The sequence below is a fragment of the Strix aluco genome, chromosome 2 (assembly GCF_031877795.1).
Source record: "Strix aluco isolate bStrAlu1 chromosome 2, bStrAlu1.hap1, whole genome shotgun sequence".
Taxonomy (NCBI): Eukaryota; Metazoa; Chordata; class Aves; order Strigiformes; family Strigidae; genus Strix; species Strix aluco.
The window spans coordinates 33981297-34042604 of record NC_133932.1 but is presented as its reverse complement, the minus strand read 5'-3'; the positions used below and the strand labels follow the sequence as shown (position 1 = coordinate 34042604).

The 61308-nt window shown below is 43.0% G+C and overlaps 2 protein-coding genes across 2 annotated transcripts; one reads left to right on the top strand and one right to left on the bottom strand.

Moving 5' to 3' along the window:
- Positions 1-1539: 1539 nt before the first annotated feature.
- Positions 1540-19216, bottom strand: MRAP (melanocortin 2 receptor accessory protein). The gene is made up of 3 exons (XM_074814218.1): positions 19111-19216; positions 13730-13829; positions 1540-4227 (listed from the first exon to the last, which is right to left on the bottom strand). Exons 1-3 carry the CDS (start codon positions 19214-19216, stop codon positions 4077-4079), a joined length of 357 nt encoding a protein of 118 aa, XP_074670319.1. The 3' UTR covers positions 1540-4076.
- A 1104-nt stretch (positions 19217-20320) lies between these two features.
- On the top strand, positions 20321-29359 carry MIS18A (MIS18 kinetochore protein A). Its single transcript, XM_074814215.1, has 5 exons — positions 20321-20592; positions 20680-20746; positions 21157-21279; positions 22556-22649; positions 23349-29359. The coding sequence occupies exons 1-5, from the start codon at positions 20322-20324 to the stop codon at positions 23427-23429; spliced, it is 636 nt and encodes a 211-aa protein (XP_074670316.1). The 5' UTR covers position 20321; the 3' UTR covers positions 23430-29359.
- Positions 29360-61308: the final 31949 nt, after the last annotated feature.

The following is a 61308-nucleotide window of genomic DNA, read 5'->3' as shown; positions in this document are numbered from 1 at the left end:
TTAAACAGCTATTTGCACACCTTGGTATCTCTCTCTGTGGATGGAGATAGTGATTTCTGAACGCAGTTTTGTCACTGCTAAAATAAGGAAGGTAACTTTCAAGCCTATAGCGAGCTTTAGCTAATGAGATGCACGGTGCTATAGAAGTAGAAAGTAATATCAGGAGACCGTGACTATGACTAGGGCCAGTTGTGCATGTTGGTATGCTTCCTTACAGTAGTGCATCTAGATCCTGACCAATTGCACATGAATCCATCCTAAGGGTTCATACTCAAATGATGATCTTCTGATGGCCTTAAGTATTCAGGAAGGCCCAGCAGTGAGTACTTTCTCCCTAGCTTGTAATGTTTTGTTAGTATCTCCAATACTATTAGCAAAATACTCAGGGTTGGAGGATAGTTCATATGCATTTCTTTTCTTCTTTTTAAATGGTAGTTTTGGAAACAGAAGGTGAATGCAAATGCACGGACAATTTAAAGCTACTAGCTTGTCTTCTAAAAGATACATAGCTTGTATGTGCTTATCAGTAAAGAGAATGTAGCTGTGCATGTGGGAACTTTTAAAAATAAGGCTTAATCTCGCACTGTCTCTGAGCTTCAACATATTCTAGTAATGTGACAAAAGATTATTACGAAATCCTGGAAATAATGGTTAAATATCTTTAAAAGCCATATACATAGTTAGCAGTTGAATGATTTGTGTGTGTGAATTACTGCCAACATATTCAAAATGCATCTTAATAAATTATATAGATGGAGAGTCATTATTTTAAGAAATTAAGCTTGATTAAAATAAATTGTGGAGAGTGTTTGGAAATGGAAAACTTGCTCCATATATGGGTCTACATTTTAAAACAAGGAGTTTCTACAGTTTACACAAGTTACTCACTTTGATGCTGTTGTGATGAGAACCATGTGGATGAAGCTCTAGAGCACTCTGCAGCAGGCCCAGTGGTCTGGGCTGCCCTCACAGAAGTTATTGCCAGGACAGGCCTTTTAAGCCTTTTACTCAAAACTCACAAAAACTCGGTGAACTCAACAGCCTAGAAGAACATAGTGCCTCCTACATATGTAGACCATGTAGAGTCTGAGTTGTGGGTGGGGCTCCTCAGGATTTGAAATGGATCTCAGCGATGGGCTGCTGGTACCAGTGCTCAGACGAGGACACCTTAGCAGGAGAGGACTTCATGTAGCATGAGCAACTGGGCAGAATGTTGTGGCTTTTGTGGGGGTAGTGGTTTAGGGTAACATTTTTATAGAGGTCAACTGTCTTTGAACCAGCAGCATGAGCTGATTTGGGTCACAGTTTGTTGACTGGTGGGTGCAGCATTTCAACCATCATGAATGCTGCAGACCACACAGGGAAGGAAGGCCTCTGTTAATGGAGGACCCTGGGGGAAGGGGAAATAAAGTGCTCACTGTGAAGAGTAAAGCACTGCAAGAGCCTTGAAATGGGAATGTACAGAAATGTCACAGAAGGAAATGCATTTCTCTCTCCCCCCGCTCCCCTCCTCCCAAATTAGGTGCTATAAGGTAGGTCTGCATTTTGCATATTATTTATTACTCTTTATATACTTCATACTATATTATGCCTTCCATTTCCAGGTAATTTGAAAGGAAAGGGAAAAAAAAAGTCTTTTCAGTGGTTATGTACTTTGAGTCATGTTCCAGTGCAACTAATGAAAGAACACCAGTTGTTACGAATGGGAGTATTCAGATCTTTCAGAAATCCCCTTGGAATTCATCTGTAGAGAAGAGGTTCTTGAAAATCAGGGTGATACGAGTCTGTCGTGAGTCAGGGAGGAGGATGCCAGAGCAGACTGCGCCGGCAGGCAGTGCAGAACTTGCAGGAGAGATGTTCTAGCTCAGCGTAGATGGACGTGGCAGGAATGATTGGATTGCAGTTGCTGCATCCTTGGGGAGGGAAATGGGTCTAGATGGCTGGGTTCTCTTCAGATTGTCTTTGATGATACTATGTGATTGCAGTGGGGTTAAGGTAACTGTCCCAGTTTGCAGCGGGAGAGCTGGTGCCAACAAGGGAGTTGATTCATGTCTCCTGTGAGAACTACCTCAGCTCCAGCAAAAGGTAAGGGTATCTGAGGGGAGGGGAAGGCTGCTGTGGCCATCTGAGTTGACCGATGGAAATGTTTGGTTCTCTGATATATCTCTGTCCATGTGGCACCTTCAGTTCCTGCAGCCTTTCCTTGTTTTCTCCATTTGCCCATGACTCAGTCTGACTCAACAGACTTTACGCCTTGACAGGTTTCCAAGCCCAACACCCGTAGTAGTTTGCTCAAAAAGCAAACTGCAGAAGTGTTTATCTCAGAGATTAAAAAATTTGAAGATTAAAAAAAACCCCACAATACAAACATATGTCACCAGGTTTGGTCTGTCTCTTCTGTTTAAGGCTTTTTTAACACAGCCCAGCCCACCCAGTCTCTGGTAACATCATAGCCCACACTCCCTGCACACAGCATAAGGCTGCTCTGGCAGTGCTTCACTGTAGGAGTTTTTGCTGCCTGCTTGGGGAAGTGGCATTCCTAAGCTTCTCAAGCTTCAAATGAATTTTGTGTTTTTCTCAGCCCAGCAACCAGCTATGCAGTCTTAAATTCCATTCCAAACCTTGCTGCCTTCCTCATCCCAACTCTGCAGTCTCAGCTTCATGCTTACTGCAGCTCTAAGCGTACCTCAGCCTCTCATGGACCTTTGCCTTGTCCCGCCTGGGTTTAGTGAAACTCCACATGTAAGGAGAGGTGGAGAGAGCAGAGGCCACTGAAGAGGGAGGGAGTGCGAGTGGCCCTTCCGACTCTGCTCCAGCTGAGCTGAACCCGTCCTCTCCACCTCACCAAAAAGCTGCTGTGGCCCTCATGGAGGGCTGTAGCTTCTGTTAAACTACTTGTCAGTCGAGGCTGAAAGCAGACAACTCGTGCAGAAATTAAATGTTGCTTTTGTGGTTTTGCCAGCATTTCCCTTTGATACCAAATATGGTAAACACACTTCTCTTTTTCTAATGCCTGGGTAACTAACAGATACCATTTCAAGACTGTTTGATATTAACAGTTTCTTTTCCATCTACCATATCAAAATGGAAGCAAAAAGTAATCAGTTATTGGTAGCAAAACGGCATTTACAGGCAGTAGGTAAAGCTAATGACTTTATTCAGTAAGACACTCACTTGAGATAATTAGTGCTGCCATTAGCTTTTTAAAGGCTGTTCTAGGTGAACAGTGTTTTAACAAATTTTAAGTAGCCCAAATATTTTTTGCAATAAAAAAGTAAATAAAAGGCATACTCAATCATTGAGGGAACTGCTGAGCTTTAAGTTAGTGAAGCAAGTTGTAACCCTTCTAAAAGCAAAGTTTTATTGTCAATGTTGCACTTGACATTGTTGCTCATTTTCGGAGGATAGCCAAGTGCAGGTATCATTAAGATGTAACTGATGAGTGTGACCTGAGGACAGAGGCAGAAGTAGATGACTTGTGGCTCTCATGATACATAAACAATGTTGGTTATGCTGCCTGTTCAGTAAGATCAATGGGATGCTTGCTTTCACAGCAAGACAACGCAGTGAAAACCAATGCTGCAGAGACACCCCCGAGGATAACAGGACTCAGCGTGCATTCAGGTGAACTCTTTACAGGATTTGGGGCATAACTGGTATAGACTTCCCGCTGGAGGAGTAAATCTGGTCTCAGCCAAATGGGTCTTAATGAGAACCACTCAATTGGCAGCACACCCTTTGCCCCACTTAACTGGGAGAGGAGTCTGAGTCTGAATCCTTACTTAAGAAAGACAGAGAAATTTTACAGTCATCATCATCACCATCAGGATCTAAAATGTTGATCTAAAATGCTGATCAGGAAACTCCAGCAACATTGCTCAGATATGGCTGTTATGACTTCCTCTTATGTATCCAGGATTTTTCAGGTTTGTCCTTTGTTGAAAGATATTTTTCTTCTCCTGAACTAATTCAGGTTTGTGGTATCAGCGTTTAATAGACAGTCACAGCACTGAACTTTGCAGCCTGGAGAACTGTACTGCCGGTTTTGTTTAACCTGTTCCAGTTTTAACTCTGGCTCAGATCCTTCCATGAATGCCAGTTTCATCTGAAAGGGAGGTAGGTGTTTGAGAAGCAACCACATCTGAGTATGGGCTACTGACATCATCGCAGTGAGGCTGTTCACCATTGGAACTGCTTTCTTCTATCTGGCTCCCTACAATCACGTGTCTGTAATGTGTGGAGATTTAAAAAAACATACAGTTATCAGGGATATCTGTTTGGAAGAGAGATAGCAGCAGTTTCATAAGGCAGTATATTATCAAAGTTTTTAAAAATACAGAAGATGATTCTTCTAACACAAAAGACATTGAATCCAGCATGAGAGATTCTTTTGGACTTCGGCCCTCTTTATTCACCATGAGAATCATGTCCTTACCTGGAAATGGAGTATGGACAACAGTGTCATAGTGTGAGCTGTGGTTGATATGTGGTGACTTTCCCTCTCAAGATGGGACTTTCAGTCCAGCCCTTAAGCTTGGTTCTTTAACTGGATTTTTAAGGAGGAAACTAGAAACTTTGCTATGACTTGCTCTGTACCAAGGGTGAAGGGAACTGTCATGGCTGCTCCTGGGAAAGAGAAGAGGGATGAGCTTCATGTGACTGTGAATGGGTGTCACTGGGAACAAGAACAAGAGAGATGTGTAATACTTGGGTAAGATTCCCTGACACTGGGGTTGGGAAAAGGCAAGGCACAGCCCTAAGGGCTAGTGGGGATCTGAGGAAGAAAATGGGACAGACCTAAAAAGGAGTGGGTAGGACTATGGTAGCAGGAAATTTCCAGTGTACAAATAGTAACAATACAAAGATGTTTGGTTCTGCCAGAAAAACAAGTAAGGGGTGGGGTGGATGGAGCGATGCTATGAGAACAGCAGAGTGCACCCTGCCTCCTCCTCCCTGAGCCTTCTTCCCAGCAGCTTCCCAAACTTCACCCTTAATAAATAGCAGATGAGTCCTGGCCTAGAAGCAGTAAGTTCCATTCAGTATAGCTGAACACAAAATCCCGACTACTACTACATCCTTAGGGCTTCAAAGGTGGGGAGGAACTTTACATTAGGAAGGAAAATGTAACCCAAAAGTGAGAATGAAAATGGAAAACTTCTGAAAAATCTTATTAATGTCCTGGAGCCATGGCTTTAGAGATGAGAAAGAAGACATCTTTGACTAAAAGCCAGTGTTTCAGTGGCCAGACAAACGTAACAACCAAAATCTAAAAAACAAGATAAAGTAAATGGGATGAAAAGGAAAATAATTACTTTTAATACTTTGGAGGAAGGGAAATAAAAACTTTATAGCTTCAAATTTATATTGATTAATTGCTAATGAAACTTTAAAATATTTGTGCCTGGCAAGACTAATACAACAGGGATTTTGCCTAATGGTAATTCCAAAAACCAAAACAAAACCCAAAAGTCTCAGCAACAGGCCCACCACAGGCAGGCAGATTTGAGGTTTTCTTTGCTATGATGCAGGCATATTCAAGACACCTCTCTTCTCTCTGTTTGACAGAAGCAAGACAAAAATACTCTTACCAAAACAGGACGTTTTCTTTCCAGTCCATTAGGTAGCTAAATATCATCAGCTAGCTATCCATATTTTACAATCAGCTGGAGAACTTGCATCCCAGAGACCTGGAGACTGTCTGAGGAGAACTCTGTCCAGCTGTTGTTAATCATTAACCGTCCCTGGAATAGCATGGAAGTTTGAGGAGGCTGGAAGAGCCCCAGTGTCCCAGTACTCAAAGACGGCAAACTGATCAAGCCAGGTCACTGTAAGGCAGGGCAACTGACCTCAGGCCCAGGAAAAATCATGGAATTAAAACTAAGATAAGATACAACTGAAAAAGTATTTCAAAGGACAGAAAAACTAATTCCAGACAGCGTGGTTTATAGAAAGACAGGTATGGTGAAAAATGTCTGATGTCATTTTTTGAGAGGGACACAATTTGAAGAATAAAGGTGGCTGCATATATGTAACTATTTAAGCTGCAGTAAGGCATTTGACTTAGTATTCCATACTGCCTTCTTTAAATAGAACTATACACAAGCCCCATTAAACAGCTATTATGTGAATCAGGCTTCTCAAAGAGTAACTGGAGACTGATCTTTGACTGTGGCTGTTTCTAGCAGGGCTCCATAAGCACCTGATTCTGTTTTGCATTTTCATCAGTGACCTGGAAGTAAATGTAAAGCCACTCTGAATGAAAGATGCAAATAAAGATACAATGGGACAAGGAGGAGCAAGCAGTCATATAGCACAGACTGGACAGCTAGTTAAGATGGACCTATTCAAACAATGTTAATATTAAATTAAAATTAAATTTAAAGCCTCAGCTCTGGCATTAATATTTTTTATTGAGAACTGCAGATTTTTCATAGACTGTTCTCCCTAAAGACAGTGAATTGTGGCACACAAAAAAGCTTGAGATACTCAGAAAGAAAGCAGAGCTAATATTTTGTATTTATGGATTTCTGGGGACAGACATGATCTTTGAAAGCTTGGAGTAGGTGATACTGTGATTCCAAAATTTCATATATTTATCACACTATCTATCCACAGTGATCACCTTTTGACATTCTTCATTAATGAACAACTGTAATTTTTTAAAATGCAAATACTTGTTTAGCCCTAATTTTATTGAAGAAGTTTATCAGTTAAGCCAAGATGCAATGCCAAGGCATTGTGATTTAGCTAGGCAGAGAAATAAGAAATACTGACCAACTTAATAAACACAAGAACTTGTTCTCCTCTTCAGAGACTTTGGGAGCCTGCATCCCTGCCCTCAGTGGGCATCACTCTCAAATCTCTTCCAGTGCACAAGTTGTTTGTGGTTTGGTTTATGTCCCTTGAGAGTGAGCTGACATAATCTCAGGACTGCCTGGACTGGGCATGCTGCACCCTCTGAGGAGATAATGTTGGATTTGATAATACAATTGTTCGTAGGACACTATTTGAATGCATGGCTCAAGTTATTTCACTCTCTTGATTGTCACTTGTAAATGTCTGTCTGGTCACTATTAGATAGAAGCCTTTTTGTGTCATTTAAAACCATTTAACAGTTTGAAAACAAAAAGCCCCATCATTTCAGTTTGTAGGAGAAAGGGCAAAAACAAGAAAGAACTTCAGAAAGCATCAGAGAACACCTTAACACTAACACAGCCTGCTTCCCAGTACCTGAGCAGTGCAGTCCACTGCACAGCCCATCTGGATGGATGTTTGCCTGGTGGAACCAGACTCGGAGACTGTCTGAGCAGCGGCCACACCAGCCTTGTTCTGACCTCACATCCAGCAAGTGGTGTCCTCTCAGCTGCAGAGTCTCAGGGCATGGGATTTCTGGAGCGACATGGGCTACTGGTAAGGATCCTGGCTCTGAGTTCACACATCCATTCACACAGTGGCTGGTGCTAAACCAAACCCCAGCCCGTTAGTTTTCACTTGGAGTTATCAGTTATCTCTGAAGAGCCTCAGCACCACCCTAACACGTGTGATACCAATCCCCGGCCTCTCTCCAGTGTCATGATACCTGCTAAAAGGTATGGAGCATGTTTCTTTAGATGACAGGAGTGAGAACACTTTCCTGTGAAGACACTGTAACTTGAGCTCTGGTGGCTGAAGCCTTATAACAGGCTTTGACAGTTCATAGCTAGCCATTTTTTACAGCCTCTCTCCTGTGGGTCTGACAGCTGCTCACATCGAAGGGAGCTGGTTCTGTCAACGTGAAAAAGTTCTTCTAATGATGGAGGTGTGAAATACCACTTTATCCCTTGAAACCAGAGGCTTGAGAATAGCAAGATTATCTGCTTTTTAGATTAAATCTAAATCCCAGCAGAAGTAGGGAGGTGTACTCTGCACTGGTAAGGCCACACCTTGAGTATTGTGTCCAGTTTTGGGCACCTCAATACAAGAGAGATATCGAGGTGCTGGAGCAAGTGCAGAGGAGAGCAACGAAGCTGGTGAAGAGCCTGGAGAACAGATCCTATGAGGAACGGTTGAAGGAGCTGGGACTGTTCAGTTTGAGGAGGAGAAGGCTGAGGGGAGACCTCATCACTCTCTACAACTACCTGAAAGGACACTGTAGAGAGGTTGGTGCTGGTCTCTTCTCACAGGTAATTAGCGATAGAACAAGAGGGAATGGCTTTAAACTGCAACAGGGGAGGTTTAGACTGGACATTAGGAAAAAATTTTTCACAGCAAGAGTGGTCAGACAGTGGAATAGGCTGCCCAGGGAGGTGGTGGAGTCACCATCCCTGGATGTGTTTAAGGGTCGTTTAGATGAGATGTTGGGGGATATGGTGTAGGGGAGAACTTGTAGAGTAGGGCTGATGGTTGGACTCGATGATCCCAAGGTTCTCTTCCAACCTGAATGATTCTGTGATTCTGATTCTATGAAATTCAGAAACTATTGGGGAGAAATTTGGATAGATCCCCAGGAACACTGTATGTGGGAAGCCAGCTGTAATGACTTAGCTGTCTCAGCTTCTTCTGACACAAGGACAGATGCTGTAATCTATGCAGACAAGTCATGTAGACCTCAAATACTGGTCTTGTGAGGGTCCCGACCATGAGATTTAAGTACCACTGAGAAACCGCATTCTTTCTGAGCTCTTAGCCAATCTTGGCTAGGTATTTCAAGATACCTGGATGTGAGAATATGTGATTACCACTAGTGAGAGACAACAGGTAGAGATCACAGTCGACTATTTCTTAAGTGAGCTTATAGACAGACAAACTGTCTATGAAACTACTGATTCCAGGAAACAGTCTACTGTGATAGGAAAGAGAGGGCTGAAGAAAGTAGAGAACAGGAGCAACTGCCTTAAGAAAGTAGAAAACAGGAGCATGGTCTCCTTAGCCAGAGAAGTACCTCTCATGAGGATCTTGTTATTATAGTATTAAAAAGGACCTCCTCTCCCCAAAGACAAGGTAGCATGCTCAAGTAGAGCTGTGAGATGTCTTACTGTCATCTGAAGGAATATGGTGCTTTGAGTGTCAGATTCACTGCCTTTGTGTACAGAAATAGATACTTTTTTGTTACTGTAATATATGGTGGTTATATTGTTCACTAATGAATATCACAATCTTGAAGATAAGCTAAAAAAAACCCCTCTGAAAACTATCTGCCCTCATGTGAGATCTAGGATATTGCTATAGATTTTTTTTCTGTCCTAGGGACAAAAATCCCTGAGCTGTCAAATATCCAAATTAGTTCTCCAGTTCCAGGAATGAAGCAGCTGTTGCAATTGATCTGGACAGAGCAAAAAATTGAAAGAGCACCTGGACATTGTACAGTCTGGCCACCGAATCAGTGGTTATCTGTCCATGAAGGAAACTCTCACCTGCAAACTGAGAAGAAAGCTGGCTGTAGAACAAGTGTTTTCAATCCAACTCCCACATCTCTGTTTGGCAAGTGGAATCCTCAAACTGTGTTACAATATGCCCCAGAAATGTTGGGTAAAAGTTGGTGGTAGTCAGGGGGAAAATATCTAAACATTGAATTGGGTTTCTTATGCAAGAAATCTGTCTGAAGCCAGCAAGACTCATGCTGCCAAGCAGTTCAGAGTCCCTTGATTGATCCTCTCTGTGGCTACTATGACAGCAAGAAATGTCGACAAACGGTGAGACATACAGATCTTCCAACTCTCTGGGTACCCTTTTTTTTTCCTCCCCTACATTACACTGTCTGCTAGCAAAGTGATAGCCAGTAGATTTTGGATGTCCACAGCAGTCTCAGTCACAGCTGTCAGGACCGCACAGCCTCCAGTGAAATGCATGGGAAACCTGTGTGTCCTCTTAAGAGGTCCAGGAAGGAACTTTCCCTGCTCCACTTCACTGCATGAAGTTCCAGCCTTGGCCAGGAGCTGTGTCCAGCCACTACCCTTATTTTTCTGTATCATCTTGTATGGCAAGAAACATAGTTGAAGCGAATGTTAATAGTGGCTCTTGATTACAGCAGTGTGGTAATCTGCTGCCTTGGCATGCTAATGGCTTTGAATTAATTGGTCCCATGCCCCGAACCTTTTTTCTTTATTTATTTCTGTAGGGATAGTGTAATGGTGACAAAAGGGACTGGGACATGGATTCCTTGCTGCAGCTTTCTTGCAGGCATCAACCCTTCCCCCTCTCCCCAACTCACTCATCTGACTTGGCACCAAATTACTTTGTATTGCAGAGAAGAGTGTGGAGCAATCAGATCATGGACTCAGGTCCAGGACCTCTCAGTGTCTAAGGACTATGCTGTGGCATAAGTAGATCTAGTTGTTGCATATGCCTTTCAGAAGACACTTTTGACACTGACTTCTTTTCTGTGTGGATATGCAGGTAAAAAGCAGACTATACTGTGGTAGATTGCATGCCCTTGCCAAAATAGTAAGACCTTGGCATACACAGTGGTGGAAGAGATATAATCACTGCATATAATATAAGGCCAAAATGTAACCTTCAGGGACCCCCCAGAAATCCAGCTGCCAGTAAAGACAGCTGACATGCAGCGATGGAGGTTTGCTCAACAGTCAGCTGAAGCAAAAAGGTACACTCTTATGAACTGCCAGGCATGAAAGCAGGATTGTTTCACCAGGGGGTTGAGCAAGTTGGAAGAGTACACGCTGCCCTATATCCCCAGGGCTTGACAGAGAGATGGATGAGCACAGAAACAGTGAAGGTAAAAGTTCTCCAGCCTTGACCAGTGACGTGTATGTACGTTCATTGGGTGAATGTATCAGAATTATCACTGGCAAAGAGAAGGCAGATTTCAATATAAAAATCATCATGCCAAGGATAATGGATGGATTGCATAAAAACAAGATGACAGGAGGATGGTGGAAGTTAACAGGAAGAACTTCTTTCAGGCACCTCACGTTTTATTGCTGGAATTGGGAGAAGTGTAATTGGAGTAAGGTTAAAAAACAAATGGAACTCAATCAAAAAGGGCAAGGTGTGTGTGTGTGGGGGTGTGTTGAATAGTCTCTTCAGTCCTAAACTTCTTCTAGTATGTTACAAGCCTAGAAAAATGATAAGACAGGATGATTTCAAAGCCTAAGCAAAGCTCATCCAGTACTGCTTTCCATTAATGATTCCTGGGCTCTCCACAAAACATTCCTAGACTTCCTTTGTTCAAAACAGCTCTTTCGATGGGCAAAATTGAACATATTATGGATAAATATAGATATTTTAAAGCCAAGTATTTCACTCAGTAACATAATGCAAAAGTGAAAATTTTTAAAAATCAATACTTTTGTTTAAGTGTTCCAAACACTCTGAGGCTTTCATGTACAAAGACTTCTCCTGACAGCTTTTTAGGAACAGTAAATTAATGGGAACATACCTCCGTTACCCTGTAATTTTATGTCCATTTCCATGTGTTTCTGATATTGTTAGTTTGCCTCCTGCTTTGTGGTTTATTTTGGCAAGTTGCTTTTTTTATTGTTGTTGTTACCTTTTGTGAGCATGCCAGAGGCCTTATGGTGCCAATAAATTAGAATATTAGTGCTCCTTTTTACTGCCATATTATACTTGTTTCCCTCTGCTTGTTTGTGACCTAATCTTGAACCTCTGCCTAATCTGCTGAGCTGAATTTTCTGCGTCCTGATCAGATTAGGAGGAGCAGTGGGCAAATGCATCCTTGTTTACATAAAACGTGTTTGCCAGAAAAAACTAGCAGCAAACAAAGTAAACCAAATGTAGAAAGCTGCAAACAGAAACCTGTCCTTAGACAAAGTTCAAAATCACAGGCAGCGTTAGAACTACATTCCCATTCAACATGTGGGTGCTGCACATCAGTGGGCGCTGGGTCTCCACCAGGCAAATCCACCGCAGCTGAATTCACAGGACAGGGTCTATAATCTTTTAGGAGGCTGGGGATGTGCCTGTCAACAGCAAGGTGTTTATGCAGCCCCTCTTTTCAGTCATGGAGGTTTCAGGTGCAAACATGCTACTAGAATAGATTAGCTATTCCATCCATCTGCCACTGGAGGATATTTCCCTGTTTCATCAAACCCAGCTATAAAAACAGTCTGGATAACACGAACATGGGGCTCTGGGATCTCTGTCTGTAGAGCTAGATATGCTGCACACACTTAGAGCCTGAAGATGCTATTGTGCTTTACTGGGCTACTCACTAGCTCAGATCCATCTCTGTCTCCCTAATGCTGAATAGTACTCTACTGAAATTTAAATTAAGGTACTCAGGTGAGAGTGACTGAATCACACCTGTAAACTTTAATCACTAATGAAATGGCCTGAGGATAATGCCAGGAGATTTTGTCCCAACAGAAAACCCAGTTTAACCATGTTGTCTCAGCCCTAAACTGACTGGTACTGTGAATGTCCTACATCCATGATTGGCAGGAGTTTCAAGTCATTTCACATCCACACTTCCAACTGGTTAATACTCTCTCTAAGTGTATTTGTAGTTTTACCATGGGCTTACTATGCTGAAAGACAGAAGTTCAGATATGGGCCATCTTTGGGAAGGAAGGTGTTGTCATACTCCTTCCAGGATTTGCAAAACAAACAAACAAACAAAAAGGAAAATTTGCCCAGATCTTCAGCCAATTATAAGTCAGTAATTTCTGTGAGTTAATTTAACCTACAAGAACTTAAAAGTGTTTAGGGACTGAGTCATACACTTATTTTAGGCAAGAAAGAAGCTTGCCTAACCTTTTGCATAACAGGCCAGAGAAAGATGGAGCATAGGCTCCTCACAGTAATTTTTGGATGAATACAAATGCATGTTTTTCAGATGTTCAGTCACCAAGTAAAAAAAAGAATTAATCACAACCCATTTGATATTCTACTCTAAATTGTTCCAGTGAATCATTACCTTCACATAAAATATGTGGTACACCCGAGTTTGTGTAGCATCAGCTTCCAGCCACTGCATTTTAGTAGGGTACTTTACCGTCTGATAGTTATCATGGGGCTCTTGAACTGGACACTAGTGTTCTAAAAGATGCAGACAGTTCACAAGAAGCATCTTTGAGCCACTGCTCCTTGAGAAACTAATTGATTTGGGTTGATTTCTCTCACTGTAAGATATGTTTTTGGAACTCAAATCAGTTTTTTCCCCAATTCCTCCCGATTTCTTTAAAACCCCTTTTAAAGAGTGCATTCTAACATAAGTACAACATTCTTGGGATGATCTAAGCAAGGGCACACATACTGTTATCTTCCTGATCTCACTAATAAATTTTCTCTTAATTTGATCAAGGCTTACAGAATTGCTTTGGGAGCTTGTGTTCACCTGTTTTACCACCATGATTCCTACTTCCTTCTCAGGTGTGGTTTACAAGAGGTACTTTCCCATTCTGTGTGTAGAACAGACACTTACTTCCATAATATGCAACCTGGAGAGCTGGGATATATAAAATGCATATTGTTTGCCAACATACCTAGCAGGCTAGACTGCTCTGCCTAGCCTTGTGGTTTACTGTTCTATCTTTCTGTCACCTGCAAACCTCATCAGTTATGGACTTACTTTTATCCAGGTGATTAATACAAACAGTGAATAGCTGTGGGTTGAGAGACACTCAGATCAAATGATAACATAAAAAGTGTCATCTCTGTGTGCAATTATAAATGTTGTAATTGCTGGATCACTTGAAGCAGTGAATGACTGTTTCATGCAGATTATTTTATCACACTAATCTATACTTACTTTATCTCTGGTTGTACTTACTTTACTGGAGTTGATCCAGAGCGGGACATATACAGTAAAATAAGGAAAAGAAACGTCACAAACGCAGCAAGCCCAACCCAAAAGGCTATGACAATAGAATCTGTGGACACAACACAGTAATTCTGTCAATGGTACCATAGCAAATAGAAAACACAGCAATATAATTTATGATCTCTAAGAAAGGTGTGTCATTTAATTAATTCAATGTAATTAAACCCTTGAGAGAGAGCAATCTGAGTGCCAATTTGTTAAAAGTGTTAAGAGTCTCCTAGCAGTTTATCGTAACAGTGCACAGCCAGGGCTGGGGGAGAGATTGGCAAAAAAAATCTAGTAAGTGTGATGGTGACTAGCACTATAGGTATATTTAGAAAGTAATACTGAGCCCTGATGGGCTTCACAGTTTCAGCTCTTTGCAGGGGATACGGTTTCTTTTACAAAATTACAGTGCGGTAAGCAGTGTGGTACTCAAAACTGAGCCATCACCGCTCGGCCTATAGCCAAATCCTGCTCTTAGGTGAAAAAGTACAACAACCCATGATCTTTAAGATGATACTTTTAGGGAGGGAATTCTAGCCTTGAAGATATTTTCTACCAAGAGAAATATCAAGGAAAGCTTGTTGAAAAGTGCCTGGGACCCTCACAGCACATCAGTCCAGTGGAAGAGAATGTGAACCTTCCCCTGTTCAGCTGCAATACTTCTGTAATCAACATAAAATTGTTCAAAATGCAACCTACTTTATCAGGACTAAGTGGTTTCTTTAAGGAACAACTGGATTCCTAGCACTGATGTATGAGTTCACAATTGGTTTAAACCAGCCTAAAATCCTGCCACTACTGTTATCCCTGACTCAGATGAAAACTTAGAGGTTTTTTAATTAGTAAAAGAAAAAAAGATGAACTGATCCCTGACCTGGGTAACCAGTGCTAATGGGAGTATGAACTGGTTGGAGGAGAAAAGGGAGTTGCTCTTTCATGAATGAAGGCTACGGTGTTGCTGAAATGCCTGCCTCAGTTACGGGCTTGCTGTTAGATGGGATGAATCTGCTCCTGCTCTAGTAGCACATTTGGTCAGTGTTTCAAAAATGCCCCTTCCTGGGATCAGTGTGGTAGTGCTGAACATCCCAGTTAAAGCCTTGAAAAGGTTGGTTGTTCTGCAGGGCACAAGTCAAGAAATGCCCCAAATTCATAACTGGCTACTCACTTAGACTGAGGTGAAAAAGAAGGGTCATTGACCCCAGAGACAAATATTGACCAAGATAAAATAAATCTTCCATCTAAAAGGACAGAAAACATTGTGTTCTTTGAAACAAGTCCAATATGTTTGATTAGGTGTTTCTTTGTGAAAAAGTTCAGGACGTGTTGTCATCAGAGCCACAAAGAGATTAGGGGGGATTATTCCAGCTCCTTTAAAACTAGGGCGGACGCAGCCGGAGTCTTATCAGAAAGCCAAGTTTTGGCTGGGCTACTGAGAAATAAGAATGTGGAGGGTCAGCTTATTTTATTCTTCCTCTGTTAAAAAAAGTTTTACTGAGCTTTAATTCAGAGGATGGTAAATTAGCATGTGAGGGTCAATACTCTGACCTGCTCTTCCCAAATTTATTATGGGAAAAAGCGATAGAGTGCTACTGCCCGCCAACTCCTCAAGGGAGAATCAGGAGACTTTTGTTTAAAAAAAAAAAAAAAAAAAAGTAAGCTCATGGTCCAGGAATATTCTGAAAAGCTCAAAGTTCTGAAGTGTTCAAAGCCATCGGGACAGAAATGAAAAGTTTGGATTTACAGAATTCCGTATCAGAGCTATTGTGTTTTCATCTTTTAAAAGCAGCTTTAATACGATTCATGGAATTCACTGAAGCTAATCAAATTTGCTCCATGTCTCAGGGGGAGTTTGAACTCTTGAGGGATAAACAGAAACTTCCTGGTTTTAGTGCTGCAATTAGGATTTTTTTTAAACTGGGATAATGTATTTTAACAGTATATCAAAAGCTCTTCTATTGCTAAATTTTACAGCCACCTTTTGTGTGTGTGTACATATGTTTTTAAATAGCCTATTAGTTCATGGGCCAATTAAGCTTTTTATTATTTTTGTACAAAATGGAGAGAGCCGTACAACACTATTAATAGAAAGCAAGACCATGACTTTATAGCTGGATTTAGATTCATTTTCATGAGACAAACACAGTCTCACAATGCTTCAGGGACAGGCCACATAACAGAGGAAAGAAAGTACAGAGATTCAGGTCTCTGTTTTACATTAAATAATAAAAAACCCCAAACAAACAAGCAAAACTGAATTAGGGAGCTATAATCCCATCCCAGGTGTTGTAACGACTCTATGATTCATTTGGGTTGATTCAGCAATGCACCTAAACAAACACTCAGGTCCCATTGCAGTCAGTCAGCAGAGGCCCTCTGGAACATCAGTGCAGCAGTTATTGTAATCCCGGAGGTATCCTGCGTTTTGCCGAACTTGGAATGTTTGTGGCTATCTGAGGGGAAATTATTACATTTCATCTCCAGCACAAAGGGCAAGGACTTGCTGAACTTACTTTGGCTACACACTTCCAAGCACGTGAAGACAATAATCCCAACAGTGCCTTCTGAAGGTATAAGAATGTAAATGTTATCCAAAGACAGGAAAACCTACAAAGTATAGTCATTGCTTGACTAGTGCTTTTATTCAAAACAAGGAAAAAAATAACCAACTGTGGAATTATTTTCCTTGGTGTTTTCTTTATAACTTTTAACTCACTGTTCTCCCACTGGTATTTGGAGAAGGAAGAATAAAACTACCAAAATGATGCAGTCTCCATTCCTCCTAGACTGCTGACATGGAAAAATGTCTATTTTTATAGGAAGAAAAAAACCCAAGCAAACAACAAAAAACCCCAACCGAACAGTTTCACTTTCCTGGCTATCAGAAAACCAAGTCCAACACTTTTAGTTTAGAAATTGATACAGCCAATGTGGGCTCTTTAAAAGACACAAATCATGGAGCAGAACTCCATTTTGACAAGCTGCCTAGAAATATCTTACATAAACAGCTGCCCCAGGGAACTGAAATTGCCTTAACATTAACCTGCTGAGGGGAAAAAGAAGTACATCCCAAACCCTACACCTGCATCTTTTTCTTCTTTGCCTGGGAGCTGAGCAGCTAAAATACAGAAGCCTGTTTTCCTACAGATTTGTTTCCCAAAGCTGAGCCCAAAGGTGATTTCCTCTGGTGTCCAACAGGTCATGATCTCACACTGCAGCCTTTTTTGTCAGTAAAGGTCTTTGCACACAATGTTCTTCCTCTATTATCTGGTCACCAGCTGTAGGAACTTACAGATATTTTGTATCCTTGAGGTCTCCACTCCTTTGTAACTAGATCCAGTTGGAGTTACTGCAGGAGCAGAGGAGATGGATAAACACAAAGTATGATTGCATAAATCATCTCCTTAGAATATAAAAAGACCTGAAAGGTGGCAGACTTCTCTACCTCTTTAGGGGGAGAGGACAAAAAAAAAAATAGAGATCAGTTTACTCTGCTTTCTTAATGGAAATAAAGCTTGTGAGATCTCTCATAAGCACTCACACACTTGTGTGTGGTAATTTCCTTCACGAAACTACCAACGCATTTAAATGAAATTAAACAGAGGGTGAGCGTCTTCTCTCAGAAGCCCAATTTCTACAAGTTTCAAGAAAACAGGCAGCTGGGTAAAGAGAAATATCCTATAAATTGCAAGGGAGGGAAATGCTGTAACACAAATCCACCTCTATTACGTATCAGGCAACCCAAATGTTAGGAAGATGTTATTAATGAGAAAAAAGGGGAAAGGTTAGAATCCTGATTTTTGGGGGTTTTTTTGCTGTCAGCCACGTGCTGGGGACCTATAGCTAGCTTAAGTCAGAGGTTTGGGGTTTCCCTGATGGAATTTGGGCGTAATTATCTGCCCTAACTTTAAAATTAAGATAATCAGAGAAGCTCCTTATAACCTGCCTGCTCCCAGTAGCACCAAATGTTGCTCTACAGCATTATGAAGCAAGATTTCATATATGGAAGGATGTAGATATTTACACCACCTTCTTTAAGACATGATGCTCTAAGTTTGCAGGCAATGAACCCTAGGTTCATCAGCGTAGACAAAAAAAGCTTTTCTAGAGGCAGTGCAGAATAAGAGTTTCTTGCTCCCTTTTCTTATTCTTGGTTTCATAACACAAGTGAAGGACATGAAGCTCCTAGCAGTGTCAGTTCAATCTTTACTATTAGAAAGACAGTTTCTTGCACTGTTAATTAGAGACATGAAAATATTTTGAAAGTCTATCACATTTTCCTTACAGAACAGATCACTATAATAACCTTGGGGAAAGCAATTTTAGTCTCTGAAACCATATCTGAACAGTTGTAGTTGTCTTCAGTAAACTAAACAGCAACCAGTAAAGCCCATAGCTTTGTCATTCGAATGAGGATACAACCATAGGTAGATTTTGGCAGAAATCAAGGGAAAATGCTGCCTACAGCATGAGTGACTCAGACATGCCTACCTGCTCTCCCTTGATCTTTGTCAGTCCATCCAACTACACTCAGTTAAATTAATCCCTCATGACATAGCTTGTCATTTTTCAAAACCTAACCCATGCAGTTACATTAGAAAAAAAAAAAATTACTTGCCACTATAAGTAACCATAGAAAGGCATCGCTATCTCATTGTGCAAAACCAAGTGTGAAACGGAATTAACTGTTGCAGGGTGAATGTGGGGAATGCTATTTTTTATTATATACTTTGAAAATAAACTTCTAAACCCAGCAGCATCAGCTTCCATGGTAATAAAGTATTTTGACAATAATGTATATTATTACTTTATCTTACAGTTCAGTAGCACTAAATCAAAGGAGGAAAGGTAATAGAATATGTTTTCAGGTTGTTGTTCCTGGCTAGCGGAAACATACACTCTTCTTTTACTAAGGTTTTGAATGTTTATCAGTTGTAATGTAAACCTTACATCCCAAGATGAAAACACAATAGTGTTACAAAAAGCTCTGCTCATTCAGTCAACTTTTCTGATAGTAGCAGGTAACTCACACCCCAAACTACAGATTTGCAAGTCATTAGGTTTCCGCTTAACAAATGGCTAAAAAAGACTCTGTCCTTCTAAATAAAAGTTAGTATCAGCAGTCTTATAATTTCAAATACCGTAAGATAAAGCAAAGAGTTTCACTATTAGCAATAACTGCTATTAGAGCACAGTCAGTTTGGATGGCAGACACCCATCCCTACAAACCACGCACATATAATCCGGCATGGTCACTATTGCAAGGAAAACAAAAAATAAGTCAGTGAGACAGGCTATGCAACATTTTTCCTGTACTAGATTAGCACCTACTACTCTACAATACTTACATTTATTAACCTTCAACTTGCTTCCATCTACTGGAATTGGATCTATATAATCCCAGTAATATTCATACGACCAAAAATACTCAGAGGAGTTTGTTCTGTTAGCCATTTCAGTGGTGCATTTTAAACCAGCTCAGAACTCCAACCAAATACTTTTTTTCATCGTACTTCAGCGCCCTCAGAAAGTGATTGCGTAACTGATGCCTATGTAAATCACTCTGGGGTCCTGCAGCTCAAGGACTGCCTTGGTACTAAAAAACATCTAGCAGCAATGAATATTAATGTCTGACAGATATGTAACAGCAGCCCTTAAAACGTAATCCTCGCTTCCTGGTGGGTGATTACATTATTCCTCAGCGTTATTTTAAATTGAGATGGATGTCAAGTAACCTAATAATGGGGTGGACAAGTGCCAGCCGGGTCACAAACCCTTCCCTGTCCGGAACTCACAGCAACACAGCGCTCTCTGGAGCTACTGAGGACAGCTGGGCTGAGAGAAATTTCTGAATTTCTCTTGATGTAAAGAAGTAGGCAAGACATGAGAAAATGCCTCATAATTACAGGATGTTACGGGATGACCGCGTATTTTGCTTTGCTACTTCTTCACCCCCTCCGCCCCGAAGGCAGTGACTGGAGAGGCCGCTCCCCAGCCACGGGAGCCAGGCCAGCGGCAGGGCTTTGGCTCCCGGCAGGCCCGCGCCGTGGCAAACACACGCGTACGTGCTCCGCCGGGGTTCAGGGAACGGCTCACGCTAAACCGTGACACCGACCCTCAGCCCGCTTTTGACGGCGCCGCTGAAGCCCCCAGGGTACGCTGCAGCTGCGGAGGCCAGGGCTGCCCGTTCCGTCGTCGGGCCTGGGCACTCGGAGGCACGGCAGGGCCTGCCGGACACCCCAGGGGCCCCTCCAGACCCGGGCGCACGGCTCGCCCGCAGGCAGCCTTCAAAACGCGAAAAAATCCCTTTTTCCCGTGCCCCCCCCAGCACTCGGACTCCCCCAGAGGCGTTTCGGCAGGCGCCGCCGCGGCCCCCAGGGACAGGGCGAGAGAGGGGGCGGCCCTTCACGGCCGGGGGGTGGTGCCGCGGGGTGGGGGCGGGGGACGCACGGCGCGTGGCCACGCCCCCGGCGGGGCGGTCGGTATTTCCCGCCCTGGAGGGCAGGGGGCGGGGCGCGCGCGCGTCGCTGCCGCTTCCGCCGCGGGCCGTTCGAAGGCGATGGCGGGCGCGCGCTACTCACCGCTGGGCGTGGTGGGGGAGCTGGGCTCCCTGGCGCTGCTGGAGCTGGGCGGCGAGCGGGGGCTGCCGGAGCAGCAGCAGCAGCAGGAGCACCAACGCCACTGGCGGCAGCAGCAGGAGCAGCGGGCGGGCGCGGAGGACGCGGACCTGCTGCCCATGGTGTTCCTCTGCGCCGGCTGCAGGCGGCCGGTGGGCGACACGCTGAGCTGGGTGGCCAACGACGAGGAGGCGGGCTGCATCCTGCTGCGCAGTGAGTGCTGCCCCCCGCCCTGCTCCCGCCGCCCTACCGCCGCGGCCGCCGTTAGTCACCCCCCTCCTTTCCCCCCTGTCCGTGCAGGTGCGGCCACCGGCGTCTCGGTGGACGAGGAGCGGAAGCTCTCCAAGCGGCCCGGCGAGTGCGGATGGTGAGGCCCGGAGCCCCGCTGCTGCCCCGGGGGGTCCCCAGCGGTGCCCTTCCCTCCTTCTCCTGAGGGAGCCGGGAGGGCCCCCGGGAGGGCGCTGAGGAGAAGCCCGGTGGGCGGGAGTGCCCGTGTCCCCCTGGGCAGGGCCGGGGGGCCTGCTGGACCTGGGCACTTATTTCGGGTGGTCTGTGCAAGGTGCTGGTGTGTTAGTCTTGCTGAGCTCAGCCGGCCTGAGGAGCCCCTGGGAGCGCTGGCTGAAAGATGAGTGCTCATAGTTGCACTATGCAGAGCAGGAATGGATGCTCTAAAAAAATTGTAATGGATGATTTATTTTTTTTTTTTTTAGAATAGAGATGGGGATGGGTATTTCTTTTTCTTTTCTCCTGAATAAATGTTATGTATCTTACTTACAGCATGATAGAAACATTATTCTGCTCTGGCTGCTCACTGACCCTTGGCAACATCTACAGATGCACACCAAAGCATCTCGACTACAAGAGGGATTTGTTCTGTTTTGATATTGACTCAATTGAAAGGTAAAGGCAGGATTTTTATTGGTAAACCTTGCCCACTAAACCTCACCCACCAGGCATCATACTGAGGGATGTTCCTGTTAATATTTGCAGTGTGTCTAGAGGTAGCAGTTTCTGCTGCTTTGTTCCAGGGTGGTTTTCTATGTTACTGTTAGCATCGTAGGGCTGAAGTGTGAGAAACATCATCTGTGTAATGTTAGACAATTTTAGAAAAAATAAAATACCAGGGCTGCCTTTTATATAAGAAATTGCATACTGCCCAAGAAAGTAACACTTGGTACACAATACAGGAGGGTTTCTTCTCATTTGATCAGAAGAGACTATGTGTGTGCTCTGCTTTAAACCACATAAAATGAGCCTGTAGTCATAGGTAGTACCAAATAGGCCTGGCTGTAAGCTATTAGAGGTAAACATTCTCAGCAGAGAACATGGGCAGAGGGGCTTAAGCAGAACTTAGAGTGAGGTCTGACCTCTGCTAATCAGGTCTGCTTTTTCCTTGATAAGGTAGGCAAAAACAAATCTCAAAACTGAGTATGTACTCGAGGCTCTCACTTAACTGTCTTACAGTCAGAAACTGTCTAGAAAATGAAGGTGTGCTATTGTGTTGGGTTTTAATGGTTTATAGCACTTTAAAATGGTCTTTAAATATTTTTCAATAACTATATCCTGAATTGAGTCTCCATGCCAGAGTGCTTTCATCCAAGCATGACTCTAGTAAACAGTGATAGGTTACCCTTATTTCTGTCTGGGACAGTTTTAATGTTTCTGCTTTTTGTGAAGTTTCACTTTATTCTGCTGTGTCTATGTGGATGTTCACCTTCCTGCCCTGGACAGTTGGTTTTTTTCTCTTTCCACAGCTATGATGCTTTGCTTTTTCCATGGCAGTAAAATTCTCTGGAACACCAGCATGGCCACAAAATGGCATTTTCTTGGGCAGTAATGGTGATGGCCGGTCCTCCCAGCTAGTGCTACGCTATTCTCAATGTCTGCATAATTTTTCACTGTGTACTGTAGCACCAGAATTCATGATTGTCTCTTGGAGTTCTAACTTTCATAAAGTGTCTTGGTAGTTCTGTGCTTAAAACTGTTTTCATTCCACCACACAGTTTGTATACAAATTACCAAATATGCAAGCTTTTTTTGTTGTCTCTGGAATCATGCTTCCACTCTGTTAGTGTATTAATCATAATGTCATAATTATTGAGAACAGTGGATGAGCCCTACAGATGTGTTTTGCCTTTTGAGTGAAAAGTGCATGATTTAAACTGTAGTGTATCAGTTACATTCTAGGATCCTCAGAAAAGCAAGCTCTTACTGATGAGGAACCTTTAACTCTTGAAAGTCGAGCTGTCTTGGAAGAGGTAGTACAAAGGGTAAGTTTTAACCTTATAACTTTTTAAATCACTTCTATGAAATGTTAATATTCTTAAATAGTTTCTACAGAACAGCTTATTTCATCCAGATCAATTCTTTGGGTTTTAATATATGCTGTAATACTTCATGCTATTAATATCTGTGTTATGCAAGATTTTTCTTCAATTTTAATGTTAATTAGCATTTTCTGTTTATCAAGCACAGCATTAGATGCCTCTTTATGTCTGTCAGAAATCATAAATTTAGTTTCTAATTAGTTCTGCTTCACTTCTCTAGATTTGCACTTTTAGTCATGTCTCTTCTGTCTTTCATGTAAACTGACTTAATGCTTTTGCTGTTACTTTATTTATTATATAATATTTCAGTACAAAGTTGACATTTTGCTCTTCTGAAAACTTGTGATTGCAGGTAGGGAGAGTTGAGAGCAAATAACGTAATGAAGTTTGTTCTGAAAGCTGATGATTGTCTAGCAAAAGATGAATGAGCAGATCTGACACCAAGGTTGGAGACAATTACAGATTTGAGAAAGTGTGGAGAGTTAATGTTAGTCGAGTGAACTTTCAAACTATGAAAGTAGCAGGAATAGAATCAAATAGGACTGGTGATGCAAGCTCAAATTTGCACACTTACTGACACCTACACGTGCTCTTTTTATTGTCAAGTTCTGTTTATAACTGAGTATCTTTACCTGTTTACAGGCAGACACTGTATTAAAGGCTCTGGAATCAAGACTGACTGCTGTTGAATCGAGTATGGCATCCCTTCACAACAAAGTCTGAAAGAAATTATGTGCAAGAAGTTTAACTGCAGGAGAACGATGTATGTGGAACTTGTAATCCTCTGGAATCTGTGGGATCGTCGCAAAAGCTGTGCGAAGAACTGGAAGGCATTGGTGGCTCATGCTGCGGTAGAACAATGCTGACTGAGTCTTCACCATAGACGAGAAGTTCCTCTCTTCTGTTAAAAGCATACCCCAGAAAGAAATAGAATTTTTTAATTGAGTTTCTGTAGACGTTTAGATTTAACTATTTATTTTGATTTTTATTTCTGAAAGCAAAACACTTATTTCCTGAGTTCCTTGCTATTCAATATCCACTGAACTGGGTGTGCATCTCCTTCCAAAACCAATTAGAAAATACATCCTTGTGATGTCTGAAGGAGCAACATGTCATTTTTCTTGTCTTCACAGCCTTTGCTTGACCTGTGCCGTTCCTGTCTGAGCACGATAACTGTATGGGTGGTTTTGTTAGTTGTCTTTTTTTGCAAGCTCAAGGCTAAAATGTCATGTAAAAGAAGGCTTTAAAAGCATTAGATAAAATGGCTTTCCACGCAGTATTGAAGGCCGTATGTTTTACAGCTTCAAGGGGAGGAAAACAAACAAAGCTGGTAGTAGCAGCACACTTTTAAGCAAAGCTTGGTGCATATATTTGAGCAATGAATTCAAAATGCTAATTGAGAACACTTGTCAGTATTTTGTTGTTTTAATGCAGATATTTCAGTTATTTGTCTTTGATCTTCTGTGTATTTAACTAATTGTCAGGGTTTCTTATATAGTGTGAGTATTCCAAGTAATTTTCTTCTTAATAAAACAAAAGCAGGCAGTTGTAGTTTTAAAGGAAGAATAATTTTGAGAAGGCTTTTTGCTACCCAACACTACTTAACCTCAATTTGCAGTAGTAAAATTTTCTCCAAAATCCTAGAATGAATTTTCTACTGTTCTCCCCCATTGGTAGGCACTGTTTCTCTTGATGACTTCTCACCCCACCTTTTCTCTTACTGCTTTGTTTTGAAGTAGGAATCAAGTTTAGCATGTAGTGATGGGTCTCGTATTCTTTCATGTTCAGGTAACTAAAACATTTTGTTCCTTGCATACCTGCCAAAGGAACTGTAAGCACTAATCTTTCTAGTCAAATTACCTGGTGTAATTTTTGAGACATTTTCTTCTGTAACAAGTTTTTGAATGCTAGTAAATGGCATAATAGACTTCATCCTGGATGTCTGAAGAGAACCATGAACTCTGCCCTTTAATTGAAGGGTGGGTGATGTTTTTCATTATATACAGAGTATGTTTTTGTTGGGAATGTTAACAGTTGATGGCTTGATAGGCCTACCTTTTCAGACATAATCCTTTTTTCAGATATGTGTGTATTTAACATGTGGATTTCTTTTTCTGCTAAGGACAACTATGGGAGCGGGGACACAAGCCCAGAAGGATCTCTGTAGATTTTTTTTTTTTTTGTAGAGATGAACATGTGTTCAATTTTTTTAACCAAAGATTGAGACAACACAGCATGATCTTTTATATCTGTATTCCAACAAAGCAGCAGCAAAACACAAAGGTGCAAAGATAAACTTGCATGTTTCTCTGATACTTCCATATCCAAATTATTGGCATGTTAGAGGTGGGAGACTGAATAACCTAATATTTGTCAACCTGGAGGTAGCTTCTAGGTGGGTTCTTGTAGTTGTTCAATTATATTATCTAAACTGTTTTAGATCTACCCTTGATAGAAAGAACCAGGTTTGGCTTCAAGCAGCACCTGTAGCTTTAAGCATGTTCCTCCATTAAATGTGGAGGACAGCTAACTGGTTCAGAGTGAGCTCCCTAAATAGATTCACCAGCCGAGTTCCTTCTGAAACTCCTTTAGATAGATTCCTGGCACCTGTCTCCTGCGTCCTGTATATTGCTACTATGTGTAACAAAAGTATATAAAAGTATATGTAAGCAAGTATTCAAAATAAGAAATGGTTGCTTATTTTAAGGTAAGCATGTGAATTCCATAGATATCCCTCTTTTCTAGCTACTTTGGGAAAAATACCTGCTGAAGAAAGAACCCAGAAACCATAATCCCACTAGTATGCCCCTGAATTCACAGGCAGAAACGTCTACAAAGAATCTGGATTAGAGTGTTTTCCTGTGATGGAACATACACAGGTAACATGTTTTAAAAGTGCCTGTTAAGTAACCATTTTTTCTACTTGCTTTAGTGTTATGGTCTTCCATATCTTGTCTTTAGTGAATACCTGCATTTGGCATCAGTGTATATTTAGAACAACGTCTCTTAGCATATTGTAGGTGGGAGCTTGAGTACATTAACACAAGAGTGTCTCTTAAAATAGTGTTTCCACGCTCTTCAAGGGTTGCCAGCTTCTGCTTTGCTAAGGTGTGCAATGAACAGTCTAAATTTAGAATAAATTTCATATGAATGTAGATATTTATATCTGCATGGGGAAATGTGTGTATGTGTATTATTACAAGAAGCTGAAATATTTACTGTGAAGTTCAGTTAGGAGTTAGTATCTTGAGTAGTTAACTGGACTAAAGGTAACAGAGAATTTTTCTGTTTAAATGTATAAATGTGTATTATAGTACACTTGAACAATTTTTAACCGTTAAGGAGAGCTGTAGCTGTTACCTAACCAAATCAGTAGCAAAGTTTGTGTGCCAGCGGGATGTACAGTATGCAGTCACGTAAAGGTTATTGCTCCTTGCTTAATAAGCAGTACCTATTACTGGGTGACAGTTCTTTCTATACCCAATTTCTCAGTTTCTACCCTTGAATGCAGGATAAGTAGCAAGTTTAATTTTTGGGGGGAAGTGGCATGCTCTGTGGTACACTTCCTTATACTTGTCCTAGGCACTTTGTGCATTATGTGCTGGAAGGGAGAAAAGTACCATTTCTTTTAGTGAGTTCTTTAACTTTGTATGCAGCTAAAAATGGCAGAGGTTTAGTTTAAATACAGCAGTACTTTGTAACTCACTCTAATTAGAGAGAAAGTGGTATAACATAGAATACGTGTCTTCAGAGGATTAAAATTGAGGTTTCCGTATCCCCTGATTCAAACTTTAAAACAGTCTTCTGTAACTTGAAAATGACCCCAAAACACTGATAAGAATAACAAGCAAAACTCCCCGTGTAGAGAATCCCCTAGCAGGAAAGGAATGAGGCTGGAGAAGGCAATACGTTCCACACAAAGAATGTATTTAAGGCTGGATAGTGTTGTGCATGTTCTCTGTAGTTTATTAATAAGCACATCATGGAATTGTCAATTGAAGAAAAGTGTCAAACAAAAGCTGTCACAGGTGTGTTAAAAGATCTGTATATGATTAGGAAAGATGAAAACGGAGTTGGTTTAGATGGGATGAGCTCATAAGCTGTTTTTGAAGCAGGGATAGGGAATAAACAGGTGAGCTATATTTTAGTCCTAGCCTTCCTCTTATGACCGTAGAGTACTGTTTGCTAGAGTGTCAATGTGTCTGAAATACTGAAATTCTGTTAACTGTTTAACTTAAACATACCCACCCCCGTTTCCCAGTGTCTTTTGCCCCAGGTAATGCTGACAGGAACCTTCCCACCCAGCGCCTGCTGACATCTTGGCTACTGTTACAGAAAAAAGCAATGATTTGTCTCCTTTCTTACAAATTTTGTCTATACTAGCATATGTGTCTGTACTTGAAAACTGTCCCTAACAGCTTTCTTTCCCAAACTCATCTTTGCCAGAAATGCTTGTATGACTTCAGAGGATATTGGTCAAAGCTTCCATTGGTGGTAACTGTGTTCTCAAAGCTGACATGCTGCTATTTTACAATAGTTCTGTGAATGGCATGAGCTGGGAAGATAAATACATGCTATGCTTTGTGTTCTGTGTGAGCAAAATCTAGCCTACTGTGGTCCTTAATCTTCTCAAGTTGGGGGAAAGCTGCTGCATGACAGTCGTGTTAACCATGTAGAAGTATTGATGAATGGACTGTAAAGCATTTAGCAGCACACATGTACTTGTCTGTAAGGGCCTAGGAAACCTGAGGGAACCAACATGGGGACAATCACTCCTTTCTGCATGAGAGAGTGGAGTGTCCAACAAGGATGGTTAGCAAGATTCGTGCTGAGTTTGGCATCTGGTAACCCTTCCATGTGCCTTTATCTTTGTTACAGATGACACTGATCAAGCTGCTGAGGTTAGGACTTCAAAGTTGCCAAGGTGACAGAGCCACAGATCAGGTGTTTTTTTAATTTTTTGCACCAAAACTTCAGGTTAGGCTAAGATTCATAAGTTAGGTGGAGATTGCTTTTGTTGATTTTCCAAATTTAGTACTGCATCAGAGGCTGGACATACCTTCCTGAAAACATGTCCCAAACAGGCAGTGTTGAGAGTGGTAGCTCCTGGCTAATCCATATTATAATTGTAGCTCTTGATTTCAGGAGAGGTCTAAAAGGTGAGGGTCTCAAAATTCTCCTGGCTGTTGTTCAAGTTTTTCTTCTGGTAATAACAGTAGAAGTAGTAAGTAGGAAAGGAGCAAAAATTAATGTTCTTGTCTGTGATTTCTGCCCTAAAGAAAAGGTTTGGAAAGGGTATAGGGAGCAGTTAAGTGTGCACTACATGGCAAGGCGTGGTAGAGCAAAGGTCCGGCAGGTAAGCAGTGGGCTGAAAATTGTAATTGCTGCTGTTAATCTTAAAGCACCATGGATATAGCTGGGGCTTCCTGGAAGGATACCAAGCAAGCAAGATGGCTGAAAAGACACAAGGAATAGAAAGAAGGGAAAGTGTAAAACAAAACTGCTACTCAAGGTGGGACAGATTTCACTTGGAGGGAGAAGGGAATTGGGGGTGGAGAGGACTGAGATAAAGGTGGAAACACTCTTAGGCTGTACTATGAATGCTTATGAGAAAGGAGAACACCCCTTGACTGAGGTTTCTAGATCAGAAGGTTAGGGTCCATGTGTCCTCTGCAGGCAAGGAAAGGTTTCTTCCCTGACTAAAGGTGGCCTCATCATTTAGAGACGTAAGGTAGATGTGTAAAGTGAAATGAACCATTTGGCAGGAAGCCCTGGTGTCCACTAGTGCCCTGTAGTTTATCCCATTTAGGCCTTGAGAATCCACTAGCTGGAAAACCACCCCCATCAATGCCTCTTTCCCTTCCTTTTCAACTGGCAGGATAGACAAAAGCTGAAGAGGAGCCTGAACTAGAGAAAGTGTGCCAGAGCAGAAGGAACAGAAAGTGAAGAAGAGAAAACTGGCACATAATATCCTGACAGGAAAGCATGATACTGTGGGAGTAAGCATGAAGAAAATAGATGTGTGATTCCTAAAGGAGCAAAGTACCTGAATCTGTTCAGTTCCAGAGAGATCTGAACATCAGATTCCTTTAGGCCTTGTGTATACAAGCAAACTGACTGATAAAGCTACAGGAGAGTAAACTGACACAGCAGATTGTTTCTGGAATAAAATAACTTTCATCCTCAGAAAAATAGATTTATATGGTGGGGAAAAACCAGAGCAGGCATTGTAGTGCAGATGCATGTCAAGTCCTCTATCTGAACAAGGCAACAGATCCTTTGAAAACCCTTCTCACAAGTCTTCAGGGCAGGGAAGGATTGCAGAAAATGTATTCCATAACTGAAAAAAGAAAGTCGATGAAAATTCTCAGTGAAAAAAATAACAGGAAGAAAATAGCAAAAGGAGCTTAAGTACTAGTAGATTTTTTTTTCCTCAATATCTGTATGATCTACAGGAAGTGGTAGCAGGAACTTAGCTCTTCTTATATGGAGCAAAAAATTGCAATGTATTAATTGCTTTAGCTATCTAGTCAAAATAGTAGCAAGCAGCTATTATTAATCTAGTTACAATGATATCAGCACTTACTGTCCAAATTTTCCAATTATTGCTAATTCCCATTAATAATATAATTAAAACTGTTATATAGAATTCTAACCATCTCCCCCTCTTCTCTTTTTTGTGATGTTCGCCTTTGTACCCGTGGTCAGAGCGGAGGGTCTTTTTTTCCTCAGGTGGGATGGTGCAGGTATTTCAGTGCCCAGGTTCTTCACTAGGTGATGTACTGATGTTGGTAGTGAGGGGTTAATTAGGACAGCTTGATGTTATTCATGCACACTTCCAAGCAGCTGGCTGCTAACAACATCTTTCTGATTGGTCTACAAATTCAGTAATATAATGTTAACAGGGTAGCAAAATCCATGAACATATATGGTATAATGCTTTGGTGTAATAATTGGAGTTAAACAAAACTAAAGCTGAAAACAAACATTAAACTGCTAGGCAGCTCTGCCGTTACAGCCAAGACAAATTAGACTGTAGTCAACTGACTATTGGCAATGGGCTGATGCAGCTATGACCAAGCTAAAGAAGTTCAAGACCAGACAAGCCCCAACCATGTTTCTAAAGCCTTTTATTGCCAGGAGAATACAAGGGCTGTGGCCTGCTAATAGCAATGATGACACTGTATTGACTGTGCTATGGGGCTACAATAGAAGTCAGGTCCATTTCTACAATGCCAAGTAGCGTGACGCCATCCCCACAATTCTTTCCCTGTGTCTCCCATGGCTTCCTACCATGGGGCTAGGGAAGTGGAGCATTGTCAGCTTGAAAATGAGCACAGAAACACAATTGTGTTTTCTTTTAAATTAACAAGAACTCCAAGCTCAGCCAAGTCACCCAGGAGACCAAACCTATGTAATTTTATAGTACAAGGCTTTGTGTTTTCTGCTAGGACAAAAGCACTGAGGACATAAATCAGGAAAGATCCTCTTGTTTTCACTCTCTGCTGGTGTGAAAGCTACATTTCCCCCCTAACCCCTGAGGGCTAGTGCTTATACCAAGATGACAGAGAAGATTTGTTCTAAATCTTTTGTAAACAGAGAAAACCCTCCCATGGCAAATAGACATTTCAAATAATAAGGAATTAAAAACCAGGAATGCATTTGACTCTTCTGGCTTCTTTTTAGCTATGCTAGACTACCAAAATTACATTATGTTATATGTTATTGCACAACTTCACATGAATCTACTCCATTAGTAGAGCCACTTCAAACATTTAAAAATTATTTTCCATGCAGTTTTCTTCTCCAATAAGAATTTGCTATGAGAGGATCAGGTATAGATGTGTTTCTTACAGTGTTTCAGATGGAAGAATTAAATAGTGGGCACTACCCCTAGTGGCAGTAGGACAGGGAGGCTGCTCCTGGAAGACCATGTTCCTGCTTGATATCCATGGTTTGAGCAGGGGAGGTGATACTGAAGAGGGCAGCAGAATGTCTTAAGGATAGAAAAAGATGCTTTATTTCACTAACAATTTTAACATTCAAACTGTTTAGCTTATCCAGGGAGTGGAAATTTTAGTGTTGTCTGTCAGTTCATCCCTGAGGAACAGAGATCTGTTAATGCAGGGACCCTCAGTCTAGCAACACAGGAGGGGTCAGTGCTTTGGACTGCAAGCTAGGCTAAAACCATATTGGAAGTGTATGATTTTTAACAGAATCAGTAAGGCAACTCCTATGCACTGATGTGCTCAAATAAAGGATGCTCCATGGCTGGCACTGTTCCCAGCTGGCTGTGGCTTTGGGGGGGGCCCTGGGCCGTAGCTGTGTGGGTGGCATGGTTCAGAGCAGCCCCCGAGAGGTGTGGGGCTTGCAGCCAGGGCTTGCTCCATCTGGCAGGGCTGGTGTATGGGCAGCCTTCCCTGGGCCCCTTCCCAGTAAAGCTTTCCCTCCTGGGCCCCAGTTTAAAACCACAAACAAGAGCAGCAATAACAACAACAACCCCAACCCAACAGGGATGGAAACTGGGTTCAGATACACCTCCTATTTGGATGCTTGAAGGTGGTTGACTTTCAAGCTGCTGGCAACTGTCCAAATGCAACCTCAGGAGCTGAAGCCAGCTTTAGGCTCAGGTGCTCTGGCATTTAACCAGTGCTTAAATGTCCACCTGGGAGCTGAACTTCAGGCAGCCCCTCTACTTATTTAAATCTTGACCCAAACGACTTGCTAATATATAACTGCCAGATTGATACGCATTCTATTTTTTTGCTTGCTAATATTACAGCAGGGTAACAGAGGCTCGCAAACCTGCTCGCAGTGCCTCTGTCCCCGGCACCTGTGGTCCATCCAGGCTTTCCTAGTGAGGCCGGGAGAGGGCACATCTCCATAAGAGATTTCACTGCCGCTTAGCAGTGATAATTAGGATTTTCTTCTCCAGCTCATTTTGCTCACTCAGGACTTTGGTTTTTCACTATGTAATGCTGCGTGTTTTTTGCTTTTCTTCACGTATTTGTTCTTCAAGATGAATTTGCAGCCCAGCTGGAAACTGCCAGCTGCCCTGCTTTGTTACTTGGAGGTAGGAGGTGTGGGTTTGTTGAATAAATACTCTTTAGGCTCAAAACTATTCAGATGGAGCCACAAATGAGTCCGCAGGACTCTCATCTGTTCCTTCCCTGGGGGTTCCTTGGGGATGATGTACCATTATTCCTGTGATGCTTTCTATGAAAAAAACCCTGAACAAGACAGGCTTTTCTGATCTTTAGAGTAGATCGAGGCTCACATCTGTCTTTTGCTTCTGATAGATGTTATAGAAGCAAAAAAATGCAGCAAGCATTCATTTAATCCATGTTAAGGAGCAAATGACCATTATTTGACAGAAACTAAAATAATTAAGCTTATCTTTACAAAGCAAAATAAGATAAGGTTGAAAACATGAAAACTTGCGTATTTAAGGATTTCTAAAGTAGACCATAATCTAGTTTTCAGTGGCACTGTGGTACTCTGGAAAAGAAGACCACAGCCTGAAGTTTGAATGGCAAACTGCACACTGTTCACCATGAGCTAATTAACACTGCTGGCAAAGCCCAAATAGTTCCTAAAAGAAACAAAACATCTACCCACTGAATATGTATTTAAAAATATCCTGGAACAGAGTGACTTCATGCAGCGATTCCTGTGTGAGTAACAATAGGCTCTTCATTGTTCACACTTCAATTTTTTTCTGCATTTTTTTTCCAAATCACCAATTTTTGCATCCTCTTTTGAGCTGTGAGTAGCACGCATCCAGAGAAGAACACTGGATTTAAGGTGAACCCCTGAAAACCTATGGTTCTCTGAAACTACTGCTGTTTTTTAATGGCTGTTCTTTAAGCCTTGCATAAGCAAAGCTCTGCATTATATCAAGCCAGCAGGGCTTTTCTGAAAGCAGCTGATGAAAAAGGAGGGTTAAGCTTACGTTTCATATTTGAGCAGGAATTAACAAGGCTTGGAAGCAGTTTGCAAACACACAAGATCTTCCTGGTTGCTGCTATTGGAAGTCTTTTCTTACAGGATCTCCTCCCCAACCCCAGTACAAAGGGCTGGGTTGGCTTAGCTGTGAAGTCCCCATTCATAAGGCTGCTGTTAAATTTCAGGCTGCTTATTTTATCTAGCCCGGTGTCTTGTTAGCCCCCTTGCTGGAGTACTAACCTAGCCCCTTAGGCACAGTGAAAGCTGGGTAGCAGGAGCCAGGGCTTAGGGACACAACTTGCAAACCACTTCCATATTTGGATGGGTTTTGGACTGCAGTGCTAGCTAGTCCCAAAGGCTTTACTCAGCAGAAATAAGCCATACCGAATAACCCACCAAAAGATGGTGGGACCAGATTCCCTTCAGGGTACTTTTCCTTGGCAAAACATTGGCCAGTGAGGTTTAAACTGCTGATTGTCTTTATTAGCTGTCCTGAGTTAAAAAAAAAAATCTAGGTGGTTATTTGGCAATGGAGAGTCCTCACTAACCACTTTGAAGCTCCTGCATTAACATTAGTGGGTCAGCCAGAAGAAAATCACGTGAATGCATGTGTGGCACGAGACTGCCAGCCCTCGCAGCTGATTCACCTGCTGCCTACGCTCCGCCCGCCTCATGCCCATACCCCACAGACACGGTGCTGCCATGTCTCTCTCGCTGTGAGATCCCATGTGCCAGAGGCTGAGCGGCACCTACTACCACAAGGCAAGCAAGGGAAGAGCCACCTCCTAGGAGTTTCCATCCCTCAGTGGCACATGCTCCTGTCACCACCCTGCACGTGGCCTACAGTACCTGAGCTTTAGCTAGAGGAGCCCTCAACACAGAAGGGCTTGTGTGGTTGCAGAAGTCCCCTGCAGGGGAGTTGCATGCAGGATTGTACCTACAGAAAAGTCCATGGAGGCTCTTCTCTCACTGCAAACCAAACTCCAGCAGTGGTGGTGGTGGTGGTGAGTTCATTTGTTTGGTCCCTGCCCCATCAGGGAGCTGCTGTTGTGTTCTTCCCCAGTCTGACTGCCTTTTCTGTCCACACACTTACTTACGTGTTGCTGCAGAATTCAAAACCAAAGAATAGGCAGTGTCATATAGTTGCAGCCTTGGCTGTGCTGCCTGTCACATCACTCCATGTGGGGACACTCACCAGCCCAAAGTTTGACTCCGAGCCCCAGCCAGAGATTGTAACAAACCGGGGTCTGTCGCACGTAGTGCTGTGGCACTGATGTCTGTGCTGGCACCTCCTCCCTGGGATGTCAGTCCCAGCTGTGAAGGACCAAGACCACCACTCACTTGTTTGAGTGCCTCTGGATGCAGAAGCAGAGTTCCCACCATGCAGCATTGTAGCTCATAGTTCCCCCCTCCGGCCACTCTGTACCCCTCATACTTGTGTCTTGCTCACCAGAGACTTCGCAAAAGCTCTTCTGAGCACGTAGGAGTTGGGAAAAGCCAAGGCAGCAGAGAGTCAAAGTCATGTGCAAAAATAACAGGCACTTGGAGGAGTGAGTGTGCTTCAGATGGTCCACAGTCCTCCCCACCTCACTGAGCCTCCTCTGCTGCCAGCAGGGTCTTTGCTAAATCTATGGTGTCCAGGTGTGAAACTGGATTCAGATCAGACCAGGATTACTGAATTACTGGTGGCACTTACTGACTTAATATTGGGCACAAGCAATCATCTCCCTTAAACCAAGATGGATGTTGCAACCGAATGCAGTAACATGCATGGGAAATCATCACTGAAACTGTAAAATTTGATATGGAATTAATCATTCAGTAGAAACAGATTTTTTCCAAACTATCATTTTTGTTCTCTCCTCTGCCCTGGCTACTGCGGCAGTGGCTGAGGTATAAAAACTTGCACACTCTGTTTGTGTTCCTTTCCAAAAATCTGTCAGATTTTTTCTTGGATAGATTTTTTACCTACTGTTATTAATTTCCACTGAAAACTATGATATTTTACTGCTTCATGTTTACATGGTCAGATCAGTAATGTTCACTGAAATGGTGTTGGGTCAGGTCATGTATGGTCCTTTTGAAATGGTCAAGCTTATCTGATCCTAGGACATGTACAGGAGAAACCATGGGCATGGAACCTCATTGCTGTACACCACATCAACACAGAAGCAGATAATACAGTACAAACATTAATCTGCATAAAAAGTCAGCTTCGAAAAATATTTTAAATATAGTCCAGCTCCTGGCCATGACTCCTTGGCATTTAAGAGATTTTTTTTTTTTAAAAAAGATTAACTTCAGGGGTAAACAATCACAGTCATTGGCCAGTCACAAGCCTGGCCAGGTGTCAAAACATAATCCTGTTGTGTCAGGGTAAAGTCAGGGAGATGTTAGGGATGCACCAGGTCTCCCCTCTGCTGTCCAGGTGTTTTGTGGGCCCTCAGTGACCAGGTGAGCAGAGACATCCTGGCTACCAAGAGCTGTGGCCTCCTCAGGCCTTGTCACTGGCATCATTCCTATCTGGGGACTGCCTCTGTCCCTGGTGTAAGTCCACACTGTGTTTGGGATGCTGGATGTGCTTCAACCTCACGCTGCTTAATGGGGGCCCAACTCTTCACCAGCTTCACCACCATCACAGTAGTCCTTTGCTGCCTTCTATCCAGACGTGGACTATTTGCTTTAGTGGTGCACTACTCCAAACCTCATGCACACCCACTGGGAAACACCTTGGATGTGGCAGTAGAGTTGAGGGTGTTTCCAGTAAGTCTTTCCTCAGTCATGTCTCCGATGCAAAGAAACCCAGTCTCCTGCCAGGACCAGCTGTGGTCATGGTGTCTGCAGGAGCTGCCTTCCTGCAGGATGCAGTCTGCCAAGGTGCCCAGAGCCATCCCGGTGCTTCCCTGGTGGCAAAGGGTAGGCATCTGCTGGAGGTCAGAGGTCTGGCACAGTTGCAGAGTAGCAGCAACGTTTGCAACACTCAACAGTGATGGCCTTTAGATTACTCTGCCCTTGCAAAGAGTTACTGGCCCAGGCTAAAGAAACCCCTTGGCATGTGCTGTTGTCAAATCTGGTGCCTACAGGGGTAAAACACAGCTTCTAACAGAAAGCTACATCAAGCCTTTGAGTCAGAAAGGAATGGGCCCACAGGGCCCCAGATAATTCAAGGCTACGTGAGTCTATCATTCACACAAGGCAGATCCCTTTCCACACTGGCAGGAGGAAATACCATTTAAAAAGTTTATTAAACAACATAGTGTGTGTAAATTTGATCAGGAAACACAGAAAGATAGCACCCCGACAGGACAGAGAGCAGAGTCGTCCAATGCAGCAGAGAGCAGCAGTAACAAGACAGAGATCGGGTTGTTATCTAATCCAGATAGCTCAGAAAAAAAAAAACCAAATAGCTTGAATTCCAGAAAAAACATACTGTTTCCCAGAATTTTTTTTTAGATCTTGGTCATCCAGCTAAGCAAGTAGCTGCCACCACACAGGGCAGAAGATACTGAATCTGCTGGCTCCCATGGGACCAGCACCTCAGCTTCAGCATCTCACTGTGAACTGGTATGGAGCTAGCACTGCCTTGGTTGTTCATAATGCTTTTCCTGCTGGTGAGATTTTATTCACTGCTAATCCAAAAAGCATCACCTAGTTTCTGCTTCCTCCTTTGTTTCTAAAGTATACTTCAGAATATTTGCAGTAGGAGCCCTAGTAACTCTTAAATTGCTGCCTGTTTTACCCTTAAGAGAATTATCTGTCTGCCCTCATGACACATGACACTATTTTTTTGGGAATGATCACATCCTTCTTGAAGATTGTTTTGTTTTGTTTTGTTTTTCTGCTCTGCTTGGAAGAAGTGGATGTTATCTTTGAAAACAGAGACAATACCATGGTAAGCCTGTCAGTAAACGGCTTCACATAGTTTGGGAGCCTGGACCCCACAGCTGGCTGTTGTATCTGGAGGGAGGAGAATTGAAGTTGGTGCAATTTTCTGAGAAGCATCTGATCTCTGGAAACTGATAACAGGCTGCCATGCCCTGTACTGGTTAAGGAGGTCATACCGCAGCTTTGTGTGTGTTTCTTCTCATGCTTCCTTCCTCAAGGGAGTTTGTATGGGAGTTCAGTGTACAAATAACAAAACCCCACTGTGGGGATGGGGTGGCTACTGGGTTTGTGTGTTGGTTTTAAACCACTGTCTTGTTTGGAAAGTCTTTTCACAAAGTTGTGCCTATGCTTTCCTACGCAATCACCCATGCTTCTCACCATCCTTCCTCTCTGTTACCTCCCTTTCATTTGCTACAACTCTCTAGCTGGCTGTCACCAAACTTCAGGAGAATGAAACCTTGAGCCTGTCTGGGACATCTTAAGGCTACCTTACCACAGATGATGACATTGATAGTGATCAAAATGCATGCTTGGATAGAGTTACTGCCTGAAAATAAAGTACTTTCACACAGGAGTCACATAAGTGCTTCAAATCCTACATAGATTCTGGTGAAGTCTGTCATTTTCCTCCTGGATTTCTGTCTTGAAAAAATCATATTCTCTACAGAAAAAAGAAAGAAAACCAACTTAAATTATTATTTAGTAAAGACTTGAGAAATACTCTCCCTTATAGACAGTAGGCTTCCTGCATGTTTAAAGTTATTGAATTGTGACTGAAGGGCAAAATCACTAAAGCATTGAATGGGTCATTAAAACTCACAGGATGTTCAGAAGCTCTTCAGAGGTTGGTGTTCCCTGCAGTGGAGATGCCATCTGCCTTCATTTGCATTAACAATGTGTCCTTTAATAAGTGTGCCTCTTACCTGCTGCCTCTGTAATGCACCCCAGTCCTTGGGAACTGCAGTTTCAGGGGAATCAGTCTGCCCATATAGGAGCTGTGCTGGTTCGCACCAGCTAGCCAAGGGCCTGGCTCCATTAAAGCCAGCAAGAATATTTCTCCATTGTTTTAACCAGAAAATAATTGAGTAAAGTAAGTAAAACCTGTTGTGCTTTCAATCCTCAGGATGCTATATTGGAAAAGTGATTTTCAAAGAGGGCATTTTCCTGTGGGGGTGGAGAAGAGCTTGTCTTTCATTCCCTCATTTCTTCATCCATCTCCTGTTTCTAAATTAACATGTTCCAAGTCATACTTCAGTCACAAAGCACAAGATGGGAGTAGTACCTATCTGGACTCCATTTTCTCTAGAGAAGTCTTCTGGCTGGGTGGAAAGGACACACAGAAGGAACTTAGGGCAGATTGGGTACCACTGCCAGCTCTCTTCCTTCATGACTTCAAAAAAAGGAAAAGGAAAGAAATAAAAGAAGAGCTTTGTGAGGGAGATTTCATCCGAAACCATGCATAGCTTGTGTTAGGGTTCACAGGAGGGTTCAAAAATTATGTGTAAACCTGGTTTCTTCTTGCACTACTGTGCTACTGTTTTGGCTTGTTTCTTTCAAAAGGGCCTGGCAGAGCCTCCGTGTAAAAAGATAAGGGAAAACCCAACCCTGTTCAATTGTCCCCATCACTCACACTCTTTCTTCTGATAAGAGCTGTCTGACAGAGAAAATGGTGATGGGGAAGCACTCCCGGCTGGCATGGCTGAGAGTTGGCTTTTAAGCTGTTCTGTGCCTTTCAAACTGTTATGCTGAGGAAGGGACTTGAAAAAGTTGCAACGTGTGGAAATACTAAATGGAGAGAAATCTTATCTACATTTGTTGGTGTGCTTGGCTGCCTGCGTGTATGCGCCTAGACACGAGCACATTGCAGAAGAAGGGCAATCTGCAAAGTGCCAAAATTTTCAAATATCCTGTGTGAAACTTGAATAAAACTTCTCTGATTTTCGACAGCATTGAATAGTACAGTGCATTAATTTACTTCTCTCTGCTTTACTGTCTTTAGGTTAACCTGTGTCTTTTGCTCACTTTAACCTAGATGGGTAAGTCTTGCTTTCCATGCAGGCTCATTTCTATTTTCTCGTTCTGGTAACTTAGGTCAGTGCTGTTTGAGGTGTCAGCTCTGAAGCTTTCCTCCTGCTTCCCTTGAAACTAGTGGGAATATTGCCAGTGGTGGCAGGGGAAGGAAGATCAAACACTGAGTCTTTTGCTGAAGTGAACTTTGAAAATATTCATTAATTCAATCATTTCATGCGCACTGGTTTCTAGCAGAGCTGTAACTCCCTTCCTTCCTTCCTGGAGAAAAAGAAATGAAGACAATCAGAGTTTCAATTAGATGTATTACAGATCAATTGGCATCTCACAGCAAAATAGTTGTTTGCTGTCTCTGCTTTGTGTGGTAAGAAATCTTGGAGAAGAAATATACTAAAGCTCAGGAGCCTGAGGAAACGTGCCACGCTCACTGCCACGTGTCAGTCAGCAGGGAGATCACTGTGAGCTATCTTTTCTTCTGGGATTTTTTGTATATCACAGCCGTCATGTTTTATCAGGCTGCTGGATTTTCTCCAAGCTGCAGGAAAGATGTCCTCCCTTGGATATTTTCTTAGCAGAAGGGAGCATGTTCAAAACGTATAGCTTTCAGTTGGATGCTCCCTGAGGTTAGCTCCCTATCAGGAGGGAACAAGAAGGCAATTTCCTTCCAGGCTGCTCAACATTTGTCTGCAGTAACCCCAGTGCCTCCCTCTGGAAGTGTAATAAGCAAGGGATGGTTTTCATGGGGAGCTCCCTCACCAAGCATCAGAGTGGTATGCAGGAAAGCCGGTAGCCCTGCCTCGTCACACAGCTTTGAGTCTCCTACAAGCTGGCATGTGAACACATTTCACATGCACCGTGCCAGTCCTCATGTGTGATATTTTATTTTTTTTTTTACTTATGGAGAGGGGCTTGCCTGTCTGCCTGTTGATTTGTCTCTCCCTGCAGTAACTTTTGATGGACATTTCAGCTAAGTTTCAGAAAGGGGTAAGAGTCTCCAAGGTAACTCTGGGCTATAAGCTTTGTGAAATTCAGCAGTGTGGTGAGGAAGCGATATACAGTGTCCTACTGAGGGAAAAGTGGGCAGAATTAAATCATTATACATTCTGGACTCATACAGCCTCAGAGGAACTGCAGCACATGACAGCTCTCATCTGGTATGGGTGTGATGGGGGACACGGAGCAGCTGGAGTTACTGCAGCATCAACAAAGGGAGTGGGGATCAGGGATATCACTCCATAAGGAATCCTGTAGCTTTTATACTGTATGTTTGGGTTTGTGGTGAGTGTTCTAATGTCTAACTGATTACCTTGGCTGGATGTGGTTTCATTATCTTGTGGATGGGGCATAATACGAAACCACATTCTTGGCGGTTTAGATTCTACCCAGCTTCTCCTTTCAGATGCCAGGGCGTGAGGTACTTATACAGCTTTAGGGCTCCAGAGCTGTTATTCAGACACAGCAGACTGATAATAATACTCTTATTTTTGTCCCTTTTTCCTCCAGAGGTTTTCAACTGTGTTGCAAAGGCAGGTGAAAGCATTTGAAGGTTGGGAACCAAAGACCTTGTTTCCACATGTCAGAGGGATGCTATAAGACCAGCATGTCCAAAGCAGAAGGGAACGGCAGACTGAGCAAGCTAAGCCTCTGATTTCTCATTGTAAAATCAAGGAAAACTTTGCAGTTTACTTTGCTGGAGTCACTGCACAATCCTTGACCCACCAACAATGAGATTGTGGTTTGGATGGGTGCAGCTGCAAGGTAGACCAGACCAGGAGGCAGCTGTGCCATGTCCCCCTGAGTGACAGCTAAGACAGAGAGTGGCCTTTGATTTCAGTCAAAACAGGAGCAATGCAGTTTTGCATCAGGCTTGACCGATCCAGGTGCACAGGTGTGTCAACAACTTCCTTAAAGAAAGAAACCATGTCACCTCCCACTGAAAAAAGTGAAGGCCATAGGCATGGCTAGCAGTGGGGCAAACTGGCTTTGTGCCTAGGGCACCACACAACGAGGTGGGCTGAGGCCTAACTCCAGGTGCATTGCTGGGTTGCTGTGTTTCCTTGTCCAAATCACTCTTTGTTCCCCGCTTGGGAAGCAGGGATAGAAGAAGACAACTTTATGCCATGAGGGGACAGGACCTTAGCTCTCGAGTGCTCACCGGGTACTCCAGTGATGAACCTTCTGGGAAGTCAGTCTGCAGGAATCTTCTTATGGTCACCAACAGTGGTATTCCCAATGCAGGCGATGCTGCAATGGCCAAAAAGAAATTCCCCATTCTCCTCCATTCAAACCTGAAGCCTTTTGTCTAGCACATCATGTCACTTACCGGTATGGCAAGGTAGTCTAAAGATTTTTATAAATCAAGCTGATTTAGTGACTGTATTTTCTGATGCCATCTCAGTTTTCATACTAAAGGAAATTAGTAATCTTATGCTAAAAGAAAAAAAGAAACAGACACTCAAGCTCTAGAAATTTCCCTCAAGCAGAACTTGCTTTCATTTCCTCTCCAGACTCGTGGTTCTGTAGCTGCACAGCCATGTGTAATGCAAGCTGGCCCTCTTCACAAAGAGCAGTTATACCCTCTTGAAAGGGGGGCGGAGGGAAATGGTCACCAATTTTAAAGTTTCATATCTGTCTTTCCGGAAAATGTGAGGTTCCTGTTAGCTGCAGCAACTGGTTTAATCAATAAGCTAAATAAACAATATTCATCTGGAAAGAGTTAGCAGCCCCATCAAGCAGAGGCAAGTGAAGAGCAGTACATTTAGTGCTGCTGTGTGAGCTGAAGTGTTCAGCTCAGACTTTGGGAGAACTTCTCTGACCCCATTTGTCTGTCTTGATTGAATAGGAGCTCCTGTTGTTCGTTTGCACTCACGTGGACTCCAGCTGCTTCAAACATACAGTCTGCTTCTCTCACTCTGCATTTTACACATACAAGCCTGTGAACACTTGTGTGCAGACACACTTGCATCACAGCCATGCACGTCCACAAGCATACATACGCTTCCCCATGCACTCACAGGCACATGCAGGCACATTTTCTCTCTTAGTATTAATGTAGATTGTATTCACATATGCTCAGTGATTGCTCTCATCTCATGCTGGAAGCAGTCAGGTTAGCCTCAGCTGGAGACAGCCGTGCTACGGATCGGATGGCTCTATATGTACAGTATCTTCCCTATTAATTGGCAAAAGGAACATCGAATAATGCCTATAAAGAGTGAGGGCCACATCCCCTCATCTGGCATGGAGGTGGCAGGAAGAACCTGTCCCAAAGCTTGCCCAGGCAGAGAAACTTGCTATGAGGTCAGTCAGGTGTTAATAATGCATGGCAATTTTTCTTCTAAAAAGGCATCTAAAAAGATAATGCATGACTGATCATGAATTTCACAGAGCAAATGTCTAATTGTCAGCTTAACCTTTGGTATGCTTGGTTGACCCAACAGGGTCGCTAGCACCATGTGTCATCACCACAAAAACACCTGTCTATCTATTTTACCTGTCCTTGATCTACTTAGCTTTAAATTAGGAGGGGAATACACCTCTAGATATGAAAGTGCCTGGCTCCACATAGTGCTGCAAAAGACATTTGTATCCCACCCCCAACAGAAGGAACAGAGGTAGAGCAGGGGTAGTGAGAAGTGACACAGAGTGGAGGATGGCACATCTAAGAGCCGTGCTGGAATCCACCACTCCTGAGCGTTGCAGGGACTCCAAGCACGAAAGGCTATGGGGTCAGCCTAGCTCAGCCATACAAAGAGTTTCTTTTCCTTGTCTTGGCTTCCTTCTCCATCTGCTCCCCGCCATGCCATCCTTCCTCTCCTTGGCACTCACTCTGGCAGATGAGCGAGTCACTTAACTGGGTCATGAACTTGGGAAAAAAAACTCTTGCTGCTTTGCTGTCTTCTGCTGTACTGGGGAGTTTGAATCTGATGACTGCCTGACCAGCTCAGCTCAGCTGAGTGGCAGGGCTACCTGAAGTGCAGCAACCACAGCAAATGCCTGGGGCAGCGAGGGAGGAGGAAGATGGTAGAGGAGGGCTGGGACCTACTCCCTTAGGCGGAGGGGAACTGCTGAGGTTGCTCACGCCAAGCTGTGAAGCTCTGCTCAGGTATTGCTGTAATGTGCTCCCAGACTGGGATAGTTTCATTACTAAAAAATGGGAAGATACAAAAGGGGAATCTTTTTTGCCAGACAAAGGCTAACAGCCCTGAGAGGTATCAAAGAGGAATCCAATCCTGTTTTACGCTTAAGCAAAACCACTAAAGTTAACCCCAGTGGCAGAAGAATGAGGCTAATCTTGGCAAGACTATCTCAAAGTAAAGCTAATGCACCTCAAATAGCTTTGTTGGGGTTGCGCTTTTGGCTAGCCCATATGGCCTGGTTATACTGAAGTAAACAGCACATCTTTTAGCAATGAAGAAAACATCTTGTTAGCTTCAGCTGCCTCCTTTCTATGTGTCTTGAAAACCATGCTGTTTTGTCCCATGACTGCTACTCCTTGTGACACACACAAGGCTAATATTTTTAGTATAATTTAAACAGAACTTTTTTTTTCATTCAATTAATAAATTAAATCTAGTAAACCCAATTTATGTCCTCCAGGAGAAAACAAACCCCTGTTTATTGTACAAGTATCAGGGCTATTTCCCAAATGTTAAATAAAATCTAAAGGGATTATCATGTAAGCTTTACTGAGGATTGTAGACCCCATATTAACAAAAGGCAAAAATAGCCATCCCAGAGGAGAAAGGAGGAACAAAATGGGAGCAAAAGTCAAATAATTCCATGATTTTGTCACAAGCAAGGTAGTGATCTCAAGTCTGTAGCATTTCCATGTATGAGATGTTCTTGGGAAGTCAGCAAGACTAGTCTTGTAAGTAAAGACTTGCCCATTTGGAGAAAATAACTGGAATAGCAAGTGTCACATTAGGTTTCCCACACAGGCTATCCTGAAATAACTGCTTTGGGTGGGAACTCTTATTGAATAGAAATTATTTTATTCCAGAATAGTGACTTCTCTCTGGAAAAGTGTTAATTCTTTTACAATGATATCTGTTCTGCCATCATCGTTTTTGTTAGTTTCCCCACGCAGCTGGGCCCAGCCTTTGTTGTGTGAACTCTGTGCTAGCTAGGATTGGAGCTGCCATTCTGGGCTCAGGTGGTTTTTTTCACTTGGTGCAAAAGCAAGTTTTCTACCATTATTTTTTGTATTGCTTTTAGAATGATGGAGGTTTTTCTTCATTTTTTTTGTCCATGAATGTTCAGTAGTCCTTCCTGAGCTGGTCTTTTTTTTTTTTTTTTTTCCCTTTTTTCTATTTCCAGACATTGATTGAAGATACTCCTTTCTTTTCATTTTTGCAATTATTACATACGTAAACAGCTTTGACTCCATTTACATTTGATGTCTGCACAGTACCATTTTTGCAGACCTTGAAACAAGAGCCAAGACCCCTCTGTTCCCACAGTGAGCTCCATGAGGTGAGGACCCTGCCCTAGCTCCCCCCCAGAGCCCTGTGGAGTATCTCCAGCTTGGAAAAGTTTCTTGAAGGGAAGACTTGGGCACGTCAGGCTGCCTCTCACCTCTTTGGGGTCCAGCAGATGAGTTATGGGCTTCCTTGTCAGCAGGTTCAGGCCTGGTTTTCAGCACCAGTCAAACGGAGGCTTGAAATGGCGTGTGAACCAAGATCCTCAGCCAACAGCTTTGTTGAAGAATATTCAACAACCAAATACAGCATAATTTCAGTGCCAATGAATGTGCCACATGTGAATGGATGTAAATATGAGTGAGAAAAGCTGTCCAAATAGATGTCATCATTAGCTTCTGCTATCAGTAGAGGGTTCTCTAAGCATTCAGGTATAATGCAAAGTCCTTGGGAAATAATAATTTGAACAAACCAGTAAGTCAACAAAAATCATACTAGATACTTGGATTGCATATCTGGGTATACCTTCATTAACTTTACTACATATTTATACTAGCTGAGATTTTTTTTTATCATGTGAAACAAATTTACAGGAAAATAGTAAGTATTTTGCAGACAAGTTCAACAGAAGGTGATGTGTAAAGACCATTTGCAATCTTAACTAAAAGTGAATCAGAAAAATATTATGGACTGAAGGGTCATTGAAAGTCTGCACATTTGACAAACCTCTCTGCAGAAGGATTTGTTTTGTTCTCAGTTCATGCCCAGGGGCTGAAAATCAAACACAAATGTCAAGGGTTCACCTAGCTCTTCAGTCTGCTTTTTTGTTTTGTTTTGTTTTGTTTTTCAAATGCTAAAAAAAAAACCACAAAAAGAAAGAAGAAATAGTTGTCAGAAAATGCTCTGTGAGCATACACAACCCTTTTCAGTCATATATTTTTCTTTCAGACATCTGAAGCTTTTCTTCCTGGTAGGATGTCATTAGCATATAATTAAGGTGCCAGATCTGTGACATTTTCCTGTATGCTTAATGGGGTGAGTTCCTGAGGTTTCTTGGGAGTTTTTTTTCCCCAGACTGAGGTCAAACAGTTAACTAGTCATTCCTTTCCTCTTTCTATTTATACACCATGCAAGGAGCAGGATGTAGTAACATTCTCTTGTGGTTCACCATAAGGAAAATATTCTATTTCTCTTTGGAGACAATCCTCAACAGGCCCCCACAGCAGTACTTCATTTATGGCTTTCTGAGGGAAACCTCTCTGTGTGTCCTCCATACCAGGCACAGCAGCAGAGGAAACTTCTGTCTGCCGGTAAAAGCTTTCTTCCCCTTCTCTTCTACAGCACACCTCTCCTTCCTGTCACACTATATCATAATTAATTTGAATATTAAAGCTCTTTCTCAGAGAAAATGCTGTACTTTTGCCCAAAGTCCATGACCTGATCCTAAGGACCGCCGTAGTCTGTAAACCCTGTCCAGGAATTTAAGCCAAGAATTTACCCATCTGCAGTTATATCTAAACAGGAATGGCACTGACTTTGCAAGGGCACCTGAAATTTTTCACATGTTTGTGTTAGAGACCTAGCAGGACTGTGTAGATGCTCTGGCCCTTCTCTAAGTGCCTCTGTGCCCAGGGCATGTAAACAAAAGAGCCCTGAAGGCCTCCATAAAGGCTCCTCATTCATAGAGTGCCTGGGGGAGCAGGGGATACTGCCCAGCAATCCATCTGGAAAAGCAATTACAGTTGCCTTCCCCAGTAAAGGAGCTTACAGGCTGATCCCCAGCCCCTCCTCAGCTGCAGACAAAGAGGAGAGAAAAGACACTCTGTGAGTCCCAAATACCTTTTCACGGGTGAGGAGGAAATGTCCCACGGGTTTTGTTTTTCCTTTCAGGCTGTCAGCGTCCTGTCCTTTTGAAATCTTTGTGTTGGGCTGGCTGGTCTCCACCTCCACTCAGCGCTGCACAGGAGGCTTTTCTCTGGGAATAACTGGGGGGAGAAAGAAGCAGAAAACGTCACTTATTTTTAAAGAGAGAAAACTTCCCCTGGGAACAGCTGGGTGCCTTTTGAGATCACAGACTTCAGGCTACCCAGCACTTGGAGCTCTTCTGCTCTTTCCTTTCCAAGATGCTCCTTGAGGTCTGTGTTCATACCTTCCCCTTTATCTAAAGCCCGAGGTGTTGCAAACAAGATCAGCACTGAGAGATAACAGTCCTTCTGGCTGGGAATCTAGGATGGCAGCATGGACACAGGATGGAGCTAGTTGTGTCCAAAGAAAGAGCAATTTGCTCTTGTTGAATTCTAACTGAATTTCTTGTGAGAAAATTTCTTGTGACCCTGTTTTGGGGAAGGCTTTTCTGAGTTGGGGAGGAGGTCTCCATCTTGTTGCTGGGCACTCATCTCTCAGCAGGTCTCCCCACTTTGGTCAGATTCTGCCCTACGTAGCTTAGGAAGTGTCTCTGGCAAACTAGTCTGCTTCAGTCTCTGAAGTCCTTCCCACACAGGCTCTGTCCTTTAGCCTTGATCTTTATGGTGTAAGAGAAACTCTTTTGGATCTGGGGGGGGGGAAACAGGAGGGCAGATGAAAGCTGAAAAGGGTAGATCCCTCTGAAAATCATGCTGTTGCTATTTAGAGGCACAAACACTGGCTTATAAAACTCATGCTGTACACTTAAGTTTCATAATATAACATTGGCTTCTTCATACATAAAACATGCCAAATCCTACATGACATAAGAAGGATTTTCAGTGACAACACAGCTGCTGGGAGAGGCTTAATCATTTCACACAACTTGTTGTGGGTAACCTGATGATCACGTGTCCAGCAGGGGAGGATCTGGCTGTGCATCATCAGTTACCTCCTCTGAAGGAGAACATTTTATGACCAAACACAACATCTGGGGAAGATAAACCAGCATAGCAAGGAGTGTTCATCTGGCATCTGGCAAGTGATATGAGCAGGGCATGACTGTGTTTTGCACTTTTTGAAGAAAATGAGCAAGCAATCCAGGATGTGAAACAAGTCATGGATACATTTTTGCAGATGATCTATTGACTTCCTCATGAATGACGTGGAAATGGATTGTAATTTCCAAGATGAAAAACTATATAAAATATGATCTCCAATGAAATGTCTCTAAAAATAATAACATTTCAATCAAACAATTCCAGGAGGAAACAGTAATGCATTTCTCCTGTGTGCACATAGACAGTGCCAATAATGTCTATATTATTTGTTTTCAGATACAGACTTGTTAGACTGCCATCTTGAACAGGCAAGGAGAAAGCTAATCAAAGCATGGGCTTGAAGACGGAAAAATCTAACAGGCTGCCATTGTTCCTGCAGAACGCATTTCCTCTTTCTACTGGTGCTTCCCAAGAGAGAATGGCAATTTCCCAGCTAAGGGCAACTGTCACCCTTTGTTGGGATACTTGTCAGCATTGGTCCCAAGGTAGATTAGAAGGTATAGCTGTGCTGTGTAGTAACCATACATATAGGCTTCACTTAGATGTCACTTGCATCCTGGAAACAGCCCCTTTTGTCAGCATAGTCCTCGTACCAAAGGCAACTGGCATGACAGCCAGTGCTCCCTCCTAGCTTTGCGCCAGTTGCAAACTCTAGTCTGGCCAGTATCCATGTCTTACTTCAGCATTTTGTTTGGTTGAACTGCTAAGATCTGTCCTAACGCCTCTAGTAGGATCAATGCACCTGGTTTTGGGGGGATGGTATCCTGTCCTGGCACAACAGTGAACACTCTAGCAATATCGCCCCATTGTTACCCAGTATCTGGCTTTTTGACCTTAGTTACATGGTACTGATGCTTAAAGCATCTTGCCATGTTGGAACTTTTTACACTGTGTGATGAGAATAGCAGCTCATGAGCCAGGAGATGGGCTGAAGGAGGGGTAACAGGGAGCCCCTTAAAAAAAAAAAAAATCACAATTACTCTAAAAAGCAGTAAAAAGGAGAGTCTGCAGAGAGAGCAGCAACGGGGAAAGAGTTTTGATTCCTCTCTGAGAGCTAGCACTGGAGTTTAGCATGCTCTGCTCCAGAGTCTGCTTTCCCCAGTCAGAGAGAGGCTGAAGTTCGAAGGCATTTGCTGGAAATGCAGCAGGGTGCTTTGCAGTGTCCCTGCCAGCTGTGTTCCAGCTGCGCCTCCCAGGGGCAAGGGGTGCAGTGACCCACCCAGGACCTGTTCTGGAGCAGGCATAGATGGGCCCACACCTGCACCCCTCTGACTTCACTGCATAGTCACCTTCACAGGTAGCCACCTGCCCAACTTGATATAGTTAACCACAGCCAAAACTCGGGCACCCAAGTCTGTTCCAGAAAATTGGTTTCAGCTTTTCTGTCCTTGTCATTTCGGATGTCCAGCTAATGATCCCTGTGCTGCAGGCACGTTGTCCGTGTGCTTAGCAGCCCTCATTAATTCATAGAAATGGAGTGTGATGCTCATGGTTCAGCATTTTCCTGTGATAGCAGCCCGAAAATTGACATCCAAGTATCAGCCTTGCAACTGGTTAAAGACATTAGAATAGAACTGCCTTTCTGATCCATCCATTTAAAATAATTATCAGTTAATTTAGGAAATCATTCAGTGGAGCACTGTGAATTGACTGGAGCAGTCATACTGGCTTGAACTTGTTGACTCGACCTTTCAGTCAGACAACAAAGAGCTTGTGTTGAAGTAGCTAGTCATTGTGCTCATCAGGAAAAATGATTTCTCCCTTACAAGTGCGTACATATTTTTCTGTGTAGAGCTTGATGGAAGATTTAAAACAACTGCCTACTTGCAAGCTTGATAAGCATATTCATAAGGAAACTGGTGCACTTAAAATACCCAGACTAGACCCAAACAGCTACTGGCTATTCCAGTTGAAATGACTATAGCAACCCTAGCATCACAAATATCCTTCTTGACAAAATTACCTTCTAAGGCTTACAAAACTGAAGGGGAGTAAGAAGATTTAGAGAATTTGCATGTGAATGTGCAAAATGACAGTTTTTAACCAGCTCTAATTTTTAGCTAATACAGTTGTAAAGAAAATCTTGAAATGTGGCTCAAAGAAATCCACTAAAAAAATCTGTCAATGAGGCTTGTCTGAATCTGCAAACAGCCCTATAATAAGCCTGATTCCTGGGCCTAAATCATGCATTTCAATGTATCTGGCAGTTAACTCTGGAACCTAACAATGAAAATGCAAACATTGGCACTTTTCACTATTTACCTGCTTCTCATTTTAGTGGAAACATCCAATGTACAGAGTCACTCCACATATATTCTTATGATTTCACAGTCAAAAAATCTCAATCTTTCTCTCCCTGCTAGGCTAAACATTTAGCTCCCCTCTCTATTTTCCATACAATATCCAGCAGCATGTTGAATACAAAACATGATGTGGGAACATTCAATTAATGTGATTAAGTAAGACACAGACTCATGTTTCATGCTAATCATTTCCATAATTCAACAAAAGCCTGCCCCATTTTTAATTTATCTGGAGCTGCCACCGAGTTTCCAGTCTGCTGCACCAGAGCCATCCAAAATGTAGGTCAGGCTTGCCAAGTCCACTTCTGCATGAAGCAATCTGTGTTCTTCCCCAGGGGGTGGGTGCGCACATCCTCACCGCCTCTCCCGCTGTCAGGGTACAGCCAGGCTCCTGCGGCTCTTTCTGCTGGCTGGTGGCTGCTTTGCTCTGCTTTAGGGCTGAGGGATGGCTCCTTGATGCCTCGAGTGAGAAAACGAGTAGAAAGTTACATCCTCATCGTGCATTGGCTGGCTTTTAGTTGCATCAAGCCCATGAGGGTGGCCAGCTGTCCCCAAACCTAGGGCTGGTGGTGCCATGCATTGGAGGGGGCGTCCAGGTGACAGAGTGGCAGTGACTCCAGTGCTCCCAGTCTGTCACTGAGCACAAGCACCATGTCCATGGTGAGAAAAGAGAAGGCCCATGTCAAGTGATCCTCCCAAAGGCTTGAGCACAGATTAAAATTATAACACCATACGGTCTGGTTCCTGGGAGTCACCATGGGGGTGAGGGTTGCTCCCCAGCCTTGCTGCTGTTAGCAAGGAAAGATTGGGAGCTGAAAAGGAAAAGGCCAAGGGCAGGCAAGCCCAAGCACACCAGGGAGGCAACTGTGTTTTGGACAGACTCGGTGGGAGCAAGCTCAGAGACTGGGGAAGCAGCCAAGAAAGAAGGTGGCTACAATACCCAAAATCATTATGTGTGGTGTGTGCAAGTTGCCTTTCATCACCATGACAGGCAGCTTGAGCTTCTGTCAAGCTTTGGAGAAGGACAGGGAAATCCATGGTTATGCCAGGCAGTCAGGAGATCCCACATTAATTCACCAGAACTAATACTTGGTCTGAGGTTTCGATTGCTCTGTCAAGAGTCACTGCACACCCCTTGGATAAAGTGCTGTTCAGACTGTTAAACTGCATGCAGCAAACCAGCTGAGGCAGTTTCACTGGTTCCAGTAGTCATTTCCCAGGCTTGAAACAGGGAGGCTCACTCACATTTTAATCCCTTTTCATGGAACAAGGCATCTCCTATATCTGATGCAAACTTTAATAACTCCCTTGTGAATGATATCATGTCCAAAGACACCTGTTTCCCAAGATAAGGTATTACTAGGATGGATTTTCCTCACTGGTTGTGTAACACAAATTAAACGAGTGACATGATAAGCATGGGTGCCCTGAAACAGATGTCAGCCCTGAGGCCTCAGCCCCATGTCTTCCTAAAAGCTACATTATTAAGTTGGAGGCTTTGAAATTCCATTGAGTACAGATATAATGTTGAGAAACTGCAAAACCCAGGTAAGATATTTAGCTGTAAGGAATCATTGGAAATCTCTCTCGCATGGCTGGGGAACTTTACAAACTACCCTGAAATTCCTTAAGGTACCTTTGTGGGGGGCAGATCTTTCCTCTTCTGACCCTTTTCTTGTCTCTGACTTACAAAAGTTTGGACAGGAAAAAATTCATATGCAATTGTGAAATAATACATAACATGAAATGAAGGGCCTCTATTGATACTGCACATGTTACCTAGAGGCAGTAACTCAACAGGTACATGTGATTTCCCACCGTTGACCACTAAAGGGGAAGAGCAAACATTTTGTGAAGCTTCATTATGCTGTAGATAAATCCGGCACTAGACACACGTGCAATAGCCCAGTGTGTCCCACAGACCATCTGCCAACATATCTTACGGACTTTCATGCATCCATGTCAAACTGCCACTAAAGACTGCCCCAGGGCTCATGGCCAAGACTATGGGCAACTTGATATGACTTTGTAGGCTGGGAATTTGCATCTGGAAACTGCAGCTTTAGGTAGTTCAGAACTGGACATAAACTGCATTACCTGTGCAACAGTCAAGTGTAATGTCAATGAGCTTCATATATTATGTGTGCAGTCAAGGACAGTGTGGTGGACACAATCCAATGATCTAGGGCTTGTATTGCATGCTTCCAAGCTAAATTTCAAACTGAAATCGTAAACTTGGTCCTTTGTTGTTTTTTTGATTGGTAGGTTATAAGAATTGTAAAGAGGAAGTCTTTTCTGGTCCTAAGCAGCAAGCGTAATTACTATTTTCAGTCATCACAGATGCTTAAACTGGCTAGAAAGCAGGATGTCTGAGCTATGGATTTTTTCATCAAATTCAGAACTATTAGCAATTTTCCACAATCTCTCTGTGGAATTCCAAGGAAGTTTAATTTCAAAACAACAGTCCCAAACAAAGTCTGCCCAGCAGCTCACAGTCCTATGAGATGCAATGAAAAATTTCAGGCATCAGGGTTTCTCAGAGAGCTCAAAAGAATCCCAGCTCTCCTGGACCCCCAGAGGTGTGAATGCCTGCAGCCATGGTCCAGGCAGTACTGAAGATGTCACAATTTTTCTGTTAGTTGTTGTGGATTTCCAGGCTGCAAGATCACAAGGATGCCAGCTCCAGGGCAATGTGCCATGAATCTAACCCAGGTTCTTCCCTGTGTCCTGTGCACTGGGATGGATAATAAGCTCACTGAAGCTGCTTGTTTTGGACAAAATGTTCTTTATTCAGTGAGTCGGCAACATCAGACAGTTTCCATTTTGAGCTTGTACTGTTGACCTGGAAAGCTCTGTGCGTCTGCACAGGTTGGGAGAGGCCAGTGTGACAGACAGCTCTGAAGATCATGCAGAAGGGAAAAAGAATGAAAATAAAGAGGGATGGGAGTTCAGGGAAAGTCCCAAGTCCACAAGCAACTAATCTGACAGAATCCATGGAGCGGTTGACTTGCTACACTTGTCTGATGTGACATAGTCTGATGTGACATTGGAAGAAATACTGAGATTTTTCTTCTGCTAGCACTGTTCTGGTCTATTCATCACCTTCAGCTTTTGGTCCGGAGTGCTCAGGTTTGTTGAAAGAGAAACTGTCCACACGTTCTCTCCTTTGCTGCCGAAAGCAGGACTCCATTCAACCTTGGAAATGCAGTAACACATGCTCAAGGGCCTCTGCCTCCAGACTTTCTAGCTGACAATCAAATGGGAGTGAACCACAAAGGGAGCAGTTTCCAAGAAAGACTTGCTATTAATTAGCAATGCATTTTTCATATGATGTGTGGTGATCGTAGAGAAGCTTCAGAAAGTCAAAGACTCCTTAAACTTATTCTAGAAATGCATCTGGGCTGTAATGGTAACTAGGTTCATAACTAAAGGCAAGTTCTTATTTTTAAACTTATTGCAAGTTCTTTCAAAAGTTTGTGAAAAAGAAATAATCCCGTCTATTGGATCATCCAGAGCAGGTGAATAAACATCCTTCTTTGCATCATTTCTAAGTATTGGAGCATTGATTGTAAAGTTCTCCATTGATGGTCTTGACTAGCTAGAGTTTACAAATGCTTCCTTGGGAGCTGCTTTTCATTAAATAGCATGCCTTGTAGCAGCTATCCATTTATGGAGCATCAAAAAGGATGAAAAATGCTGTGGGTTATTACTGTCCCTGAATACCCTTTATTTATAGGACATTTGAGTCATTTTTGCAGTGGCAAGAGCAACGGTGAGTCTAACATGAACATCAGAAGCAAAGCACACAATGTAAATATGGAAGCTGGCTGCTTCTTTGCCAAAAAGCTTTCCCAGAATTTTGTTGACATCACAAAATTTTATACATGCATACATATATGTCAACATCTATACAGAAGTGTGTGCATGTGTGTGTGCATATATGCCTCTTGATGCAATCCTATGCCTAATAAATCACTATGGCCCTATAAAATCCCAATTACTAATGTGTTTAAAATAAAATATGAATGTATATTTATAACTATGTGTAATATTTTATATAACACTCAAGAACAGATGTCCAGGGAGCAGCAAAATTTTAATTAAGGTTTTTCATTGCTTTTTCTAAAGAAGTCAAATCAAAGTCCCACTGAAAGACAGGAGTGAGACATTAAGAAAAACCCACACAGTGACAAATGTTTACATGTATTTTATAACTTACCCTGTACAGGACATCTGTGGCTCATCTAGTGTAAAAAAGCCAAGACTATCTGGTATGAGGCTTTTTTCTATGTATGTTTCTGTAATGATCATGCCATGAGTAGTGTGAAAAAAGCTTTGGTGTCCTGAATTTCTCTTAGCATTTGCCACATAATTTATCAGCACTTTATAAAGAGGTATTTTAGAGCCAAGAAAGCTACCTCAGACAGCAGCAGCAAACTGTGTGTTGCTGAAGCCACCAGTGCTGGGCTAGAAGCCCGGCATCCCAGGGTAACACCATCTGGGAGGGTAAGGCCACATGCCAGGCAGAGGTGCAACAACTGCCTAGAAAGACAGATCCAAATGAGCTTTAAGTAGCAAGTGTGGGAGCTGGTAAGAGTGTGGCCATGACACTATGGAGCACGGTGTGGCTTGGACAGCTGGGCAATTGCCCAGTGCTATAGGCAAGATTTGCAGTGATGCCGTTTCTACACTCTTGTGGAAGCTGCGGTAGTTGGTTTAAAGCAGACTACAAAAACATGGGCATAACATCAGGAATACGCTTGACCTCTGGGTTGACACATTTTTAAGTGTGTGTCTCAGCAACTATAACTCTGCTGGCTGAGGTCCTCACAAATTTTGTTGAATTTGAACCATCTTTAGACACAAGAAAGTCTCATGCCTGGTTTGCAAAGAGGTACCCAAAGGAGAAAAGATTCAGGTCATTGCCCAATGTCCCTGAGGATGTCCCTGAGTGCACTGGACACAGGCTAATGCCAGCCTCTTGTCCCTGTGAACTTACCAAGTCAGAACAGAGGTGGGAGACAGTGGACTCCTCTTGTACATGGAAAGGGAAATTTTCCCGAATTTAAAGGAATTACTGAGCTGGTCCTAGAGGCTGGAATAATAGTGTTTCCCAGAGACCAAACCTCCCCACCACGCAGCACTGGAGGCTGTGCTCAGGGTCCTTTCTGCATACTAGGACAACTCCTCCTATATGTGATGGAGAGGTTATCTCCAGATCCTTGTCACCTTCTCCCCCACCCCACACTCAGAGTCTGGGATCTCTCCTGGTTCCATGTGGCTGGGGAAGCCCTGCGGGACGGACACCGGAGACAGGACGCAGCAAAAGACAAACAACCAGACTGTTTCAGCGTGCCTTTTCCTTGTATATTGAAGCGGATCCGGATTGCCTCTGAGCCAGGCTCCCCAGGAGAGTCATCAGCCTGCTCAGAATGGAGCGATATAGCACAGGAATCATTTGTTTGCTGTCCTCCTAGTGTGATGACTATTGCGTGCTATCAGGGAACCATGCACTAGGTGATGTAAGTGCCTTCCTGTGCAGGATCTATTTCTTCTCAGCCTGTCTCCTCTTGGGCTGAACAGTGCTGAGATGGGTCATATGTCACCGAGCTGGGCTGGCTCTGCAACTTCTCAGCCCTGATGGAAATGCGTATAATAGATAACCTGACAGGTATCCCCATCTAATCTGCCTCAGTGGAAAAAGGATAATATTTTTCACTCTGCTGCGTTCACTTGAAGGCTTTTTTTATGTAAACATTGATTTTGCCTGACTAATGTAAGTGGCCTAATTAGACCTTGTTTCTGAATAGGTTTAGAATTGCTGGTCATTCTATGCTACTCATAAAGCAGCACTGTGTTAAAATATTCTGCTTGATTCATTTCATTCAGTATCTCAAAGGAAACTTCACAGAAAAAAATACTGTGAAATCAGTAGTAAGATGTTCACTCTTGATTCTAATTACTCTCCATGGTTATATTTAAGCATTATTAGATATGATTAAGTGCACGATCAGTAGACAGACCTGTTTTTATACCTAGCACTTAATATTCAGAGAAGGCTGCTGTGATGCGTACCTCACAATGTGAGTAATGTGATGGAAATCAATTAACAGGTGAAAAAACACGCTGGTACATGAAACACTATTTGAAAAGGGCACTCAGTTCTTCCCTGGGATCTTACTCATTAAACAACAAAAGGAAACCCACACAGATGAAGGCTAAACCATTCATTTGAAAGTTTTTAATTTCTTCCCTAAGGGAAGATAAAGAATATTTTTAAACTATATACTATCTACAGTGTTATAAATCCCTCTTTTTTGGCCTAAAACATTTGATACTATAGTACATCCTATATGCTAAATGCTCTGCAGATAGGTGCTTACTAATGCAAGGGAAGTTAACCTCACAGAACTTGTCTGGGATGGGGAATGTTGTTACTCCCATTTTACAGGTAGGAACCCTGCTGGACAAAGAAGTCAAAGATTTCACTCAAGGTCTGGAAAATCTAAAGCGCAGGTAGAAGCAGAGCGCCAGCTCCCAAAGCAGAGATCCAGCCAAGCTGGAGCAGAGCGCTGGTTCCCAAAGCAGAGATCTAGTGGAAATTTAAAGTGCAAACTACATAGTTCAGAACCATGAGCCAGGAAAGCACAAGAGATCTGCTAAGCTGTCTGAGGCACCAGAGTATTATGAAGATGTGCTGCGGGACATGCTCTTCAGGCTTTGGATGCCTCTGGCCTGTCACAAGGTCCCTGGAAACCAACCAACTGCCACCTTTAAGCTTACCACAGTGTCCTGAGGATATGGACAGCATCCACTTCCAGCACAACTAGTGCTGCAGCTGCAGTTTCCAGGATGACTGCACCTCAGCAGCATCCTTGTGGGGCTCAGAGAGGGCATTTGTGGTGTGGCCCTTTTCAGTGAGATAAGAAAATATAGACCCAGAAAATAAAGGAAACAGGACAGTCCTGTCACCATGCTGGAGCCAAGGTTTTGAATGCAGAGATCATTGTCTGCATAGTTCTGGGCCAAGCAACCTTTTCTGCAAACTATTGTTTTAAGTGACACCTAAAGTCTTTCTTTTTTTCTTTTTATTTTTTTTTAATTTTTTTTAACTTCTGCAGTGTTTACACCTGTTCTGTGAAATGGGCTGTTTTTATGAAATGGGCAACTTCCAGACTTGTGCACAACTGACTTCCTTTCCAAACTCCCCTCTACTACTTTTTCTCCTTCCTAACCTGGCAAGTTAAGTTTCTGAGACAAGAGTGCACCTAACTCATCACACTGCCAAGCAAGCCTTTTGCTTAACTACCAACAAGTTGACAAACACCTCCTGACATGCTATAGGTGTCATCCCTTCCAGACCACTTTCCTCTTCTCATAATGTTCTTATTGCTCTTTCTTTTCTTTAGTCCGTGTTCTGCTCTGAAAGTTGTAGTCATTCCTCATTGGTGCTGTTTTACCTGGAAATCAACTTTACGACACTTTTGCAACCAGTCTATCACTTCCAAGATGCATGCAATACATTGTGCACGTGTTGTAGTCAATTCAAACATGAACTGTGGCATTTTGTCTGGATTTCCCAGACATTTGGCATCTTGGCAGGTTATCTGTGAAAATTATTGTCTTTCAGGCAGAGTTATTATACCAAATCTGACAATAACCAAAAATGAGTGACATCAGACATCATGAGGACTGTGAGACACACAGTAATACCACATCCATGGCGACCACATGTGTCTGCAAGCAATATGTTTGGCCTTGCCTGGTTATCACCTCAGGCTTTGAAGAAATCGTTGGTGCTGACGTGTTTAATGCTTGTAGAGAGAGAGGCTTATAATTACTCTGGCAGAAGCAGGCCACGTTCATTCAGTGGGAAAAAAGTGGCCTTTTCCCATGCCTAGAAATGTGACCGCGTGAAGAAAAGTTCATTCAACTGGACCTGCACATAAGCCAGCATCCATCGACTGTCATCTTGAGGAAGGAACACTAGATGTTCTGTGGCAAAATCCCTGCTTCTCCACCTAGATGCTCCATGCACTCATTTCTGCATCTTTTCCTCTGAGCCTTGCTGTTAGTTCTCCTCCCTGTGCAAGCAATGACTCCAAGACATACATTCCATATTTGCATGGCTACAACTTTGCAAGTGCATGATACTTAACAAAGCAAAAAAAATAAAAAAAAAAAAAAAAAAAATTGACAACAGATGGTCTAATAGGACAAAGCTGAATTTGAGGATTAACCAGACCATAATAAAAGCTGTCATTACAGGTTGTCATCATTGGTGAGTTATTTATTAGCTCTAAACAAACAGTGTTCCCTTCAGATACCAAATGTCAAATGTTTTAATATGTAGAAAGCAAGTCTTCCTCTTCCAGCTGCTCCCATTTCATCCTGCCAGCTGTACTGTCTCATCTTCTAAGACCTGCCAAAGAGCCTAACATTAACATACCTTATTATGCACATTATTTTGCCAAAAGAGGCCAGATGAGGCCAAATCATTCTGATAATAAGCCCTGCTGTCATTAAATACTATTATGCATGCTATTGTTGATCCTAAAACCTTTGTGGAATATTAATGAGCGCATCCTTGGCATTTGCTGCACATATTCTGGAGTAAATGGGTTTGGCACTTACTAGATCTGTTCACAGTCCGAAGGGATCTGTTACTATATTGGTCACTTCTGTAACTCAGGAAAAAAATAGGAATTGGCTGGTATGCAAAAGATTTCCAATTCTGATAAGATTTCTTTCTCCTTTAAAAACCATGCAGTTAAAGAAATAATGGTTTGGGGGAGTTGATTTGGATCCTTAGAAGTAAAGAAAGGGAGGACAAAGGAGGGAATTGCCTGAGGATGATCCAAATGTTTTATCCCTTTTTTTTTGAAAACCTTTTTTAAGGTCAGTTTGAAATGAAAATGTCATTGTGAAATGAGAAGCTGAAAATGCCATTGTGATAATAGAAACTGAAACATTTTAAATTCTCTGAATGCTTTTTTTTCTTCTTTTTTAAAAAAACTGAAACAATGTATGATACTTTGACCTGAAGTTGTGAATAGCTTTGGTTAACCTAGAACTACATTTTTCTGTGATTTTATTGCTTGGAAAAAAATAGTCACCTGCTCTAAGTGTTCTAACTTTTGGGGCAGAGTACTTGACATTTATCTTGATGTTTTAAAGTTCCTTTGACCCAAGGTTTCAGCTGTTATTGGAATCTTCTGATTTGTTTTCTTAAGTTATTTATACTTTAAAAAATCAATTGTTTTTCCTTTTGAAGTCCATTTTCTGCAAGTCTTTTGACAGTTTTTATGTAGCATGATTTCAACATGGCAGTAACACACAAAAATGGTGGGAAAAATTGCCATAAGCTCTCAATTGTAACATGACCATAAATTCAAGCCTTATATCTGTTACGGGTGGCCCCTTCTCAGATATCTAAAGGTTAAAGCCTCACTTGCTGTGATTAACTAGTCAGGATCTCAGCCAGCTGCACACCCTTTACCAGGGACCAGCAAAAGCAGAGGCAGAAAGTTATTGCGGTCATTTTTTTACTGTGCCACAGAGAGGGAGTAAAAAAGAACACCCAAAAGGGAAATATTTTCGACTCATAACATCTGGCTGGAAAGAGATTACATGCCTGTTGAAAAGACAGTTTCTGCCCCTAGAGGTGCAAAATCTTATTGTTTTAAGAATTTAGTGTTTGCTTTCTCTCCCCACAAAGAAAGTCTAAAAAAAAAAGTGGGAAAAAAAGATAGGGGGTCTGTACACCTGGGTGCTCTGTCTGCCAGACATCAGAGGGTTTTGCTCTGGCCCTTCAGTGACCTGGGAGTTGCATTGCAGGTGACAGGCTGCCCTTCCAAGCTGCGTGGGGGCTTTGCAGGGAAGCTTGCTGGGGCACAGCGTTCCCAACATGTCCATGTACAGCTGGCCCATGCTGGGGTAGCCCACGCAATCTGGAAGGTGGAGCTCCCCAATAGCACTGGCCAGGGACTTTGAAGGAAAGCATGGCTTGGGAGCAAATGGTGTGACTTGACAGACTGGGGTAAATTTCTGTGCCTCATCTGGCATGCAATCACTCAAAGTTCAGCTCAAATGCCAAGAACATAGACCCTGAGCAACATACCTATTCTTCTTACTTGCACTCTATTACTGTTTGGTTTTGACAGCAGCTGGTTTTGGTGTATTTGGTTCAGATTTCTCAACTTTCAGTACTTGAGCAGCCACCACTATGGAAACTAACTTAACATATTTTCCCTGACCCTTTTGTCAAGCTGTCACTTTAAGTAATTTATTTCAGTTCATACAGAGACTGCCCTTCCCAGGAGCTATGCCTGTGGTTGTTTCTGGACTATAATATTGACTTAATGTGCAGAATTGGACAAGTCAAGGTATATCTCTGCACTTCATGATCTCTTTCACATTCAAGGGCACTGTGAATGGGACAAAACTTGCAGGGATATAGGATGGAGCCACAAAGGGGCTTTTAAGAGTCTCAATGACCGTGCAACTGCCTGCTGCCATGATATTGGAGTACTAAATGGCCCTACGAAACATCTGCTTGCCATTGCTCTGCTTTGGCAACGCTGAGGGTCTTAATCATACTTTACTGCAAGTCTTTCCACATGTGTGCTTATATGCTTAGTATAAGTGTGGTTATTCATATATTTTTGTGGCAGAAAAAGTAAAATCTAGTGTTTTTCTTTTCTCATATAAACCCCTCTGCAGTCTGGTCTTCATTCAGAGTTCAGGACCTGTTTTGACAGGAGGTAGCTCTTTTTAATCAAATTTTTACTGCATTTATTTCACCATCACTTGCATCACCTGGGAAAGCTGTGATGCCTCCTCGAAGCACGTGACCACAGCAGTTGAAGGTGATGGGAGAGTGGAGAGGGAGTTTTATGAGCTGAGCATGTGGGAGGCCCACACTGGTGGGAGAAGGAGCTTTCCAAGCACAACACCTGCGGGTGGTGATGGGAAAGGGGTGAGGGACCTGCTCTTCCCCCTCCGAGACCCTGGCTACTGCTGGGACATGTGGCTGCCCTACATGGCAGGGTGGGTATGGCCTGCAGACGGGGCAGGCTGTGGGGCTGCGTGGGGTAGAGCTGGCACTGTAACTAGCACTGCCCTCCAGCAGACCCCCAGATGTGGGGCTTAGCCCATGTGAGGCTCATCTGCTTTTTAGCTCCTTCATGGCCCGTTGCTGCCACAGATGGACTTCTCTAGTAGCCAGAGGAGCTTGGCTGCGTGTAGCTCAGGTGGATGTGCAATAGCTGTACAGCAGTATTGGTGCAACTCTTGTTTTGGAAGGGCTGTGGTCTCCCTGCTCCTCTGTGGGGCAAGGAGGTGTGGTGAAACCCCTAACTTGTGGGAGGTGCTGCAGGAGCCAAGTGCGGGAGCATATCACACAGTCCCTGCAAGGCTGGGGCTGCTGGTGCAGCTAAGGAGCTGTGACTAGCTGAGCAGCCTGCCATCCTGGTGTTCCCTGCCACTGTCCCGGTGGGGAGCAGCTTTCACCCAGAGCTTCCAGGGTCATCTCGCTGGTGCCCTCTTGGCCAGCCCAGAAAATCTGACCTGAGCCACTGTGCCTCCCCACTTCCTGGGTAGGGAGATCCCTGGGAAGGATGTGACCACGCTTTGCAGGTAGTTGCTGTCTCTTCGAGCTTTGAAGCACGTTAGTGATGCAGCAGCTCTCTGTGCAGGGGTACTGCCAGTGCCTGGGTGCATACATAAGAGTAGGGCTCTCCCACACATGTGTGGCTTTGCAGACTATCTAAAGGGAGATAAATGAGTTTGTCAGAGCAGCAATTTCTTCCCCAGCTGCTGGTGGGCCCAAAAGAGGCTGAGAAAACAGCCAGGGAGAAGAAGGTGGGAGAAGGGAAGCGGGAGGTAGATGCCAGGACTGCAGAGCTAACTCTGGAGGGAACTGTTTTGGAGGAGCTCCTTTATCAGTGCAGTAGTGTCTGGGTTTGGGAAATGGACCTGCAAGGTCAGAAGAGAGGAGCGCTGTGTGTCCAGGGTGACCGCAGCAGCTGGAGTGAGAAAGCTGCTTTCCTAGAGCTGT

Bases quoted from the DNA above. Each gene is read 5' to 3' on its own strand.
- MRAP (XM_074814218.1), bottom strand. From the start codon at position 19,216: ATGGCTAACAGAACAAACTCCTCTGAGTATTTTTGGTCGTATGAATAT. The intron at 13,830-19,110 runs GTAAGTATTGTA...TTGTGTCCACAG, and splicing joins CAAGTTGAAGGTTAATAAAT to ATTCTATTGTCATAGCCTTT. The intron at 4,228-13,729 runs GTAAGTACAACC...CACACATTACAG, and splicing joins TCTGGATCAACTCCAGTAAA to ACACGTGATTGTAGGGAGCC.
- MIS18A (XM_074814215.1), top strand. From the start codon at position 20,322: ATGGCGGGCGCGCGCTACTCACCGCTGGGCGTGGTGGGGGAGCTGGGC. The intron at 20,593-20,679 runs GTGAGTGCTGCC...CTGTCCGTGCAG, and splicing joins GGGCTGCATCCTGCTGCGCA to GTGCGGCCACCGGCGTCTCG. The intron at 21,280-22,555 runs GTAAAGGCAGGA...GTAGTGTATCAG, and splicing joins GATATTGACTCAATTGAAAG to TTACATTCTAGGATCCTCAG.